The following is a 72089-nucleotide window of genomic DNA, read 5'->3' on the forward strand; positions in this document are numbered from 1 at the left end:
AGTTCGCATCTACAACTAGGTGGTGCCCCTTTTCTTGTTTGGTTTCTGGCTGTGGGCTGTTGTGTCTCTGATTGTGCTTGCCCCAGCTCCAATTGAGCAACACAGGAGCCTCGAAGGGTGTTTAGAGGCCGCTCTTCTAGTTGCCTGCCCCGGACCACCTCAGTATCAAATATTTACTTTCTCAACCCTTAATAGATGATAGACATATTAAGTGGGCCGCTTTTATTCAAAGTTTTCAGCCCAACATTCAATACCAACCTGGTAAAGAAAACGTTGTAGCTGATGCCTTGAGTAGAAGACCCTCACTTAATCATCTATCAACCATTATGGGAACTTCATTTGACACCATGCCTGACACTTATGCACATGATGATGACTTCAAAACGACATGGTTGCACATGCTTGATAATTTTGTACACACATTCCTCGAATACACTATTCAAGAAAACTTCCTTTATTTCAAACAAAAATTGTGTGTGACTAAACCTTTCCGTACATTAATTATTGAAGAATTGCACAAACCACCTTATGCTGGACATAGAGGATTCGCTGCAACTTTTTAAAATTTATGTCGTGATTTCTATTGGCCTACTATGAGAATGGATGTTAAACAGTATGTTTCAACTTGTTTGATTTGTCAAAAAATCAAAGCAGCTACAGGTAAGAAATTGGGACTTTTACACCCTCTCCCCATTCCTGAAAGACCTTGGGAACATATTTCAATGGATTTTGTTACTGGTTTCCCACTCACAATGCACAAACATGACATGATATGAACTATTATTGACCGTTTCTCTAAACAAGCATATTTCATTTCTTGTAAAAAAACACTCACAACACATCAAGCTGCACTTTTGTTTCTTAAGACTGTTTTCCCACATCATGGTTTGCCTAAAGTGATTATTTCTGATCGAGATTCAAAATTTTGTAGTGCTTTTTGGATTACTGTGTTTGAAAATCTTGGCACTACACTTGACTTCACTTCTGCATTTCATCCTGAATTCAATGGTCAAACCGAAGTCACCAACCGCACTATTATTGACTTGTTAAAGGCTTGTTTCTTCTCAACCTAAAAAATGGGATGATTACCTACATATTTTGCAATTTGCATACAACAACACCACTCACACTGCCACCGGTAAGTCTCCATTTGAAATTGTATATGGTCACTCTCTTCCTACTCCTGCTTCACGTCTTTCTAATGCTGTGCCTGCCGCTGATGATTTCACTACTGACTTTCATGATATTTATGCAAGTGTGCATTCTGCCATTAAACACTCCCAAGAACTTTACACCAAGCATGCTAACAAGCACCGCAAGGCACACCAATTCAAAGAAGGTGATCATGTTTTACTTCGCATCGAAAAACGAAGGATCAAAAGTGTTGATACCAATGTCTTTGTTAAGCTTGCTCCTCGTTTTTATGGACCTTTCAAAATTTCAGTTATCATTAATGATGTTTCTTTCCGTTTAGAACTACCTGCACATTGGCACATTCACAATGCCTTTCACATTAGTCTTTTACGCCCATTCTGAGGACCCCTATCTACACCACCACATTTATGAAGACCCACCTTCACTTGTAGACCAAGAAGAGCAACTCATCCCTGATAAAATAGTTGATCATGAGACCACCACTACACGCATTGAAATGGTTTATAACCATTACCTTTTGACTTTCAAGGGCCACCCTAGAGAGGATGCCAAATGGATGCCTGAAAAGTTTTTTTGCACAACTTTTCCGACCTTCTCCACACTTTCCATCACTCACGGTCCAGTTGATTTCTCTATTGAGCAAATGAGGATAGTTGCTATCCCTGGTGGGAGGGATGTTACGAGACTGGGCACCCTCCTGTTGTAGTGGTAAACTGCAACTGGGATAGCTGGCGTAATGGTTAATTATGTGCTGTCTATTTATTTTACTAATTGAGTTGATGATGATTTTGTAGAGTGGAATGCGGGGAGTTGATGAAGAGGTGACGGCAATTACTCTTGGCCATTTTATATTTGCACATTATTTTTAGAATAGCATTTAAATAAGCCACTATGGCTCTGTAAATAGTTGTAGTGGGAACTCCCCTTATGGGTCATGCAAAAACTAATGAGCTTCACTCATTTACAAAATTGAAGTGGTTGTAAAAGAGGGGCCTCAATTTTTGGCACCTTAAACTCAAAAATAATATATTAAATACCAACTCCACAAGCGAGGTGCGGTGGAGTTTGGGGCTAGATTTAGGCCTTTCTCTTGCAGATTCTCTTCTCTACTCTCTTATGCTATGGTTATTTTGTTGTGTACTCTCTAATCTAGTCTCCATCCCTTACACGTCTCTTACACTCTCTTACAAGCATGTCTATGTCAATTCTATGTTTACTGTGTGTGTGTGTGTGTATCATAGTTTAGGTGTGTGTGTGTGCTTGGAAATTGGAAGAAGAGGTGGACAGGTTGATGGTGATGCTTGGGAGCTTTTGTTGAATAGTTTAAGCGGTCGATCTCCCCCTCTTCTCTCAACAACAATGATGAAAAGAAACAATTACATTATAAAAGGAAAATATAACCTTTATAAAACTTATAAACTAAACAAAGATTTAAACAAGTGATAAATCACAAGGCCTGCTGCCAAGAGGACAAGACTATAGTAAAACTTAGGGATTTTTTGAAATTTGAGGGGTATTTTGGGAATTTCCACAAATTAGAGTGGTATTTTGATTATTTTTCCTAAAATCTAAGTTTGAAACTCTCTCTCTCTCTCTCTCTCTCTCTCTCTAGCTTGCACACAGACACTCATTGTTGAATCTCTCATACATATAACGATGCCAATTTGAAACATTATGATGCCCTTTCAAAACCCATTGAAACTAGGAAATTTAGTCTTCGTGATTAAGTGCACATGACAACCAATGTTGGGATAGTGATTAAACCTGAAAACACCTAGAGATCATTCTACAAAGACAACCAATGGGAAAAGTGATAAAACTAGTAGTTATACTCATCGATGCTTTCTATATTTCATCTATTTATGATACGCGATCCAATCTTCAAGCACTAGAAGCCCTTTGCTTTGAATACACTTTTATCCCTAGGGCCTATCATATATATATATATATATATATATATATATATATATATATATAGAGAGAGAGAGAGAGAGAGAGAGAGAGAGAGAGAGAGAGAGCTAAATATTCAAAGACAAGGAAGAAAAATGAAGAAAATAAAATAAATCTTTGCAAGCTCCGATGCCACCCTTGCACTCAACAAAGTTGACAATGGAGAGATGGTTACTGTGGAGATCAAGATTCTCACAACATACATGAACTTCAAGTCAAAACATACATGGAATCCAATGTTGCATGTTTTGCTTGTAATCATGCTCCAGACTAACCAGACACTTTCATTCTTTGACCGCGAACTTGGCACTGCGTCCATATGAAGGTGGCCACCAATGCCATGTATTTCAATTAAAGAAAGCTGAAATTGACTCCATGTATTTCTTCTGAACTCTACACAGTAGAACCATTAGAAAACAATCAGTGCTTGTGAGACAAGCTATAAAAAGAAATCAAATTGTGCCCAATCACGTGGGAAGAGAGAGAGAGAGAGAGAGATCTCTCAAACTCTCTCTCTAAAATTTTTGATGGTGCTGGTGGATATACAACCCTACCTCGACTCTCCCTTTTCCATACACAATGGTCACCCTTTTCCATACCCTATGATCACTTTGCAAAGCAGACATTATTCATTGCCATGTGAAATGCTCCGCATGCAATTGCCTAAGTGCTGAGAGAGAGAGATAGATAGATAGATTTTATTATCGTCCTCGGAGGTCAAATATGACCTATGGGACCAAAGTTACATGTGATGTAGTATGTGTATGGCTGATGAGTGACTCTCGATGCTCCAAAATTGTAGTGATGAGAGTCGCAATGGAAAGCCCACACTTTGGCTGGGAGAGGAAAGTGTGTAGGTCTAAGTTATGGCTGAAAATGTGAGAGAAGCAAGTTCGGATGTGATCAAAATCTGAGCACTCTAGTAGTGTGTGGTACTCAGACTCTCGAACTTGCAGTGAGCATAATGTGCACAATCGATTTGACTCTTCTCCATTGCCCCAACGCCCTATCTCGCATCGAAGGAAATGGGAGCTAAGCCGAATTGTTGCGATAGTGCGTATCGCGGACAAGGGAATAGGCTCAAGCATGTAAGTGTGAGTACGGTTTCCTCTCTCAGCGAAGAACATGGTTTTGTAGTTGGGGGAAATATAGGTGGTGTAATGTATGAAGCATGACCCACCGGATTTCTCCCAAGCCGTAATACATTGGCGTTGTAGAAAAGCTTCATTCACTTGAGAGAGAGAGAGAGAGAGAGAGAGAGAGAGAGAGAGAGAGAGAGAGAGAGAGAGAGAGAGAATGGTTCAGAGTAGATGCAAACCCTACAAGCTGTTCACTTCATATCTGACCATGGCATCTAAAGCTGCTCTTCCATTGCCCTAGTCCATTCAACATCACAAAACAACTCTACCACCAAACAACCTTCAACATAATGCAAATGGAGCTTGAATCGGATTCTTGTTACTAGCCTGTTTTCATTACGAAAGAGGTCCAGTATGAAGCCTCTTGGAATGCTCCATTCACCTCAATCATCCTGTAGAAACATTTTCCTACTCATATGAACAAATTACAAATTGCCCAACAAGGTTTGCAGAAGACTTGCAATGCATCACAAAGAGACCACAAAGGCTACTCCTACAAAGCATCATCTATCATCTAATCACTCACATCAATTTGAATTGCTTTGTAAATACACTTGCTATACGTTATTGAGATGGCATTGCGAGCAATAAGAACAAGCTACGGCCTCAACCTTGGAGCCTTGTACTTCCCTTTATCCGACAACACCACCTGCTTGGTCTGTCACTCAAGCTTTCAGTCCACCATGACTTGCCTGCTACTAGTGAAGAAATAAGGTGCGTCCCAAGTAACCATCGTGTAGACCGGTTTTCTGCAACCCTTTACAACCTTGGCCCACACTTCTTTGATGTGAAGGCCTCAGCTAACGACAGATATAGATATACAGCTTATATTGCTAAATGCCGAAAAGCACGCGCACGTGCGTACACACACTCATAGGTGTTTAATTGTTGAAGACTCGTGTAATTACATAGGGTGAGGGTTGATATTGATCTGGAGGGAGAGAGTGAAGAGAGCAGCAGTGTCTTGTTACAGACGTCCATACTAGCATTCTGTTTAGCTTTTAGGGGAGGGAGACGCCTAGGCGAAGAGTGCATTAAAATGCACAGATCCTGGGGTGTCTTTTATAAATTGACATGTTCTTGTGAGAGACACAAAGAGCACAACCGCGCGCGCGCGAGAGAGAGAGAGAGAGAGAGAGAGAGAGAGAGAGAGAGAGAGAGAGAGAGAGAGAGAGAGAGAGAACAACGACGACGACCATCCTCGAGACTAACTTAAGAAACCAATCATCAGACAACTTGGTCATGGAGGTTGCACGAGAAAAGAGGAGCCAGCTACCAGACTCTAATTTCGAGCACATTTAATAATATAATCTTGGAAAAAATCTTACATCAAGATCTTTTGAGAGAAACATGAGATTGTCACCCACTGCTGCCACTGGTAACTTTCTCATGAGTGCTCACTACAACACTCACCAATCAAACATTTTTATTTTTTATTTAATTTTTTTAAAATACATCTAAGATTTTTCACTAACAAAAAGGGAACACATCACTATGGCGTTAGTCCTTTGGGCAGGCCAAAAACAAATCGATGTTTTTTTAAAAATTTTAGCCAGAAAACTCAAGACGTGTCTATCATTTGATTTACACACTCTTCATTTAAATGAGTGCCCACTATCTTATTTCAACCAATCAACACTTTTGACCTATCAAACAAGGTGAAGAGTTCACGATGGCCGCAAGAAGGCATCATTTTTTCCTCTCACAAATGATTATTAGAACACATTTGACATGTTAATGGACCTTGTGTTCATGAAAAATGTGTCTCAGCTTAATATTGTGCCGTTTTCAATTTCAAAAATGTCAATTGAGTGTAAGGGGAAAAGGAGAATTTTTGCCCCAAAATAAAGAAAAATAATATAAAAAGTCAAAAAATAAATCCAAAATTTTTAAAATTCCTCTTAGTAAATTCAAGAAAATGAGTTCTATATATCTGAAAAAATGATATTTCTCGAACACTTTAATAGAGAGAGAGAGAGAGAGATGTTAGGAAATATGACGTAGCTAAATAGATATTTAAGTAGATTACTTAATGGAGAGAGATCCCGCCTTGCTTCACTCCCACCACCTCACACTCACCTTGTTGCATCAACTTCACACTATGAAATGTGTGTAGAAATGGCCTCCTTTTATAAGCCAAAAGGGCTGCCCTCTCTCATGAGAGGCAGCCATGTGTAGCCGCCCTTGTGTAGATAAGTCCAAATCGGACCCTTCAATCCGCCCATGTGTGACCGCCCTTGAGAAGACAAGTTCGCTTTTGAATTCGGCCATCGGCCCATTGAATTCGGCCACCGGCCACACTAGCCATTTGACTACGACCAACCGATCAGTTGTTACCACTTTTCGCCACCGTCCGGTCATAATATTCCGGCGAAAAGGAATATTCCGACGACGAAAAAAAAAGTCTCGGGGGCAGGCCCCTAAAGTTGCCCCTGATTTTTGGCCGTGAAAATTTTGGTTTTGGGTGAGTGATTTTCCTTCACGCACGATGGCTCTCCTCATAATGGGGGCCTTACAAATGTGCGCTTTTACCACAAAAAATTACAAAGATAAATCAGGCTCCATACTTAACGCGCGCGCGCGCGAGAGAGAGAGAGAGAGAGAGAGAGAGAGAGAGAGAGAGAGAGAGAGAGAGATGCATGTGTACACATATACATGCTCATTTTCATAATGAAATATTCAAATGAATATAGTAAGGCATGAAATGACTTGAAATGTCACCCAGAAAAGTTAATGTGAGGGTGACCATTTGATGGTGAAAGAATTGTAAGGGGAAAAGTGTTGGATCTATATATACCAACCCCTAGCTATACATAGCATAGGGGCTGGTATATATAGCTCAAACATATTGAAGCTGTTCAAAGATTTTGAAGATTTTTTTTAAAAAAAAAATTAATAGCATAGGGGCTGGTATATATAGCTCCAACAAAAAGGAGAATTTTCACCCCAAAATAGAGAAAAATAATATAAAAACCCAAAAAATAAATCTAATTTTTTAAAAATTCCTCTTAGTAAATTCAAGAGAAGGAGTTTTATATGTCTAAAAAAATGATATTTCTCGAACACTGTAATGGAGAGAGATTAGAGAGAGAGAGAGATGCACGTGTACACACACACATACTCATTTTCATAATGAAAATATTCAAATGAATATAGTAAGGCATGAAATGACTTGAAATGTCACCTAGAAAAGTTAATGTGAGGGTGACCATTTGATGGTGAAAGAATTGCACGTTTTTCTCTACCACTTCCCTATGGTCTTCTTCGCCAAAAATGCTTGAAAATACAACTCACTTTTTTGGCCAAGAAGGCTATAGGAAAGTGGTAGAGAAAACGTGCAATTCTCTCACCATCAAGTGGTCACCCTCACATTAACTTTTATAGGTGACATTTCAAGTCATTTCAAGCCTTACTATATTCATTTGAACATTTTCATTATAAACATGAGTGTGTGTGTGTGTGCACGTGCATCTCTCTCTCTCTCTCTCTCTAATCTCTCTCCATTAAAGTGTTCAGGAAAAAACATTTTTACAGACATACAAAATTTCTTTTCTTGAATATGTCTAAAGGAAATGTTAAAAATTAGATATATTTTTCAAGTTTTTATATTATTTTTCTCTATTTCGGGGTAGAACTTCTCCTTTTCCCCTTGCTCTCAGCTGACAATTTTGAAATTGAAAACGGCACCGATGTTAGAAAAAAACCGGAATCTAGTGTATTTTAACCGGTTAGAATTGAAAAATCCCGGCTAGATTTTAAGCTTGCCTTTAAGAAAACCGACAAATTTACACAAGTTCTAGAGTAATTGTCGGAAAAAGATTCAAATTTTGACCTATAAACCGAGAAAATTTCAAGTTTCCTCTTAATTTGATTGTTTAGGAAAAATGTATTTTTCTAGCCATGAACTACATGATATTAAGTTGAGACACATTTTTCTCGAACACAGATCATTAATATGTCAAATGTGTTCTAATAATCATTCATTACAACAAAAAATGATGCCTTCTTGAGGCCATTGTGAAGTGTTTACTTTGTTTTCTATATAAGTCGGCAAAAAGAGAAGGCATCTCTATAGCCTTTGCCCTTTGGGATGCCAAAAAGAAAAAAGTCAAGTGAGCATTAAGTAAAGGAACCAAATTACAATGATGGAAAGACCTATTTACATTATTGAAAAACATTAACCTTTATAATACAAGGAAGTCATCGCCAATCTGTGATTCTTAATCAACAGTCCAAAAAGTGCACCAATTCTTCACCCACTCTCCTATGGCCTTCTAAAGGCCAAAAACTAGCAAAGTTTTGAAAAAAAGCCTACAATTTTCAATAGAACAATCATTTTTCTATTTGTTTAAAAAAGATCTTCTTTGGTATTTGGGAACACTGTTGAGGTTCTACCGCAGAGGCAGAGATAGAACCTCAACTCGCTATCCTTGGCACTAAGTAACACCTATATTTAATGCGGGGGAGAGTAATGAGATCGACGGTCGAGATTGGGGGACAGGATCTCGAGGCGCACTAAACCTGGCCAGCGAGAAAAACGAGGCGCGCCGCCGAAAAAATGAGGACACTAAACCTAGCCAGTGGGAAAAACGAGGCACACCGTCGAGATTTGAACTCGTGACCTCATAGTCCAAATTTAGGGTCATATAGGCTAACCACCTCACTCGCGCGCACAGTGTGTATCCCAAATTGTTTTTACAATGTAATATTATGAGTTAATATGCATTGCACACGTTGTCCAGGTTTAGTGTGTGTTCAGGTTTAGTTTTTGAGTAATCCACATTTAGTGCGTGTCCATGTTTAGTTTTTGAGTAAACATCTACGACTGCGATCTTTTCGATCTTTGTGCGTGAACTTCCCCGCCCTTGATCCCATTTACACACCCCCCTTCTTAAATATAGGTGTCACTTACTGTTGACTCGCTATCGTCAGCTAACTCTGCCCTGAACTTTATTGAAATCAAGAGTTGGATAACCCTCTAACTGTGTGAAATTCCTCTTGTAGTGAGCACATCATTGAAAAGGCTCCGAATGGCTTCATTTTTTATGACATGGCAAGCCCTTTTATGTTGGCCGCTCGACGAGAGGAGTTTGGCCTCTCCCACTCCAGCTAGCCAAGCCAAATATGGCTGGCCAATCAAAAGCGTATAAGCGCAACGGCTCCTCATCCCTGTGCCGGCTAAAGCGCTCATATGCAGCAGCTGCATTTCGGTTCTCCACACCTTTGCGATAGCTTCACGAGCTCGCTTCAACCTTCAGCCAATTAACAAGGTGTCAAGGTATTTGATTTGACCCACCCACACCCCCCCACCACCACCACAACACACGCAACCACGGTTTGCTTGGGGATGACACACACACACACTTATGCTTTTCCAGAAAATAAGTGTCTTTTGTGCATGTCTTAAACACAGAGTCACTAACATCTGCTAACGAATAAATTATCCAAAAAAAACTATTGCTAAGGAGTAATACTTGCACCTTAAACTTAATGTATAATACTACATATCCCGAAAATTGATATTGCTAAGGAGTATTGCACCTCAAGCTTAATTGTTTAGTTTAAGAGTACTCTGTTATGCATTTCCAGAAGAAAAAAAAGAACTAAATAGACAACATGTATTTCAATAGATTGTCTTTTGATTTTAGAGGAGGGTCTCCCAATAAGTGAAATGCATGTATTCCTTCTTGAGTCTATGAATGGATATTTGTAGGCCAAAATCCAACGAGTCACTACAATGCACGCATCTTGAAGCGACCTAGGGGTGGTCAACGAATGGCTAGAGTTAACGAGGGAGGGTTAGACAGCCAAGAGAGTGTTCCTTCGAGAGAGACTAGTGGGTTGGGTGGTAATGAAACAATGTTTGAAACCCAATTGAACGAAGACCTAGGGTTTATGCAGTTGCTTCAAGAGGATGGTTGGGGGGGCTCATTGAATGAGGGTCAGTCAATTGAGAACATAGGATTGAGCCAGCCGATCATCCCTTTCCAGCCGAGTGTTGTTCTGGGTGTTTCCTTCATACGCCCAAGACCCCAACCTACATCAGTTTCTGTAGACATGTAGTAGTGTTAGTGTGTATACGCGCTTCACCAGGGGCACTTTTCTCCCACTGGGTTTTTCCTCTTGGACATCCGGTGTGAAAGGACACCTTATCTCTTAGGGTTTCATATAAGCTTTGTAGCTCTGAGTTTGTATACACAATTATTATTCCAATACAGAGTGAAAGACTATAGAGATCTCGTACACAAGCTCTGTGTCTTCTCCTTCTCCATCTTCTTCCTACTCTGAGTTGCTGTCTTCCTTCTGTTTCTTGTTCATCATCTTCAACAATTAGTATCAGAGCGAGGTGATTTCCAGAGCCTCTACTTCCGTTTTCGCGTCCGCGCGCGCAATCGCAGTTTTCAGGCAGTTTTCGGAAAATTTGCTCGTGGGAGCATCCTCGACGTTCCGGGAGTATTCTGAACAGGCGACCTGCGAATCTACCCCCCTTTCGAAGCCGTTCGAGCCCTCAGAATTTTGTTCTGAGCAGCGTAGCAGAAGTTACTTTTCGGAGGCGTTTAGATCAAGAGGGTGTGCTTTTTGACAGATTTTCTTCAGGTAAACAGTTCTTTTGGGAAGCAGCTTGTCTTAGCTTTGTGCTGAGATTTTGTGTAGAGTTTTGCTTGCATTGGAGAGGAGATTTGTGAATCTCTTGGAGGTTCTTTTGCTCTCTTGTGTGCATCTACAGTATGGCTCAATCTACGGAGAAAGAGATTTTTGGTGCGTTTACATCCGAAGACAAATTGGATGGTACCAACTATTCTCTTTGGTCTTTTATGGCCAAAAATGTTTTGGTTGGTAAAGGATTGTGGGATTATGTATCTGGAGATGAAGTTCGTCCAGGTAGCATTGCACCTGCCACGCCTGGTCGTGGTGCAGCTGTTGGTGCAGAACCCTCACAAGTCACTCCAGAGCAAAAGAGATGGGATACTAAAGATGCACAGGCTATGGCTGTGATTGCCTTAACCATAAAGAGGACAATCACACCACATATCAGATCTTGCAGAACTTCTGAGGATGCTTGGAACACTCTGCAAGCTATGTTTGGAAGAAGAAACGCTGCCAGAATAGAGTTTTTGAAGAAACAACTTGACAAAATACAGATGGACGAAGGTGACGATATTGTCGAACATCTTACAAAAATCAGGGATCTTAAAGAGCAATTGCTTAGCATTGATGAAGTGATTCCAGAGAAGGACTTGGTTTCCAAAACACTCAATTCACTACCACCATCTTATTTGACTTTTCAGACTTCTTTGACTCTGTCTTTGCGAGCTAATCCTGACCCTCTTCATTTTGAAGAGTTAGTGGCTTTGCTATTGCAGGAGGATCAATCACGTAAGAACAAGTCTTTACAGGTGGATGGTATGGATCATGCTCATGTTGTACAGAACAAAAACAGGGGTAAAGAGAGTGCTCATCACTCCAAGTCTGGTGCAAGACAGTCTTCAGAGAAGTCTAAAGGTGATTCCGACAAGTCCAAGAAGAAAGGTAAATGTCACTACTGCAAGAAACCTGGTCACTACATTAGTGAGTGTAAAAAGCGAATTGCTAAAGAAAAGAAGAAAGAGTCAAGTTTGGTTGTTTTAGCTTCTGGTGATTCTTCTACAGCTAAAGAAGAGTCTGCAAACTTTGTGCAGGATTCTTATGCTTTTGTAGTATGTTCAAATTTTTCTGCTTACAGTGTTGACAAGACACAAATGATTTGGTACTTTGATAGTGGTGCATCCAGGCATATTACTTCAAGGAAGGATTTGTTTTGTTCATTGGATGCAGCTCCAGCAAGAAAGAAGGTGACATGTGCAAATAATGCTTCTTATCCAATCAAAGGCGTTGGTAAGATTTTGATTACCATTTCAGATGGTTCAGATTTATGCTTGCCAGATGTCTTTTATGTTCCAGGGATCAAGAAGAATTTGCTGTCTGTATCCTCTCTTGCAAAAAATGGTCTTCGGGTCATTTTTGAGGATGACAGATGTGTTGTACGAGATCGAGAGAATGGTTATTCTCTTATCACTACAGGTGCGCTGGACAATGGACTATTTGTGCTAGATCGTTATGAAAAGCAGATTCAGGTATGTATTGCAGAAACAAAGACTCAGGCCATGCAGGATGCTGAGTTGTGGCATGCTAGATTTGGGCATGTTGGTTATGGCAGTTTGATGACTTTACAACGTCATAATATGGTGCATGATTTGTCTTTATTGGAGATGCCACCAAGACATGTATGTGAAGGTTGCGTTCTTGGAAAGATGCACAGATTTGCATTTTCGCAGGATGGTTCAGTTAGAGCGACACGAAAGTTGCAGCTTGTACACAGTGATGTATGTGGTCCTATGAGGATGCCATCTATAGGAAACAGCCTTTATTTTGTGACCTTCATTGATGACTTTTCCAGGTTTTGTTGGGTGTATCCACTCAAAGCAAAGTCAGACGTGTCTGCAGTTTTTCAACATTATGTCGCCATGGTTGAAAATGAAACAGGTTGCAAAGTACAGACTCTTCGTACTGATCGAGGAGGTGAATACATGTCAGGTGCATTTTAGGATTTTTTGGGAAAGAAAGGCATTAAACACCAATGCACTATGCCATACACACCACAACAGAATGGTGTTGCAGAAAGGAAGAACAGGTCTTTAATGGAGACGGCTAGATGTATGCTCAAGGCTAAGAGTTTGCCTCATAAGCTATGGATGGAGGTAGTTGCTTGTGCAGCACATGTTTTGAACAGGTGTCCTACTCGTGCCTTGAAGACCATTACTACATATGAAGCTTGGTATGACAGAAAACCTTCAGTCAGTTATCTTCGTGTTTTTGGTTGTCTTGCTTATGCTCACATCCCTCAGCAGTTACGTGGGAAGCTTGATGATAAGGCAGTCAAATGTATATTTGTGGGGTACAGTAGTGGAAGTAAAGGTTATAGACTTTACAATCCTGCTACAAACAAGATTTTTGAAAGTCGTGATGTAATTTTTGCAGAAACTACTGCTCAACCTATGGTTGCTTTTGATGTACCTCATATGCAGACACATGATGTATTTGAAGGTTTGCTTCCTTCTTTTGTGGAGAATCAAGAATCACAACAGGTTGATAATCTTGATCAATCTTTTGATCAGCATGTGACACCTCATGATGTAGAGGAAATTGTGCGTGAAGAGCAAGAAGTTCTCAGGGAAGAAAGAACCTTGCCTAAATGGGTTCAGAAAACTTTGCAGGATAGCAAGTTGGATGCACCGTTGCCACAAAAAACACGTGCTGGTACTACTTTTGGTAGAGAGCAAGTAGATTTGGCTTGCTTTAGCACTCTTTGTGATGCAGATGAGCCTGATTCATTTGAACAAGCTTTAGAGTGTGTTCAGTGGAAAGATGCTATGCAGCAAGAAATTGATTCTATTCATAAGAATCATACATGGGATCTAGTGGACTTGCCTACAGGTAAAAAGCCTATTGGTACAAAGTGGGTTTTTAAGGTAAAAAGGAAACAAGATGGTACTGTTGACAGGTACAAAGCAAGGCTTGTGGCAAAAGGCTATGCGCAACAGAAAGACATAGATTATGATGAAACCTTTGCTCCTACTTCTCGTGCGTCCACAGTTAGATCACTAGTTGCAATTGCTGCTCATCATGGTTGGAAAGTGCATCAATTGGATATCAAAACTGCTTTTTTGAATGGTGATTTGCAGGAAGAAGTTTATGTAAGTCAACCAAGTGGTTTTGTTGTAAAAGGTCAAGAGCGAAAGGTATGTAGATTGCGTAAAGCTTTGTATGGTCTCAAACAGGCTCCAAGAGCATGGTATGAGAAGATACATACTTATTTGATTGGCCAGGGATTTCAGAATAGTCCAACAGAAAGTACTTTGTATGTCAAAAAGAGAGATGGAGTTCTCATTATGCTAACACTTTATGTGGATGATATGCTTCTTACAGGCAATACTGCAGATGAAATTGAAGCGTTTAAAGATGCTTTGAGAAAAACCTTTGAGATGTCTGATCTTGGTTTGCTACATTATTACTTGGGTATTCAGTTTGTGCAATCAGAGGATGGCATATACATGTTGCAGGAAAAATATTTGCATAAAATTTTGGACAAGTTTGGTATGCAAAATTGTAAGCCAATCTCTACATCCGTAGAAACTGGATCAAAGTTGAGCATGCATGATGCTGGAGAAACTTTTGATGTACATACTTATGCAGCAGCGGTTGGTTGCTTGATATATTTGGCAGGCAACACTCATCCAGACATTCAATTTGGGGTTTCACAAGCAAGCAGATTTATGCACAGCCCAGGTATGCATCATTGGCAGGCTGTGAAGCGCATACTTCGTTACCTTTCAGGTACCCCTAATCTTGCCATGTTCTTTCCAAGGGGGGATATGTATGGAAAGCACAGTTCTATGCAGCTTCTTGGTTACAGCGATTCAGATTGGGCTGGTGATTTTGACACACGACATTCCACAAGTGGCAATTGTTTTTTCTTGGGAAATGCATGTATATCTTGGCTAAGCAAGAAGCAACCCACAGTGGCTACATCAACTTGTGAAGCTGAGTACAGGGCAGCTTTCACGACAACAGTTGATTGTGTATGGATACGCAGGTTATTGGCAGATCTTTGTGAGTGTCAACAGGCACCCACTACCATTTTCACTGACAGTCAGAGTGCTATGGCAGTTGCAAGGAATCCAGTATTTCATGCAAGAACAAAGCACATAGAGGTTCACTACCACTATGTCAGGGAAAGGCTACATGCAGGGGAGATCACACTAACTTACTGTCCTACACAGGATAACATTGCAGATCTATTTACGAAGGCGTTATCACGAGAAAAGTTTGAAGCTTTCCGAAAAGCTTTGGGCTTACTCTCATACACATGATGATCTGCTACCTTGTACGGATTCACACTATCACTACAGGGGGGATTTGTAGACATGTAGTAGTGTTAGTGTGTATACGCGCTTCACCAGGGGCACTTTTCTCCCACTGGGTTTTTCCCCTTGGACATCCGGTGTGAAAGGACACCTTATCTCTTAGGGTTTCATATAAGCTTTGTAGCTCTGAGTTTGTATACACAATTATTATTCCAATACAGAGTGAGAGACTACAGAGATCTCGTACACAAGCTCTGTGTCTTCTCCTTCTCCATCTTCTTCCTACTCTGAGTTGCTGTCTTCCTTCTGTTTCCTGTTTCATCATCTTCAACAGTTTCCCCGTTGATTCCCCAAGGCTTCAGGCCTCCTCGCATGGGGGCTTCTATGACCATGCCCGTATTGAATGTTAGGCCTTCTCTTCTATCCACTGTCCCATCTATTGTTCCATTGCGTCCTCCTGTGACCTCATCTAGTGAGTCGACCAAGGGGGCTAAACGCCCTCGTGTGGCGATACCAGTGTGGGACGAAACCGCAACATCGACCTTGCTTAAACACTACGAAGATCGATGGTCTCATGTGAACAAAGGCAATTTGAGACCGAAAGACTGGGACAAAGTTACATTGCAATTAAACAATGAGGTAACTGGCACCTTTCCACCAAAGCAGGTAAGGAACAACATATACACTCTTAGAAAAAAATATAAAAAAGAAAAATCTAAAACAACAACCATTAGGGGGGTAAGGTCCACATGGGAATACTTCGAGGTGGTCGACACTTTGTGGTCATCCACTCCACGATGTGTGGGGATTCCCGGAGCCTTTGATAGTGCTAGCTCGCAAAGCACTCATGCAGGGAGTCAGGGCACTCAACAGGGAGATGGGTGCAATGATGGAGAGGATGAGGGGGAGGGAGAGATTGGTGGGGAGACAGGGGGCAAGGGTCGAGGGGAGGGTGAGACTATTGTAGAGGAGACTGCGAGTGTGGCAGGCGCAGTGGATGCGGGGGATGCAACACGAATCCCTCAGGTCAATAACCTTCTTGGAGTTAAAGCGCAAAAAGTGAAAGAGCCCAAACACACATCTCTAGGATCTATTGCCAAAGTGCGGGGAGGGGATGAAAGGGATGGCCCAAACAATGAAAGACTGCGAGAAGGAGCGGGCTGCCCGAGAGGAAAGATTGTTGAAGCTCAGGATGGATGAGGAGGCTCGACGAATGGAGATGTACATAAAATTTCGACTAGACCTCGCAAAGATTGTCACCAAACCCAAGGTACTTTACTAATCGCCGTAAAATTGTTTTTGAGGGAGGGAGTGAGGGAGGGAGGAATTAAATGGAATAAGAGTTTTGCTTGGTATTATTTTTTAATGCGTTATTTTTTTTTTTGGAAATGTAGGATGGATGATATTGATGCAGCTGAACTACTTCTTTTGTTGTTGCTAAATTTGCATCTTGTGTCCCCTAGTGAGGAAGACCCAGGGCAGGATCGTAGGAGGCATACAATGCAGTCTATGTATTTTTGTTTGATTGGTTGTGTAGTCTGTTGCATTGCATCCATGTTTGGTTTGATAGAGGAGGGTTTGGTTGGGATGGAGCCACGGGTGTGGTGGTGCTTCCCTAGGCAGGTGACATTTTGGAATGTCATCCACTCAGCTATTTGGACATCAGGGCGACTAAATTGTCAAGCTATTTTTAGGATGTATTATAGGATGTCTTACGAGGCATTTCATGAGCTGAAAGAATTGATCTTGCCCCATCTCCCGTGTCCTGATGTGCATGGATGGTCTAGGGTTCCCATCCAAGCTGATCAAGCACTTGGTTGCCTGCTATGGAGACTTGCATATGGCCATTCCGCAAGAACATTATGTCAATTATTTGGGATGGGAGATTCTACCATTAGAAAGTACGCCAACCTTATCATTAGAGCACTCACCACTCAGGAGATGCTTGTCTAGACCCACTTAGAGACGCCTTCAGGAAGGCGATTAGCAAAGATTATAGAAGATTTTCAGGACATTACGGACCTACCGAACATGTGTGATGCAGTTGATGGCACTCACATAAAGCTTGCACGTAAGCCTCAAGGCGACTTTTTTCCTGCACAGTATCTTAGTAGCCATGGATTCCACAACATTCTTCTTCAGGGCATTGTCGACTCCAGAAAAATATTTGGAATGTGGTTTGTAGTGCACCAGGAGGAACACACGACTCCATAGTCTTCAAGGGGTCTACAATATATGCTCAAATGAAGCGGAACGAGGTTATGAGTACGCCTCTTCTAGAAGTGAGCGGCTTGAGAGTGAGGCCGTATATTGTGGGGGATTCAATGTATAAACCAACGAGTTTTCTTCTCAAAGCTTATAAATCCAAAGGTGGGTAAGACTTGCCACAAAATAATGTTTTTGATAGACATATGGCGAAGGGTAGGGTTAAGGTTGAGAATGCATTTGGTATATTAAAAAATTGACAGCGCATTCTTTTCCCTGGTGGGTACATACTGGTGGGTTTGCTATTATATTGTACATGAATCTTCTGAGATCCTACATTGTAACTCATTTCCTAGCTTGGCGTACACAGAGCAACAAAATTCGAATCCGATTTCCGGATTTGAGCTCTGACGGACCGGTGAGCGAATTCCAAGCTAACCAACTCAGCCAGCCGTTTGACGTGATTGCGAATCACACCTTTTATCCTATACAAAAAAGATTTCGACCTCTTCCCAGGTCCTCGTCCACCTGCAACGCCCTGCTGCTCAACTTCATGCCGCCAACTTCTACAGGAGGAATGCTCGCGTAGCTTGGTGTTGAGGACAACACCGACAGAAGCAGCATCGACTGCTTTTGATAGCTGTGCATCCTCTCAGATTCGATATAATAACGACTTTTTTGCAGTCGTAGGGACATACTCTTCCTTTTGCTCCCTTGGTTATTAGCGCTTGCTGCTTATTGCACAATTTTGTGCAATTGAAGGGTGAACCGGAGCCTGTGGAGCAAATCGACCCGCTCTCTTCTGACTGGCGACTGGGCAGCAGGGCAAGAGCAGCTGGATTGAAAGCGTGCCCTTGATAGAACACGATCCCCTCTGTGTTTCCCTGCAGGAGCTCTCCACTTCCATTCAAGATGTCGCCAGTAGCCCCTCCAATTTCGTCCTGCATCGCACCCAATGCTGCAGCTGCCTTGCTCGCTCCTATACCCTCGCCATTGACTATGTCACCCAACGACTCCTCCACAGTCATCAGAGCATCGTTCCAACCTTGCCTCTCCGAGCTTCACCATGCAATGCTCCAAGGTCACAAATTCTTGTAGGATTGCTCCTCTCAAGATGGGTGGGTCAGAAAGGCACTAACACTAGCCTTCACTAGTGAAGCGCAAGATGTCTGCCTTCATGACCTGATATGGTGCTTTTGTGTCATACACCAAGCTATGTTCCAGCTATCCATTGTAATTGCTGAATCGGAGGCTGAAGTCTTTAGCTCATTGAATGCTATATGGGCTGACGCATCTCAAGAGGATGATAGTTTGCAAATGATCAATGCCTTGAAGCATGATATTGCTGAATGGGAAAATCAGCTCTCACAAAAAGATCTGCCTACAAATTTGCAGGAAGAAGTGATGGCACAGTGTTGCATGGCGAGATACTTGCTTCGAAAATTGGAGAATGAAAGAATTGTGGGCGCATCAAATGATAGGTTATTAGAGTCCTTGTGGGTAGATCCTCTTCAGTTCACAATCAAGCAATCAATTGGGCATGGTGCTTTTGCCACAGTACACGAGGTTGAATGGTTTGGCCAAAGGTTTGCACAGAAAGAGTTTTTTGATGTGGATGAGTGTTTTTTTGGGAAGGAAGCAGCAATTCAAGCCAGGTTGAGGCACCCGAATGTGCTTCAACTTATCTGCTGCACTTCAAATCGTTCCATGAAAAAATGTAGCCTAGTAACATGAAAAAATCGTTCCATGGACATGGATCTGAAATGTGCAATAGATAAGCGTTGCACAGTTGGTTCTCCTCCATTGCCCCTTCTTATAGCTGTAGATCTTATGCTTCAAATTGCCAAGGGGATGGAGTATCTTCATGGCTTGCACATCATGCACCGTGACTTGAAGTCTAAAAAATTGCTAGTTTGCAACCAGATTTCAGGTGATAGCACTCAAGGAGGCCGCCACATGCGAGTAAAGGTTGCAGACTTTGGGATGTCTAAAGCAAAGTACACAAGTTCGAAGTACACAACCTTGCATACTGGCACAACCTATTGGAGAGCTCCTGAAGTCTTTAAAGTTGACGCCAAGAGAGACTTCGAGAGAAAATACACAAAGAAAGCAGATGTTTACAGTTTTGCCATGGTGTGCTATGAAATACTCACTGCCAAGGTTCCATTTGATGATGGTGGCAAGCTTAAAGATCTTCACAAAAGATTATTGAGAGGGGAAAGACCAATCTTATCAAGCAGTTGCCCCCCATATCTAGCAAGCTACGTTGAAAGATGTTGGCATACCAATCCAGAAAAGAGGCCTCCTTTTGCACAGATTTCCCGAACATTATGACATCTAAAGGGCATTCTTCTCAAAAGTGCAAGTCCATCATGTTCTCTACTTATGAAAGGAAAATTGGAACAGACACTAGGGGCTGATTGGGTTTTTGCAGCGACAAGGGGGTTCACTACGAAGTCCATGACTATCACAATTGAAATGTCCTGGTACAATGAATTGGAAAGCAAATTGAGAGAGCAAATTGAAGCAGCTGCCAAAATCAAACAATGTGTGCACCTGTCAGATTAGACGCTCTTTTTTAAAATGATTTGACTTTTTTGTTTTTATGGATCAAATTTGACAAGTTATACAGTGATCAAATTTTGCAGCTAGGTTGACAGATCTTGTTTCGAAAGTACTTGGTCGCTTTAGGGGCAGCCCTGATAAAGGTCGGAAGCAAGAAGAGTACGTGATGATTCCTGATTCAGGTGGGTGCAGGTGTGAGTATTCTGTTAGAGACGAGGCTCCTCTGTAGGCAAAACCGGTAATTCTTTTTCTAAACATTTTCCTTAAATTTGTTCTCAAGGATGGGATTTGGTTGATGGATCAGTGAAACAATGCGGGTTCCCCCTCCGGAAATTTTCTTATCAAGAGCTTCACCGTGCCACAGACGGCTTCGGTACCAATAACCAAATAAGATGGGGTGGTAGATTTGGACGTGTTTTCATAGGTAGACTGCCGGATGGTCAAGTTGTGGCGGTCAAAGACTTCACAGACGGAAGTGTGTTGGCATTCTTGACAGAGCTAGAGGTATCAGGCAGGATAAGTCATCCAAACATTGTGCCCAATCTTGGATTTTGCTATGAAGAAGGCAACCTTCTGCTGGTCTGCAAGTTCATGCCAGGGGGGCCCCTCTCAAAATACTTGAGGCCGGACGGAGTCACCCAGCTTACTTAGGCACAGAAGTACAAGATTGTCTGTGGGCTTGCCTCAGCTTTATGTTTCCTTCAAAATGAGTTCTCACCACTGGTCTTGGATGGGGATGTGAACCCGAACATCATTTTTCTAGACGATGGTCAGGAAGCATGTCTGGGGAATTTTGAGTTAGCCAGATTTCTCTTAGATGGAGAAACTGATGAGGTGACATGACAGATATTTCGAAAACTGCTGGGTATAAAGCACCGGAGTACCTTGCAAGTGGCAATGTAGGATTGAAAGCAGACTTGTACAGCTTTGGAGTTGTGGTGCTGGAGCTGCTATTGGGAAGAAGGGCCATTCATGAGTATGCTTGGACACTCCTCGAGCAGGAGAGACTCTTTGATGCAGCTCGTGGGAATATTCGCAGGGAGGCCCACCACTATGACGAAGAAGAGTTTAGTGGCTGCTTCATCTAGGACTTGCCTGTACCCAGAGCAACCCAAGAGATCGTCCTTCCATCGGCAGAGTTGTTCAGGAGTTGGCTTTTAACATTTGAGTAGACGTCCATGCAAGGTACATAATACCTAAAGCTGAGCATTTTGATAGTGGTTACATATATGTTAATCAAAGTAGCATTACTTTGGCAATGCATCATAATATCTGCCAAATTTTTATCATAGAGGTCAATAGCAAGCCATATGTTTGTAATATGCCATGGGTTCTTGTTTGCATTAAATATGTGCACCCGAATCTATTTTAGAAAGTGTGTGTGTGTGTGTGTGTGTGTGAGAGAGAGAGAGAGAGAGAGAGAGAGAGAGAGAGAGAGAGAGAGATTATTATCGTTCTTGGAGGTCAAATATGACCTATGGGTCCAACTAGTATGCCTTGATTGCTTCACTATGTATATGGCAAGAAGTAAAAAAAGTGATAGTGGTGTGGATTTTACCGCATGACATAGCTTGTGATGATGGCTCCATAGCATCTCTCTTTGAAGCTTTTGCCAAAAACTCTATGACCTCGTATCACAAATGAGATTTTGCATTAAAAGATATATGGAGGTGAAAATTTGCACATTATAATAAAGATGGAGAGAGATGCATTTGGTGCATCGTGATGTTTGTGCGTTAAAAAAAAAAAAAAGGTGTGGAGTTGTCACCGCTCTCCACATTTATATTGATACCACAAGAAACGTGTCTTCGGTCCGCCACTTTTCACTACTAGCCATAGGGGGGGTTTGGGAGGGACTAATAATTGATGGGCGTCGTTTAACCGATGACGAACGCGTCGCATAGACGAGGTTTCAGTCGTATAAGCAAGGATATTTTTTTAAAAAAAAATCGGCCGTCGCATAAACAACGACTGCCGTTGCATAATCGACGGCTTGAATTTGTAGCCGTGGCATAATCGACGCTTCAAATTGAACCTTGCTTAAACGACGCAGAGAAACGAGGCTCCTAGCGACGCCTGCACACTGCCCTTCTCTCATGCGACGAGGCATTTCTATATTATTGTTGCAAAGCCTTTCAAACGTGACTCGCGGGAAATTATACATAGTACCCAGCTCCACGGCAGCGCTACAGCAAAATACGCAAAAGAAGAGCAGGTACCCCCCCCCCCCCCCCCCCCCCCCCCCCCCTTTTCTTCTTCATCACTTGCCTCTTTAGTGAAAAATGCAATACCGCAGGTTTATGTAATTCAAAGGTGTGGCCAAACGGGTAGGAGAGAGAGGAAGTTCTGTTAACGATGGTGAGAGGGAGAGGATCTATGAATCTGGGTCTTGAAGACTGATTATGGTCTCCTAAAAATAGGTGGAATTAGGGGGTGCTATGCTAGCAGAGGGGGAGTTCACCCACTGTCTCGATGCCTGGGTTCACCAAAATGAGAACAAGATATGTTCAAACAAGCTTGTCAGCACTCCATGTTGAGAAAGGAGGCCTGAGTAACTTACTTGGATAATAGAAGCCGAGGGGTGACGAAGTATGCTACTCAAGTTTTCCTCAATCAAGCTTGTCGATAACCCAAAAACAAGAAAGGCAAAAGCAACTAATACTGAGCCGAGAAGCCCAGATGGTGACAAAATGTGCTACTCAAAATATGCTTAAACAAGCTTGTCAACACAAGAAAACAGGGCCTGCATGCATGGAAAATTGATCCTTCTCAGCTCAGGAAGTTTGATTAGCCATCGGACCTGCAACTACTACTGCTACCGTCACCAACCTTTATGCCCCTACCTTGGAGGCAACTGCTCAACAAGGCAATGGCTACACACACAAATGTGGGAAATCTAAAATCAGGGAACTCCTTCAACTAAGACAGGCTCAACAACAACCATACCAATGCTTAACACTAATGCTGTAGGTTTAATTTCACTCAAGTAAAAATCATACAACACTAACAGTGGTTGGGTGTGCAATGGCAGCTGACCCATTCAATTTCTCATCAGACCCACTGAGAATTCTCTCAGATCGCCCTTGAAAGAGGCTTCCAAGTATCCTTTCCAAGCTCTGTGCAGAATACTTCACATACTTGCTCTTAGTGCCATCTTGTTCTAACAAAAGTCCATAGTTCTGAAGGTAAGTTCTGTAAGCTGGGACTACTAATTTCACCACCTTTATACCGATCCTTTCTCGCAGCTCTGCATCCACAAGAATCCACTTCACATGCATCTGATAAAGCTCCTCAAATGCTGCATTGAATGCCTTGAGCTTGGTCTTGAGGAGGTCTCGAGCCGCGGCACGGCTACCTGTCAAGGTCGTAACCCCTGGTATATTCAGATGATGAATTATCTCTGCCCAGCCCTCCTTCATATACATAGAGATATTAATCTCAGCTTGCTGCTGTTGCTCTTTAAGCCAAGACTCACCCAGAAGAAGCTTGAACTCTGATGCTTGGCAATTCACAGCAAGGTACCAGAAGTTATTGCAAAGGAAGAGATGATACAAGACTGGGTCCTCCTTGAAAGACTTTGCCCATTCATTGACATTTAGCACAAGTGCATTCATCACACTTAGGACCGCTTTAGAAAGCAGAGTTTCTGTGCTTGTCTTGTCCTGAACATTATCTTTCCAACTTCGATATATTATAAGCACCTTGGTCATGATCGGTCCATAGAAATCTCCAACCAAGTGCTTGACATATCCTATCACAAAGCTCAAAACCTTTGGCAGACTGCCATCAATGGGTGCCTTCGAGCCTCTCTGATTCTCTATTTGCTGCTTTAGCTCCAAAAAAATGTCATGAGCACCTTGCACTATCAACTTCAGTAAACCTTTCATCCTCTGTTGAACATCCTTGCATCCTGGGCCCCCAAAGAGCCTTCCAAACAATTGTCTCAAGTTAGTCATGGCTTCAAACATGTCAAGAAGCTTGAAGAGTTTCTGTGGTTCATCTGGACTGTTTACTGCTACTTCCCCAAAATGTAAAAGCTCTAGTAAACCTCTAGACACGACAATTTTGCCAAAGCTGCCTCCCCAATCTTCAAAGGCAAGCTTTTCGAAAACCTGACTACAAAGCTGATACTCTGGCTCACAGATTGACTTAACAACTACCTCCATATGTTGTGTCCATGGGCCAATGTACATTCCTAAGATTTTCCAATCAACCTTTGAGCCAGACTTAATTTGCAGAAAATTAAGTGGTAGAGCCTTCATACTCTCTCTAAAAACTCGCACGCGAGTTTCAATGAAAATTTCCATACTTCTATGGGTCCTTCCATTGGAGACCAGCTTTTGCATGATTAGGTGCAAGCTCTTCAAATTCTGTGATTGACGCTTTCTGTCGCTCCTAGAATCAGATTTCCTTAACACTTCAGTACAAAGAGGAGGGACTAGCAAGCTATCAACAGAAAGGATTCTCTCAAATTCACCCTCCAGCCTGTCTAGGGACACGGAGTGAAGTCCTCCATCAAGCTTAGCCCAATCTCCGCTGGATTGACATGCTTGCAGAAGCTTGAGATGAGATGAAATTCTTTTCATGGGTGCATCTTGAAGGACCTCATTATAATCTAAAAAATCAACAAATTTCTTAAGCCATTCAATGGCCATAGGGCAATTTTGAGACAGAAAGCAGATAGCCTCCTCAAGGCGGGAGATGAGACTAATGTAGCCGATGAGATCATGCTAGGGATCACATAAGAGAGAGTGCTCGAGGTCATGCATGGCATTAAAGACTTTCAGCACGGCAGATGCGGGGGCAACAGCTTTGTCAATGACACCAGAGACGTAAAACCCTCCTCCGAAGGCCCCACTCTCGTCGGCGAGAGTGGTCTACTTTTTAATTGCACAAAGTTGTACAATGCGTATGCAATGGACTGATGCAACTTGGGACCTGCCGATGACGACGACGGTGATGACGATGACGACTTTAGGGCTGAAATTTGTGGTCATCTAACTGCTGAAATTCTGCAAATAACTGCTGAAATTCTGCAAATCTTTGGGCTGTTTCGGGTGGCTGAAAATGACTGTTTTGCTGCGTTTTTATGGCTGAAAATGGGGGTTCTCTGCAATGCTTCAAGGGGTTGATCTGGTACTGTGTCTAATGCTGAAAACGCTGCTGCAAGTGCTTTATCAACGGCTGATCTGGGGTAATCCCTTCAGGGGTGAGAGAGAAGGGAGTAGCGATGGCTGGGGTAATCCCTTCAGGGTTGAGAGAGAAGGGAGTAGCGATGGCTGATCTGGCTCCATAGCACAGAAAACGCAGCCTGAGAGGTGAAAACGCTGCTGTTTGTAGAAAACACAGCCACCAAGGGGGAGCGATCTCAGTTTTGAGGGAGTTTTTCGTTACGGAAGCAATCAGCAGGGGATTGTCGGCTTGGGAGAAGAACCTCAACGTCTGATACCATGTGAGAGTAGGCAGCGAAAGCGTTGCCAACAACAGCATATAGCTCAGGTTGAGTCCTTTCCAAGAATACATCCAGGTCTGCTTCATTTTGTCCACATCTGCCATATGGTTATAAGCTCGTGCTGCATTCGACCACAAACCATCAAATCTCTCATGTAGCTTACTCTTGCATTGAATTTGTTACTGAGCGTGTTTCTCTTTTAGTTTTGCTACCTGATCTTGCATTTGATTCATAACCTTTTGAAGCATCTGTAGCATTTTTGTTTGATCTATTTTGTTGTAGTCCACTCCATTCATGGCTGCTTCGACCTCATCTGTAGATTCTTGACCTATTAATATTTTTACTTGCATTGATATTACATGCAGATATGATGTTTGTGTTAGTTTGACATATGGTTTGTTTTAAATATACAGATACGATGAGTGACCAGGGTCATAGAGTGAAGTTGACGTTCATAAAGACTTTGCTACGTACCACTGGACTATCAGGAGAGGCTTTGACAGAGGCTATGTCAGATTATATGGAGATGGATGACGCCAGTTTAGACAGCTCCATCGAGTTTCTTGGGCGATTCAGTTTGCCCGTACGTCCTGGAGAGGGTACATCCTCCCAGCCACACGCAGGAGTGGAGACTTCCTCTCATACAGATCAGACCATAGCACATCGGTAATCTTCTCGATTGATAAAGTAGTAATGTCATTCTTTTTTTTAATATAGAAATCTTAATATATGTATTCCCTTGATGTCTTTGTTTGCTTAGGACTCCTATTCCAGGTACATCACATCATGAGAGTCAGCGGCTTACTCCTAATGTACCTCCTAGTACTCAGTTGACACCTGATTCACAAGCTAGTGGCTGTCAGTCTCGGAGGTATATCTATTATGGTGATTATGAATTAAATATCAAGTAGTTTTTAAGAACTCTCATCTAATCTGCCGTATGTTTATACTGCATGTAGGCATCACCGGCAGAGTAGCACGCCACTAGGCCGATTGACTCGTGAGACACCGCCTCAACCGCCAGCTCCCCCATCAGTGCCTCCACCTCCACCAATGCGCACGTGCATTGGCAGCTTGGGTGTCACATGCGACATCTTGCCTGACGGGGCTATCCTCCAGCTCGGAGCCGGCATCGCCCTGAAATGTCGGATGGGAGACCTCTGCTCGTCTTATCTAAAGCAAGTTCATATACCATGGGAGTAAGTATTAATTAACATAAAAAATATAAATTTTAGTTTGTTAGTTGAATTACGAATCGGCTTTGTTTTACACTGTAGAGATCAGCATGAGGATGACAAGAAATATGTTCTCAACACACTAGAGACGGAGTATGGGACAGGATGGGAGTCTCATATTGATGGTCAAGCAAATGTGCAAACTCATGGGTCATCGACGCGACGCAGCACGGTAAGTAGAAAGAAAGAAATATTTTTAACATCTCTCTCTCTCTCTCTCTCTCTCTCTCTCTCGTCTCTTGACTCTCGATCTGTCAAGGTGGAAATCGGTCGGAGCTGCTCTCTGAGTAGGTGTAGCGTATAGTAGAGGCAGGCTGTAGGCAACTCTCGCAAGGGTGCACCATGCATTGTTGGGGTGCATGATTTTTCCTCTCTTCTATCATGCTCGCCGCTTGGGACCATATGAGACAAATCAAATGTACATGGTGTCCAGCCAAATGAGCATCCTCAACGCTTTCAGTTGTCCTAGAATTTTCGTGTGTTGATGGCACAAGTTCTAGAAAAGGTGCATTCGTTGCAGCAGCCACTCCTCTTAGATCAAAATCTTTATCTTCCCAATGCTCAGGTCCTTGAACTATGGCACCTCCTCCAAAGATGCTGCAAGTGCTTCTTCAGTTCATTTTTCCTCACTTGTTTCACAAGAAAGTCCACAGCTCCCTTTGACAAGCATTTGAAAATGGAATTCATGGAGTCATGAGAGGACATCATGATAACCGGAATGTGCTTGAGGACCCCATGGTTCATAATTCACCCCAATAGACCTATGCCTGATAAACAGGGCATCACGACCTCCGTTAGAACAAGATCGACTTGGTTTTTCTGGTCCATCAAAAGCTCCCATGCTAGTAACCCAATGGAGGTAGGTGTAACTTCATAGCTGCAATCGCGTAGGAGAGCACCAACTGGATCAAGCTGAATGCATGGAACTGATGCAAGTCTAGGCTATGTCGGCAATGACGAAGGGGATGACGACACCGTCCTAAGGGCTGAAATTTGCAATCTCGTATCTGCTGTCCAAAAACGCTATGGGCTGAAATCTACGACTATGTCCAAAAACGCTGATTTTGGGATTGTTCTGTAGGTCTTTGACGCTGAAAATCTGCAGGTTTAGGGCTAAAAACTGAGGTTTCTTGGGGCTGAATGTGCTACTCTTTAGGGGCTCAATTTGCTGGTCTTTCATTGCTGAAAAATGCCATGCTGAAAACTGTCAAAAAGGCTAGGTGATGGGTCTCCAAAAACGCTAGGTTGCTGAGCTTCTTCTGTCGATGGTTGCTGAGCTTCTGCTCCAAGTGAACCCTGCGGTCTCCTATCCCCCACACGAGAGGGGAGAGCTGGAGCATGCGACACGGAGCGACCTACAGGTTGCTACCTTCGAATTGCCCGAGAAGGGGATTGTGGAAATCCATGGCAATAAGCCATTCGTATGCGAAGAATTGAGAGGAGATGTGGCGAACCTGGAATGTGGCACTGTGGTCGTGATGCTTGATTGTGAAGTGAAGATAAAGGATGTGAGCCCTGCAGGGTCTGCTGATATGCGTATAACCTACGGTATACCGCTAAGTTGGGGTGTGTGCATGAGGCCGAACCCCTCAGCAAATGGTGTTCATAGTATGGCTGCGAATAGCTTGGACCAAATGGCGGTTGGGAAAACAGGAAGGTTAGCAACAAGCCTACTGGCTTGGAGCACACATCGGAAGGATGATTGTGGGATTACCCGGAAAAGGTGGTCAGCAAGGTGTGACTAGGGTTATGAATTGACAGTGGTGCAAGGTCATTGGGTCACGAAGGAGGTCATGGAGACCCGATTGGGAATGTCCCTGAAGGGGCCTTATAGACTAGTGTACGCGAGCCATAAGCTAGCTGAGGCAAACCCAGTGGGATTAATCGCTGCGTGGTTACAGTTCGCCGCGTGGTTCGGTGATGGGTGTTAAAAAATGCGACTACCCAAGTCATGTGTGGCAAGCAGGGCTGCTTGGGCTTGTGGATAGTGACCTACTGGAGGTGAAGATATGCATATGGGACCCGGGAGAAGGTTACCCATGCGGGGATGCATTTGTTTACGGAATGACCCGAATGCGCGGAGGTATTGAGCTAACAGCACGCTGGAACATACTTGGCCGATGCGGGATTAAGCTCGAAGGGTTAGAGCCGTTTGCTGGTTCTGACAGACAGAATGTAGCAAGATGAGTGCTGGCACAAATGCAGGCCACAGATGGCCGTTGGATCCCACCGTGACAAGGTAGGTTGCAAGAGGATGCGGAGCGAGTCAGGTGGACTCGACATCATACCAGGCAGCCAAGGACTAGATCGCATAATCGGGGATGTACCACAACTAGGAGGTATTGGGCTGAGTCGGAGGGCCAGCAAACAACTAAGGTGTAGGGTGAGATATGCAGGTACGAGAAGAACAGCAATGCTGGGGCAGGTTATGTATGGCCGATGTGTTTCCCCTCGAAGAGACGGGCGAGCCTCGAAGAGACGGGCGAGCCACTGAGTGCGAATGCAACACGACTACGCATTGTAAGAGGGCGGGCTCCGATCAGCACCAGCCCACCTTTCATTCGGGGAGCTGTGCTGTGCGAGTGATTAGGCACATGCTATTATACCTTAACCGGTACTGGCCCGAATGGGGGTTATTCGACACCGGGCAGCGGGCTGTATGCCAGGCCATTTTGGATGAAATTACTAGCAGGCCTACGGGCGTGGGGTCCCCAAGTAAGTAGTGGGGGCACATTGATGACGGTTATGCTACTGGTACGGTTGGCACTTCATGGAGGTTACAATCAAGGGCGATGCAAAGGGAGGAATTCCAATGGGGAGAATCTTGAGGCGGATTGTCTTTGGAGCTTAGGAGCTTGGTGTGGTCAAGCTTGGTCGAGGAGGCGGTTGCGGCTTCCTTGGTGAGAGGAGCTTTGAGCTCAGTGGAGCTCGATAGAGAAGTGCTCGGCGGAGGAGAGCTTGAAATTCGAGTGCTTGGATGCTATTGTGGCAGAGCCCTTGCATTGGAGCTTGCATTGAGAGGACATTGCATCACACAGAGTGGAGCAGGAGCAGGTTCAAGACTATGTGCAACTCGTTTTTTGCCATTTTCGGGCTCTAAAACGCAGTTTTTTGCGTAGCTCGATCATAGAGAATCAGATCTACATGATCCAGGAGTCTAGGTCAGGGTTTTGGCACGCTCTGGAAGCGATGGCGATGTCTACTTGCTGAAATTCTGCTTTGAATTACAGCAGGTACAGCAACAGGTTTGTTTGTGCCCTTTCGGGTCCCAAAAACATTGTTTTTGGTATATCTCACACACACGGAGTATTTTCTGCAGCAACCAGCAGATTCATAGGTGTACACAGGTTTTTGGATATGCATTTGTCCAGAGAGCCACTTATGCGAGAGTGAGCTATGTTGCCATGGTCTTGGCGTTTTGCCATATATGGATTTGTGCATTTGTTTATGGCTGAGATTATTTGAGATTTGGCTCAATTTATAGAAGAAACTCTGTTGGATTTTATTCAGGTTCTCGCCATAGCTTCTACGTATTCGCAGGTTGCTCTTTGACAGTTTAGTGGTTGAGTTTACTCTCACCTTGATAGGTGATTTTCAGCCATCATTTGGTTGGAGTTTGGAGTCACTTGTGTATGCCCTTGTGTGCCGTATTTCGCATTGTGCATAGCGACAGATCTTGCAAGGTTTTGCAAAATGTTGCTAAAGTTATCTAGCAGACATTTGGTCATCGATTGGAAGGTATTTTGGCAGCAATCATCACTCACATGTATGTCATTTGAGGTGCCGTTGAGTGGTACTCCGGCAAGAGCGGGTATGCTTATATGTATGACTTTGTAAGGTGATTCCGGTCGAGTTTATTCCTGGATTGGCCATTGTGGCATATATTATTGTCTCTTTGAGGTTTACTGTTGAGACTTTGCTCCAGTTACAAAGGAGACTCTGCCAAAATTTTGTCAGATATTTATGCGCGATTGAGTCATATTGACTTGTGATTTTGTGAGTGGTTTTGCACGGTTATTGGTGTAATTTTGCATCAGGTTTTGAGCCATATTTACAGACTTTTGTTGATGCGATTCGAGCCAGTTTAGGGCTGATTTGGTTGACATTTGCTAGTCATTGTTGGTTGCTCTTTTGCGAGCATTATGGCTGATTTTTCATTTGACTTCCAGCGTTATGGTCTGACAGAGTTTGATGGTGCAGATTTTGTTGCTTGGAAGGAGCATATGCTTGTTGCATTGGCGGATTTGGGACAGGATAAACCCTTGCGTGGTTTATCGGTGAAGCCCAAGTCTATGCGTGATGATGATTGGCAGGATCTTGATGAGTTAGCAATGTCTACGCTTCGTTTGCATCTGGTTGAGTCTGTTTAGTGGCAGGTCTCGAGGGAGAATACAGCTCATGCTTTATGGCATAGTTTACATGCTATGTACGTGACATCCATGTCTACAGGGGAGTGGGCAGCCTGCTCGGTTAAAGCAGACAGTAGGGACAAGGCTACAATTTTGCTCAAATCGAATATACTCGATGAGGACATCGTGCTCTCTCGTAGGTGGGGAGAGTGTTACGGGTCTCTATGCATAGGCGGGTTCCGAGACCCTCCACAGTCACTCGTCCTCTTGAGTCGACTTCGTGAGACGTGACCTCGAGGGTCCTTGGCCGACGAGAGGTCTCTACCTTGGGTGATCACCCTTGCGGAGGGAAGCTATACAAGCCACACTCAAGAATGGGAAGCTATACAAGCAGTAGAAAAACGCAAATTCAGCAGTATAAAAACGCAGCAGATCAGCATTTTTAACAGCCCCAAATCAACCCTAGTTGGTTGGAGAAGATCTCCATTTTTAGCCCTCGAAAACGCAGCCAAAACAGTCATTTTCAGCCACCGAAACAGTCCTGAAATTCAGCAGATAGAAGACCACAGATTTCAGCCCTAAAGTCGTTGTCGTCATCACCGTCGTCGTCACCGGCATAGTCCCAAGTTGCATCAGTCCATTGCATCCGCATTGTACCACTTTGTGCAATCAATAGTAGACCGCTCTCGCCGACGAAAGTGGGGCCTTCGGAGGAGGGTTTTACGTCTTTGGTGTCGTATTTCTCTTCTCTCTCTATCTCTTAGTCTCTACACTTGCACGCACAGTGTCCATTCACTTTGTTTGTGATCATAGCACTTTCGATTAAGAACGGAAGGCTCTCCCTTCCATAAGAACTAAAAGGAACCTTGAGCATAGTTCGGAGCAGTCATCTTGAGCAAAGCGTAAACAATCATATGCTATGGACTTGCCGACAATGTCGACGAAGATCAGGACGACAACGAGACGGACCGGAATTTGAAAAACGCTATGGCTGAAATCTGCGAATCTTTATCCACTTAATTTTGACTCTATGTCGATGACGACGATGCAACGACGATGGGCTGAAAACGCAGATGCTGAAATCTACGTTTTTTGGGTTGAAACTGCAAACGTTCGTGGATCTGACCATGCGGTGAGGAACTGCTGCGGGAAGGTGAGGTCTGCGAGGTTCGATGATTCTACGGCGGAGTCTGATTGCTGAAAACTGAAAACGTTGGTCTAGATCTGGGTTTCGTCGCGGTAGATCTACAAAATGCTGGATGGTTATGCTGATGCAAAAACGCTAGGACTGATCTGCTATCTTGCTGTGGAATCTGCTAATGCTAGGGTTGATCTGTCTTCTGCTGCTGTCGGGACTGATCTGCAGTGCAAAAACGCCAGGGCTGATCTGTCATGTAAAATGCTAGGCTTTTCAGATGGGCTTCACTGTAGGTGGCAGCGTCCTCGTATCTTGAGCAGCGGCGTGTTTTGATTACCTTGTACATAGCTACAAAAAGAAAAACAAGTCTGAAGGGAATCGAACCCTGACACTAGCCATATGAGGCTATCACCACGAGACTCCCCACCACCCACCCTTATTAGTAAGATTTCAAAAGAATAAAAATCATTACTTAACAAAATGAATTACTGCGAGATTAAATCTTACCCAATATAGGTTGATTTGTGAGTTGATATGCACGGCTAATAGTCCTCATCGTCATCTCTGAGATTAACCGTCAATAAAATTTCATCTTCATTATCTTTGTTTACTTCTTCAAACTCCTCTGCCGTTAAATCTGTGTTGACGTTCATTTCCTCCGTGTGCTCGACATCCACTATTTCTTCCTCTTCAGTGTCTGTAGTGTCAGAGTACGGATGGTTGTCGTTCTCATCATCATCTACAATGTCATCATGATCGGCAAGGGAAATTTTACACGTCTCTAACATGGATGTGTCTAGATTCGAAGATGTTACCAATTCATCGTGATTTGCTTCCTCAGGGTCAACGCTATCAAACAACTGACGACCTCTAGGTTGGACATGCACAACTTGCCACCATGGATGAGAATCTGGGTTCTTGTAAAAGAATGCTTGCTCAACATGAGTTGGCAGAATGTAAGGCTCTCTTGTTGCACGCATTAACTTTGAGGAGTCGACGGGCCAAAATTTAGATGGTTCTCTTCTCGTTGTGGCACTATTGCCTTTATACTCGGCACGAAACCAATCCGCCTTCAGAATCACCTGTCAAAATGCACGAATCAAAACTTTAGAATTATGTATAACTTCAAGAAATCTACATGTCATTGTTGTATGAAGAGGGATTTCATTCACCTGTTTGAAGATCCGATACGATATTTCATAAATGACGACTATGGTTCCCACATAACCTAGTTCACTATCAACAAGATTTGTGTCTCTTGAACTTGCACGTGATAATTGCTTGAAAGAGGCAACAACGGAAGAATCTTGAGTTAGACGTAAGTCGTCAATAGCTTTTATTCGAAGATGTTGACCATAAGCTCACATGTTTGTATACATTCGAGCCTAGATCAATATATAAATGATATAAGAAAAAAAGGAATATTGCTTGTTTAGTTTAAAGTTTTCAAAACCCAAAAGTTACCTTTCTTTCACATCCGATCATAAACTCTCTCTGTTCCCTTGAGATTGTCTCATGATCTCTATCCGCCCGTTGCATACGGGTGTATAACCAATCCATGAAAGTAGGTACGTCTTCGATGTTATTTACGTTGGTTTGACGTCTGGATCTCCTGTTTTTACGTCTGCCAACTCGTTGGTTCACAAGTTTCTCCTCATACTCCTCAACAAATTGTTGCATGCATTCGCTATTATAGACAATGAAAGTAGAAATATCCAAACTATCTTGGATCTTAAGTCGAAAAGGGACTCCGTTACCAGACAATACCTCGTCTGATATGGTAGAAGAAGACGCATTTGTCCATACGCGTGGAGCTTCAAAATCGGCTTGCTCAAGATATTCACAAACGTAATACATGCATTCTTCAAGCATCCATCCTTTCGCCATAGAACCCTCTGGTCTTGCTTTTTGACATACATAACCTTTCAGTACTCCCATAAATCTCTCGGCCCAAAACATCCATCGAGTAGAAACAACACCAACAAGCTCTATCTCGTCCACTAGATGGATTGGCAGATGAACTTGGATATCAAAAAAGGAGGTTGGAAGTTCCTTCTTCATTAAACAAAGAAGCTCTATACATTCACGCTTCTTTTGTGGAATTAACCCTTTGTCAATTTCTTTAGATGTAATCCATCTATCAATAAAAGAAAGAAGAAATTAAAGTTATATTTGAATTAAGAACTTATCAACTAAAATTTTACACTAAAATTTAATGAGCGATAAATACCTTGCAAGCAATCCAAAGCGATATATTACGTCTCGGACTCCTTGGGTAGTACATCCATCAATAACAAGGGGTAGAACATGTTGTATACATGATTAATCCAATAAACAAAACATGCAAGAAAATAAATACTTACGAAGATTGATAAAACATTACCTTCACAAAATTGTGCCAATCATGTGTTTTTAAACCAGACAAGCTCTTGTTATCTAAAGTGAACATGTTTCGACAAGATGCTCCATATCCTGTAGGCGTACGAATCAAATGAATCCTCTTGTTGATAGTCTGCACCTCTTCTGCGTTGAGTACCCATGGGGCAGGCTCATAGGTTGTGTCACGTCCAGTTTCATCAGAAAGTGGCCATAGATTAGGCTTTGAGTTTCGATCCTTTAAGTCATTTCTTGCTGCCATTGTGTCTTTCAAGCCAACAAGGCGTTGCCATAACGAATGACCAACGTTCTTAAATATATGCATAGGATCAAGAAGATGACATATCTTCAAATCCTTCCAATATTCCAAAGTGTACCATATCGAAGGACTTTGAGTCAGAGAACGTTTTCCTCTGGCTCGCACCTTCATAGCGTCATCATCATCACCGCTTATGATCTCCGACTCCGCATCGATAGCGGGCCCAACAGTCCACTTTAGATACCAATCCTTTGGTGTGTTTGGTATTGGACATTTCCCTTCTTCTACCTTCCCGTTGAAATGTATGGCTTGCCTTCTATTTCGTAGATGATGCTCTTCAGGCAAAAATCGTCTGTGTCGAAGATATATATTTTTGTTGAGGTTTTTGCTATAAGTTGATCTCAACCAATCACCACACATAGGACAAGCTTTATAGCCCTTGGTACATATTCCTGCATGAAAAACATAACAAAGATTATTAGCACAATAAATATACAAAAAACATATGAGAAAATGTATATATCTAAACCATTTACCTGAGCAAAAACCATATCCTGTAAAGTCGTGGATAGTCCATGCTAAAATCCCACGAACAATGAACTGCCTTTCACCAATGCTTCTTGACATATCCACGACATCAATCCCTCTCCACAAATCTTGAAGATCGTCAATGAGAGGAGCCAAATATACATTCAGGTCTTTAACTTGTCGCTTTCCTGGGATTAAGAGTGAGAGCATTAAATGCTCTTTCTTAATACTAAGATATGGGGGTAGATTATAGTTAATAACTACCACCGGCCATGTAGACCATTTACTTGATTTTATAGAAAATGGATTCACACCATCTAATGCTACACCCATCTTTAAATTGCGTGATTCTTTTGCAAATCTGGCCATAGCGAATCAATATGCTCAAATGCAGACTATCCTGCGGAATTCGCATTACTCCATCTTTGCTCTTGTGCTCCGCTCCCCATGTCATAAGCTTAGCTAATTCAGGACTTTGAAACATATGTTTTATACGCGGAGCCAAGGGAAAATGTCTCAATACCTTTCTAGGGACCTTACCTTTCTCGTCTTTATAACGAGGCATTCGACATTTTGGGCATGTCACATTGTCCTGGTACTGATGTCTATATAAAATACAATCGTTGGGACATGCATGTATAGAAGAATAGTCAAGTCCAAGACTACTTATCATCTTCTTCACCTCATTGTGTGATGCAGGAAGGGAATTGCTTGTCGGCAAGAACTTTTGAGAGACTAGCCTGCAAGTTGATTAAAATATGATCAATAACAAGCACCAATGTTTAGAGTGTAGCAAACAAATATGTTAGATGTATACATACTTCAATAGTGCTGAAACGGATACATTACTCCATCCAAAACGGGTTTGAAGATTAAGAATAAGTAAGCTTGCACTTAGTCGTGTCAGTTGGCTTCCTTCGTAGATATGCTTTAGAGCTTCTTCTCGAAGATACTTCTCGTTTTTAGGAATATCGCTCGCACTATCATTTTGATGCCAATCCTCAATAAAATCAGTCATGCCATCGTCATTATCAAAGATATCATCACGTCCATTAAAGTCCTTAGAATATTGTTCTTTTAGTCTTGCATACGTATTAGGATCACTCCTGCGTTGGATCCTCATGCACTCTATTGACATTTGAGATACGTCATGTGAATGTTGATTTGTGACGTTATCGATGTCATAATCTGGAATCTGCATATTTGAAGGTAAAGAAGATTGTATCAATAGCATGCTTATATATAAAAGGAGAGAGAGATGTGCATGGAATTCAATAACATTTGGAAACAACAAAAAATAATATCAAAATAAATTAGCGACAGCATGAAACGTAATGAAAATTAAAGTGTAGAATTAGGGTACAAGAGTTCAAAATAACATTAGGAATTGTATACAATGAGCTCTTAACCCTCATCTGTTAAGGGTGCTCGTGGAGGTCTACGCCATCCATAATTGACTAGCAATTCATCACCAGCACGTAATGATTTAATAGCATGGACAACTATATATCTTGGTACATCCCTAGTCATGTGTCTTGGTTCATGACTATTCTCACACTCCACAAATGTGCAATTGGTTCTTGTACTTCTCCCTCGACTACTATTGATTAAACCTGCTATGTTTCCTTGAGAGTAAGGTCTTCCATCAACATAGAGTCTTTGGCCTTTTGCATGTGTAATCCCTCTAGCAGAAAGAGAGGCTGCATTGAGACATAATCCATAAGTAGTCATGCTCTGGATGTAGCGAGTGAGCTGATGCCATGGACCCCATCTATATATAGGTCCACAAAAAGACATAAGGGTGACCTCTGAATGAGGGGGCACATGCAAATCCTGTGCAATAAAGACGCCTCGTTCCGCTCCACTGATGGTGGACGGAGCAATCATGTAGCGATTGCCCCAAAAGCCAAAAACCACTCCATCTGAAGGAAGTGGTCCTCCTTGCCAGCCTCCGTATCGTCTACGATCGTAGCTCTGTACTAGATCCTGTAAATGAGTAGGCAGTGGATGATCTCCACCCATCTCAGCCTCCAATGGAGGAGGTAGAGGATGTCGAGAAACCTCGAGCTGCAACTGACAAATGACCTGTCTGTGCCGTGTGTGAGAGACATGTGCACCACTGGTAGTAAAGTCATCCTCGCCATCAAGTGAAGATACCTACATATATAATCTAGTTACATTATATATTTTACTCTTTGATTTTTAAAACTCCAATATCAAACAAAGGGAGATCAGAAATATACCATAAGTCGATGTCGCTCCTCAGGTGGTGGTGCTCGCTCAAAAGTACCATAAGTCATCTGATGTGAAAAGCACTCCCGTCGTGGCCTGCGATACGTGCCGCAACAACGAGCACACCAGCATATAATAGGCTCCTCATAGTAGAAATCATCGTAAACGGGTTCATGTGCAGTATCGGAACTCTGTGTACCCCGGCTACCACTAGTAGGAGGTGGTGGTGTACCCTCTGATTGATTCGAATCTGGATTTCAATTACCATAAAAACATGAGACATTTATCAAATGACCAAAATAAAAAATTCAATAAAAGTAACAAAACAATGAAGTCTAGTAGTTATATGGTATATTCTGACGCTTATTGTAATTTAAAAAATAATCAGGCGCTATTGTATGGTTCCGTCAAACAAGAGAAAGGCAACCATTTGCATGGAGACATGGCAATTCTTCCGCAAGGAGATGCGCCTACGCATTAATTTTTCCCAACAAAAGGTGTGTGCCTTTGGTAATATATATTAGAATTAATATGAACTTTCCTAGATTGATTCTAACTTTCTCTAATCTATGTTATTTTGTTTATTCAAATTTGCTTAAGAGGCAGCAAGAAAAAGAGTAGCTTTACGTCACACATCTAGACTAGGGCGGATGGGACGGGATGGATTTGTGGCCACATTTGTGAGTATAGACCATTCACATTTTAACTTTTAAAGGTAGTATTATTGAATGCAAAAATTAATAAGTCTTTGGTTGTGTCTTAATGTAGACGAAAAACTATGGTCGTGCATCGACGACACATGAGATAGAGTACGCCACATATTGCGGCTATCGTGCTTTGTGTCAGACACTTACTAACACTCCAGATCCACTTGTACGTATCTTTGTTTTGCTTTGTAGTTTTTTTTTCATGGTAACTCTAATATATTCTTTTTTTATTTCACTAACTAATACAGGAGCAGCATGGGGAGGCTGATATGACAGAGGTGGCTCGACAGGAGGCCGAGGGGCGACGTCGAGAGGCTGAGAGGAGCAGCGGCCCAATCACTGGCCATGATGGTGACGATCGCAGAGATGGGGACAGTCGTAGTCCCATGGTTCGGACCAGTGGTGGTGGCACTAGCGATCATGAGACCGATGATAGTCAGTCTTCCAGTAGTGATGGATCACATAGTGATCCTGCGTAGAGATTTCTTTTGTATATTTGGGATCGTTATATATGTATTTTTCAGTGTGCATTGCTACATCGTATGTGATGATGAGATTTGTTTTGTATATGTGAGGATTGATCACCACACATTTTGGACACATGTACATAAACTTACTGATGATATATACTAACATGTGTTTGTTGCAGCATTGAATTTGTCTATTGTCAAACAATTAATTATTTGTCGATAAGATAATTAACCTAAGTAACCATCTCAATGTTATTTATTTGTCTTTATATATATATTTTAAAAAAAGATGGATTGAATTCATGGTCATTGTGCTACCAAATGATGATGTGGCATGTGAAACTTAGTCCTAGGTTTTCTGTTAGTTGCTCTACTTCTCAAAATTAAGGCATTTTGATCTTATAGCACTCTTGTGCAAGTCTTTAAGAATATAAAAGAAATATCGCTAGGGACGTTAGTCTTTTTGTTCAGTTGTTGTTGTCCTGGTTTGGGTCACCGCCTGTGGCTTTTCGCCCAGTCGGTTTACACATTGTTAAAAAGGCTTACAATGTTTTTTTTAAGATGAAGATTTGGACTATGACGTTTCAAAGTACCAAGCATCATACGCTCCAAGTTTCAAGTTACGTACCATGTACCATGCACCAACTACAAGCATCATACGCTCCAAGTTTCAAGTTACGTACCATGTACCATGTACCTTGCACCAATGACAACTATCAAGTTTCATTATGGAACCTGATACCAAACTCTAAATCAACTGCCAAATCTAACACTAACAAGTTTTCTTGGTTTCTATGTCAAGCTCTAGTATTAACAAGCTTTTGATTTTCATATTTTTTATAAAGGTAGCAGATTTTACGCTAAGTGTCAGATTCTACATATCTTGTACCAAATCAAGTACCAAGTACCTTATACCAAATATAATACTAAAGAGGTTTTCATGTTAATTTATTTCAGTATCACAAAGTTACATTGACCAATCAATACCATGGACCATGTACCAATTGCAAGTACGAAGTTTCATTATGGAACCTACAACCAAATTAAAGCAAGGACGAAGTACCAAGTACCAAATATCAACATGTACCAAGTACCAAGTACCGACATGTACCAAGTTTTCTTTATTTTTATGTTAAACCCACATGTCCCGAATTGTATGAAATAGGGACAAGTTTTTTTTTTTTTTTGGTGGACTCTAGAAACGGTCCATCGGCGAGTCGTTGGAGCTCTTATGAGCCCACATGGAATGTCCATGTACCAATGAGGCATATGGGAAAGCTATATGGCTCGCTAAGAGATCAAACAACTCGTTGATATATGAATCGTTCTCAAAGTCCTCGAGCAAAAAACGCTCTGAAACAATACATCGGTCAGCTGTTTGAGCTCTCGGTGAGTCCTATAGCTTGCCCACATGCCTCTTTGGCACGCGAAAAATCTATGTGGGTTCGCAGAATCTTAAATGGTTCGCCAATGAGCCGTTTCCAAAGTAGTCCGTCCAAAGTAGTCCACGAGCGTTTTTTTGATCATGGACTTCAAAAATGGTCGATCAACAAGCTTTAACGCATGGAGCCACGTGCCAATGAGGCATGTGAACAAGTTATACAGCTTGTTTGAACTTTGAAAATGGTCCATTTGCGAGCCGTTTGAGATCTCGTGAGTCCACATAGCTTGTCCACGTGCCAACGAGGCATCTTGGTAAGCTATATGGCTCATGAGATTCTGAAGCGGCTGGCCAATGGATCATTTTAGAAGTTCGCAAGAATTATTTCTCTTATACATCAAGAACGTTTTTCTTAACTGAACAAAGGGAGCTGATTTAGAACTTATAGAAACGTTTGCTACATGACAGAAATCATGGGATTGAGATTTAATATTGGCTTGAGGGCCTGCTATTTTATTTTAATATATAATTTTAATAAACAAACATGATCGTCTATTTTTTATTTAATTTAAAGTTCTAACTTAAAAAATTAGCAAAAAGAAAGAGAGAGAGCTGTTTACCATAATTCATCTTGAAGCCGAAATTGTAAATTTATATCGCTTACGTATGCACCGGTCCGATCAACGTCCGCACTACTATGCGAAATGCTAACAAATGTATGAGCAACGAGAGCAATCACAATTGCAAGAACACCGGCGTGCGAGAGAGAGTTAGAGTTTGTGGGTGTGTGTGTTCCACTCGAGAGCTAGAGTTTGTATGTGTGTGTAGAAGAGCTAGAGAGAGAGAGAGAGAGAGAGAGAGAGAGAGAGAGAGAGAGAGAGAGAGAGAGAGCATTAGAGTTAGATTGTTGTATGTACTGTGTGTGGTAGAGAAAGAGAGAGGGAGCGGAGAGAGATCACTTATGAAACCCTGCACGTCATATAGTCGTTGCGTGTTCGAAGCGTCGTTGATGCGGTCTTTAAAAAAAAAAAAAAACAACTCGTCGCTTAAGCATCTCGCCGCTTGTGCCACGCGCCGCTTATACCACGCATTTTGCCACTCGTCGCTTATGCCACGCGCCGCTTATGCGACAGAAAGTAAACGTCTTATTTCTGTTGCTTATGCGACGGTAACTCGTCGCTATAGCCCTCGTTAAATGCCTCGTTTATGCGACGGCTACAACGACGCCTTTTTCCCTCGCTAATGCGACGCAAATTCGTCGCTGTAGCCGTCGCTATAGGGGGGCAAATGTAGTAGTGCTTATCTCTTTGTCAATGTTTTATCAAGACATGTATCATTCCATGTTTCCATGTTGTGGTGTGTTGTCCATGTGTCCCTTGGTTGGACATAACAATTTTTTTTCAGTCTTTGTCACCTTCAACTATAATTTTTTCAATAAAAATGATGTAAATTTATTGCTTTAATGTGTACAGGATGAGATAACATAGAGGAAATCAAAATATGGAATATAAGTATACCATTAGTATTGGTCGTCTGCATCAAAGCACAATTTTTGATGGATCGTCTCCTAGATCTTCTTTTCATAGTTCCACCACCTCCTTACTAGTATGTGTTTTGCATTGTCATCCCTCCTGCGACTTCTATCAACCTGTCGAGTGTCACATTAACTTTTGCTATCATGTCTACCATTACTTACACTACTTTTGATGTCCATGGTCTTCAGGTAGGTTGAATCTGTCGTATTGTCCCTCCGTAGGCTCACACACCCATACACACAAACTCGCAGTCTTTTGAGCACCCCATCTAGCATACATATCAATCCAGCCAAGCACGACATCTTTCTCCCCAAGATTCTCTAAGGCCACATACTTTTGAGGTGCAAGCATAGGTTGGAGAAAGCCACGTTGGACATATATTGTAATCGGCACATCCAAGTGATGACATTTCAAAGAAGAAGCCCATGAAGGACTTCTTGTTCTTTCATGATTACACCACATTTGACATACATATCGGTCAAAGCACTAGCAAGCACACCTTTCTCCAACAGCCCATGCTATCGTAAATTTTATTAACCATGTCAACATATTGTGGAAGTTCACAAGCCTTCAAGATGCAACCCGACCTTCGTCTTGGCGTGTTGCAGCAATGTTCATGCCTCACCCTCACCCTCACCCTCACCCTCACTGCTCAGTCAATTTCTTAATGGTCGCTGACATTCCTCCTTCCCTTTGTAGCCGCACATGTGATGCTTTACCTTCTACTCCTTTGATTGATTGAAGGGCGCCCTCTTTTCTTTTTATTGATGAGCAAAGGAGGCACTCGCAACCCACCTAGCTATTCAAAACCATAATTCTAGATGGCAAGTCGTGCCCTCTTAGCTAGCCCTGATTTTCTTCTCGCTCTTGAATAGATTAGCTTTGCCTAGCGCAAACCAACAACCACGTGATTGTTCAGTCTGCAAACCATAATCAACGCACTCCAAGTGACCACTTTCTGTGCCGGAAGCTAATCCAAAACGTTTTGAGGTTTTGTGAGAGTGCTAGATTCGGTATGCATACCAACCAAAGCACCTATGAGCACACCATGTTTCACAAAGAGCCCATGTTTAGCGACCTCAACATGAATAAACTTTCCCAAGGTGATGTCTTGCACTGCATAGGTGGTTGTATATGGAGAGATATCATGTTCGGTTTGCATAGGATACAAATAGATACATGCTTGCATGCATAGGTGATTCCGTTTGTAGAGGGTCCTTTTCGCTTCACATCTAGTGAAAACAATTGAGATCTTCCTGGGCACAACCATGCTCGGTACATATTACAATCAACACACTCAAGAGACAACAGCCGGGCAAGAAGATCATCTAGAACCTTTTGAGCTTTTGTGAGGGCACCACATTTAGCATACATATTGATCAAAGCATATCCAAGCACAACATGCTTCTCCATCGACTGGCAAGCTTATCATGACAATGTCTTGTATAATGCCACGTACATTCAAGGTTCATGCAAAAGTATTGCATTGAGAGGGACCCTCTTTGTTTTGCGTCTTGTGAAAATAATCCACACCTTCCTTGTCACGGCCATGTTCATGCAATCAATGCACTCCAAGAGACCACATTCCAAGGAGGAAGCTGAACCAAAACTTTTCATGGGGACGCCACACATGTTATACATATCAACCAAAGAAACTTAGAGCACACCTTGTTTCTCTAACAGTCCCTATTTAGCAACCTCATTGTGAATACCCTTGCACGCACAAGGTAATGCCTTGCATTACTTAGGTGATTGCACCTGTAGTAGAGATGACCTTTTCAATTTGCATATGGTGAAAACATATACAAAATTTCACAGGCCTACAAGTTTCGTAGCAAGGCTCTTTTTGCTTTGCATCTAGTGAAAATAGTCCAGATCTTACTTGCCACAGTCATGTTGGCATATCTTGCAATCAACCCGCTCCAAGAGACAACATCCTAGGCACAAAGTCATCCAACAACCCTTCCTTTTATTAGGCCTGCGCTAGTTGCGCTTCAGTTACCAATCCAGCCCTTGCAATACTTGTTGCCTTTGGCCTCAACTTAGTCCCTATTCTACAGCCCCAAAGCTGACCCTCAAACTTGTCATAAAATATAATATCTAACTTTACCAAATGATTTTCTCATATTAAACTGATCATTTAATATGGGAAGATAAAATGGGAACAAGAGTTAGGATATAGATATGTGCTTCTAGACCTATTTCAATAGGGGACCAAAAGGAGAAATGGTTGCATCTCAATAGGGGTCCAAAAAGAAACGGTCTACCAAAAGCGCAATGTGCAATAAGTTCTTCTAGGTTTACCTTAGCAAGGGACCAAGAGGAGAGATGGTTACATCTCAATAGGGGTCTAAAAGGAGGTAGTCTATCAAAGAGCAATGTGCATCTAATGGAGCTTAAAAGACCTTAGGGTTAGCTAATTAAAGACCTCCAAATGTTAGTGTTAAGAAGTCCTTTGACCTTAGGCAAGCTAGGGCTGACCTTAAGGTGGGAATCCTACCCAAGCATGAGGTTTTTGTCGTGCTTGCTAACTAAAGTGCTTAAAGTGTTTGTGGGAGCCTTTCCCAAGCTTGAGGTGCTTCTCATGCTTAAATGACTAAACTTCTTGAAGTGTTTAACTCAAACATAAACTCTCAAGAGATAAACGGTTTCCATGCTTAAATGACTAGGTGCTTGAAGTGTTCAATTCAAACATGATATCTTAAGAAGCATAATAGACACATGTCAAGATCCTCCCCATATGTGGCCCTCATGATGTGCTTGAATCCTATTTGATACACTTTAAAGGGGTCCAATGAGAATTTAGATGCATAAAATTAAATAATTAAGCTCTTTCTCTCAAAGAGGAAAAAGAGGACACGTGTCCAATTGATATAATTAAATACCGAGAGAGAGAGAGAGAGAGAGAGAGAGAGAGAGAGAGAGAGAGAGAGAGAGAGGTGGACCAAGCATGAGAGGAGGTATACTCTCCCACACACACACACACACATACTCTCATTGTGTGAAGTGCAAAGTGCAAGAGCTCCATCTCCTTATCCAAGCTTGTTGAGAAGTTGAGAGCCTACACCAACAATCTTGGCTATGGAATGCAAATCCAACCAAGAGCCATGCTTCAATGCTTAAGCTTGCCATCTTCTTTGTTTTCATTACTATGCTAGTATGCTATGCTAAGCAAGAAGAGTGATGATAAGCGAGGAACCATTTCTTTCTCCTATGAATGATTCTTTTTCCTCTTCCCTACCCTCATTCCCCATTAGCTCTCTCCACCTTCGAAGGTGTTTGAGACCTTGGGATTGAGGCTTGGGATAACTAATGCTTTTTGCAAAGTTTATGTTATGCTCGTGATGCATGAAGCTTTCCATCTTCATTGCATCACCTATGTCACAAGGAACACAAAGATTGTAATGCACCAAGTCTCTGTTGATGGGAGAATCTATAATACAAACGCCTTTTGGAGGGGGGACGGCCGGATCTAAGTAAATCCGGTCCTCAAATATTGTCATGCTCTCTAATAATCTCTCTCTTGCAAAAGTATTGTTCATGCCAAGTTAATTAAGTACTATGTTTATGTTGCTACCATCAATTAATTTCACCCCCTATGTTCTCAAAGTAACCTCACAAAAATTCTCACTCTAATTCTCTTAATTCTGCTATTCTCAAAGTTCATAGGCCATTTCCATTACATTGGTATCAGAGCATTTGGTTTCTCTTTTCTTACTTAAGAAGAAAGGTCCTTAAGTAGCTTATTAATGGTTGATTTTGTTAATTATATTAGGGTAAGTGGCACTGGGATCTATTATCGGTTTTGTTTAGCCCACTATGTGGGATATGGTGCACATCTTGGGAACTTTGGTTTTAATAATGGAGTCTTTTTAGACTTGCATACGGCTTTACCATTATTGAGCCATAAGAAGTCCGAAAGGAGCTATCCCACGGCAATTTTGCTATATTAGACCCACCCCACTACTCTCTATAATTAACCAATTCTAGCCGTGGGTGTAGATACTTAAGTGCTTATTTTCAAAGGGTAAGAAGAGTAGCAACTAAGGTTTTGAATTGCCAAGCAATACATTAAGTAACACATAAGTATAATTAGCATGGCTGACAATAACCAAGAGATTAGAATAAATATTGATAACTTTGATTTTGCACATGAAGGTGCTAATGATAATGCCCCCATGTTTGTTAATTATCTTGTTACTAGGTGCATCAAGCTATGGGCAACCCTGCTTAGCAAGCCAAAGTTACTCAACAACTTTGTGCTTATGGGATTTTCCTTCCTCTCCAAGGAGGAGAAAGATCTTAGGAGGTCTTTGACGAGACTTCCAAAAGAAGAATCTCTCCAGACTCCCATAGAGAGGAGGAATCCAAATAACGAGAAAGAAGTGAATCCCTAAGTTCCTCTGAAGATGTGGCTCCACGAAGACGGCGGTCTAGACGGTCGCCAACTCCTCCCAAGAGAAAATGGTCAACCCATAGGCCTTCTCCTTGTCACTTCAAAAGGGAAGAGAGGAAAAAAAGGAAGTAAAAGGCAAGAAAGAGGTCACCGTCTTCTCCTTCTTCTTCACCTTCCTCCTATTTTGACGAAAGCAAAAACTATTCTCCTAGAGAATACAAGAGGAGTGGACATCGCAAAACTTACCCTGTATGGCGAAGGTCCCAAAAGCTCAAGAAATTCAAAGAGGGATGAAAGAGTATCGCTTTGCTCACCTATGATGGCACGTTTGGTGCCACCGACAAAGTATTGGCCTTCATCCAACAATTTGATGTGGCCTTCGGAGACGAGGGCTTCACGGAGTCCTCCAAGCTATACCATGTAGCTATGCGCCTCTATAAATCTAATCATCAATGGTGGGCTAGCCTTCATAGAAACAACGAAGTTCCAAAGACATGGAAAACTCTAAGAGTTTCCATAATGAAGTAATTCCTTGCAAGCGATGCCAAGGACAAAGTGCTCACCGAATGGTGAAGTTTGAAGCTACTTCTCAACAAGTCTATCCACAAATATGTGGACAAATTTTGGGATTTACATTTCAAAGCTACAGCCTTTCAAAGGATAGACTTCACCGAACAAAAGCAACAATTTTGTACAAAATTACCCGATGAAATGGAGGAGTATGTCAACTCACAACGGCCTAGCACTATCACCTAAGTCATCCACCAGACTATGGTTGCTTCAAGGATCAATTTCCAACAAGGGGCGAGAAGAAATTTCAAGCCCATGGAAAACAAGACTTGAAATGAAGCTAAAGGGAAGAGCAATGCTCAAAACTCTTCCCAAGGCAACACCAACACCAACAACAACAAGGCCAAGGAGAAAGGAACTTACAAAGGAAAAAATAAGCTCTCTCCCAAAGAGTTAGAGGCCTTTCGTAAAGGCCATAAATGCTTTAAGTGTGGGGAGCAAGGACATGGTTATTGTTCTTGCCCAAAAGAAATGTACGCAATGACACTCCTAGAGATTCCATGGTTGAAGCTCCAAAAGAGGATACTCATTGCAAAGGCTCATTCCTCTCCTATGCTTGGGAAAAGGTAAGGAAACATGATGCCTTCATCTTGTTTGACCTTGGATCTACTCGCAAATTCATATCAACGGAGTTGGCCACCAAGTTGGGCATTCAAGCTTTTGAGATGGGAGATACTATAACTACCGATGCATCTTTCAAAGGGACAGCAAGCCTCCGTTACTCCCTTGATTGGGAAGTTGAGGCTTCATGTCCAAAGCTACGTCGACAAAGAAGATTTTATCTCTCCTCTCCAACATGAGGATGTTATCCTAGGGGCACCATGGTTCAACCGTATGGCTGCCAACATGAAGTTTCCTGAAAGGAGAATCTACTTCACCCACATGAAAAAGAGCATGTACATAGATGCTAACAATTTGGGAAACACCATACCTCTGGTAATACTCTTTCTTTTGATAAGTGAATGAAAAGCTCTATTTCTGCGTATATGATTTTTGTTAGAGAATCTGTAAATGATTCTAATGTTTTCACAAGTAGAAATAAAGGGAATCAAGAGGAATTAGAGTTGTCTAATTTTCTAAATGGATTCCAAGATGTTTTCATTAATGAAATCCCTAGTGATCTACCTCCAAAATGAGGGGATGATGACCATGCAATAGAGCTTCTACTAGGAAGCTCACCACCTAATAAACCTCCTTATTGAGTTTCACAAGCTCAACAAGAGGAGATCATAAGGCAAGTGCATGAATTGGTGGAAAAAGGGATGGTGAGACCTAGCTCCTCTCCATTCTGTTCACCAGTACCTTAAGTGCAAAAGAAAGATGGCATATATCACATGTGTGTCGACTATAGAGCACTAAATAGGATCACTATAAAAAAAAAAATATTTCTCGTGCGGCGGGTAGAAGATCTCTTTGATAAGTTACAAGTTTTGGCTTGACAAATTCTCCAGCCGCATTCAAACTCACGATGGACAAAAATCTTCAGGCCACTCAAATTCTCTTGAGGAGTACAAGTGACACCTCTAGGTAATCTTTCAAGTTGTGAGAGAGAATAAGTTTCTTTTAATAAAAAGAAAAGCGAATTTTTTCTACAAGAGATTCAATATTTAGGTCACATTATCTCTCAAGATGGTAGCTGTATGGATCCATCAAAGTTGGAGGTAATAAAAGCATGGCCTAATCCAAGGAATCTACATGAGCTAAGAAGCTTTGTTGGTATGTATGCATACTATAGACGATTCATAGCAAAATTCTCTCAAATAATAGGACCATTGCATGACTTAACAAAGAAGAACGTTAAGTACTCATGGACTGCTAAAGAACAAAATTTCATTGACAAGCTCAAAGAGAATCAGGGATTTCATTAATGTAATCACGATCGTGTGATTACGTCAATAACTCTAGTATTTACACAAAAAAATCACGTGATCACGTTAATTGTTAACGTGACTTTGATTATGATCTGCAAAAACCCATAGAGCTGGTTAGCCCTCCGAGATTCTCATTTTTCCCTGCGGGGCCGGTTGGGCTTTTTCGTTTTCTCGACGGGCCCGCTAGGTATATGCAATTGCCCGACGGGAGTAATTATATATAGTAAACAGTGTGCTAACCGCGGTCCTTTAGCTAGGCAAATCCTTGGGGAGTGTATCCGAGTGCCGGGTATAGTCATCTCCTTGTGAATTGACCTAAGGTTACAGAGTCACAGGTTCTTTTTTTGGGCCGAACGTGATTCTTAATTCGGTAACCACTTCTAAAAAGTTTTAATTTGTTTACCGATATAAAGGTACGGAACCAAAACAACTGAAAACTTGGGGAGTCATGCTCATTGTGAAGAAGCCATTGGTCCAAATGAGGACTGTAATTGGTTTTAGAAGAGTCGATAGTCAAGGATCCGATGTCCTGTACTAGTGTGCTGGGCATATAAAGATCCTTGAAGTCTTTCATTTTTCACCATCATAGATTTGAGTTGATTTACACTTGTCACTCCACAATATAAGAGCTATAATCCTTAATTGGGTTAAAATAGCTTTTATATATTGAATTTGTTGCATGGGGAGGCTACAATCCTTCACTGGGTACAAGTAGTCCTCAATCGAGTGATTATATTGAAGATTTATTTGCGTTAGTTCATGCATTGGTTTATACAGAGAGTGCATTATGTATTACGATAGATTATTAGTGCATGAAATGACCAATCATATATTTTATTGCTTTCGTTTGTTTTTTGTACCAATTGAAATTAGAAGTGTCTTATTGTTTGCAAATCAAAGTGGACATATAAATAATCATTATAATAATAATTGCATTGAGAGATTCATAGCATTGTTGTAGTTATTATGCCGTGCATAGACTGTATTGCAATGTGTATGGTTGTTCACAATATAGGTGATCGATATTTGGATTGACTGGCGTGCATTGAAAATCTCATATTGTGCATCATGGTTACTTTCATATCGAATGGTTTTTAGATTTTAATATATATTGAAAATAAGAAAAATGTTTCAAAAACTGAACATCTGGTTCTTTTGTCTTCAGTTTTAATTTAAAAGCAATGGAGCAAAATGTGGGCACAAGTGGTACGAAGAAGCCAAAGAATAAAAAAACTCCTGGCAAAGAGTGGGATTATGCTCACAACATATGAGGCTGATATATGGAGTGGCAATGTAAATTTTTTCACAGAACAAAATCAGGCAGTACACCACGTATTAGGGATCATTTTCTGGGTAGCGTTAAAAAGAGTTGTAAGAAATGTGAACATCCTCAGGCACCTACAGTTGCAAAGCGTTTGAGAGAAGAGCTCGCCAAAAAGGATTGCAAAAGACAACAGATATATAGCTCTGTGGCTTCGAGTCCAGAGTTCTCAGAGCCAAATATTAACTTCACAGATCCTATAGTGATGCCAACTAACCTTGGAGAACAACCTGCGCAGGGAGAGGAAATTCCAGGCAGTGTTCCTTTTAAGTATCACAATGAAGGTGGACTTAATCAAATGCGTCAAAAATCATTACATCAAAGCTTTCTAGTGCAGTCTCTAGAAGAAGCACAAACTGCACTCGTCAAAGCAATATTCTTTACTAGAAGTGCTTTGGTCATGGTAGATAGCAATCATTGGAAGGCTGCTTGGAAGAAAATCGGTGAGTTTGGACCGGGATTTTCAGCTCCTTCTTATCACACGATACAAAATGTTTTCTTGGACAAATGTTACATCGAAGTCAAAGAGTGTGTTGGAAAAATAATATTTCGCTTTCAGGATGTACGATTGTAAGTGAGGCTGGTAAAATGTTCAAAGAAGATTGCTGATCAATGTAATGCTGGTTTGTCCAAGGGGAGAAACGTTTATAAAGGCGATTGATAGTTCTGGTGCAATTAAAAGTGGCAAATACATTTCTGAGTCTTGATTAATGTAATTAAAGAAATTGGTGCTAAACATGTTGTTCAAGTAGTCATGGACAACGCAAATAATTGTAAAACACCAGTAAATTAATAAAGAAGTGATTTCCACACATTTTTGCCAATGGTTGTAATACGCACAACTTAAACTTGGTGCTGAGATTGATACACTAGCAAAGAAATCACATGGTTCGCCAAAATCATTGATACAGCGCATCAGGTTGTAAAATTTATCTTGAAACGACAAAGAGTGTTCGATTTGTATAGGATGTGCATGTCAGTGACGTTGAAACTTCCTGCTGAAACTCGGTTTTGCACACACTTTTATACTTTGGAATCACTTCTCCAAATAAATGCAATGTGATTGATACATTCAATTGCATGGCCTTTGATGAATGACAGCTTGACCAGAAAGAAAAACTGAAAGTTAAAATTACATGTCTACGTGGCAATGTAAACAAGGCTGCTTGGTGGAGGAGTGTAATGGATGCATACCATGTAATGATGTCCGTTATGTTTGCGATCCGCAATCTTGATCAAAGGGCGCCAAACTTGGGAAAAGTGTGGATGACATGGTGGTCAGTCCAACAAAGTCTTGAAAATCCCGAAGAGCTGAAAGAGTCTGTAGTAGAGAAGGAGTGGCAACTACCATTCTCTGGCAAATAGTGAAAAGTTTTGGCCAAGTATTTTCATGCAAGGTGGAAGAGCGTTCATAGTCCACTCCATAGTGTTGCTTACATGCTCGATCTGGAGTATTGGAATTTAGATCTGATGTCCAATACAGAGGTGGTAAGTAATTTCTATCACGTGGTCAACATGTTCTACTCCAACGTTTAGGACCGAATTGATTGCATTAAAGAAATGAGTGAATTTAGATTAGAAGAAGATTCTTTTGCGAATGATTTTGTACATGTAATGGCAAAAGAACAACCTGCATGGAAGTGGTGGATGAAGAATGGTGGACATCATTACTCTACCTTACGTCCCCTTGCAATGAAAGTATTAGCAAAATATGCAGTGAACTTAAGTTCAGAGAGAAACTGGAGTATGTACAAGTATGTTCACATCACTATTCACAATAGACTATTAGCAGACAGAGCAGAAAAATTAGCGTATATGTTTTGTAATGAAAATATATTGAATCACATCGAAAGTGCTAGCTAGGATGAGGAAATGCCAACCTGGTTGTATGATTGTTAAAACGAAGACGAAGAAGAGTTCAATGTTGGTGTATCTCCTCAATGCACTGTAGATGAAATAAAAGAGAATTTGATAATAGATGTGGAGGTTGAATTACAAGGAGAACCACAACACTGAGACTTAGAACCAGATAAAAATTCAACAGATTTAATATAGCTCGAGAGTAGAACGAGTAAATGTCAAAAACCATTGTAAATTACCTTGTATTCAAAAGTGTTTTGATCATATACAATGCTTCATATTCACGATTATACATAGTTTGTCGATCTCAATTGTGTTGCTCTGAAGTAGCATCTTGCTCATCATAATTGTGCTAGGGGTATCTTGGCGGGCTTGCTTGAATTTATACTCATTTTTCATGCCAAACATAATATATATTCCTTGAATTTATACTCATTTTTCATGCCAAACATAATATATATTCCTTGTGGAATAACTTGTGAACAGATTGCGCATCGGATACTATTTTTCATTGAATGAATAAGACAAACAAAGTGATAATAATAACCACATGTCAATGTATGATATCCACTCCATCCATCAAAATTCTTGTAGCAAACTGGACATTGGGAAGATGAGGATGCATCTGAAGTAGACGAGGGGACCAAATCTGGATGCAGGACAAGATGGCTGATGTGTGTCCCTTGTACAGGTGATGGATTCACTCGCTGTGTCAGATTTTGAACGTCCTGGCTTAAGCGATGAGTGCTTTTCTCCATCTGGACTTGTGAGGGTTGCGTTGTCTGGGTGGCTATACAAAGCCGTGTTATTTTTGCATCTTTCTTTGCCAATTGTGTTTGTAAATATACTTCTCTCTCTTTAACTATAGGTCAGCGTCTTCCACTATCAATGCCAGCTCATCTTGGGTGAAAGTGACACAACTCTCCCTTAAATCATGAGTGGCAACAGTTGTCTCCTTTGACGAAAAGTCTAATGGTCGTCGCTGCACAAAGTGAACATATAACATTTTTGCAAAATATAGCACACAATCTGCATTGTGCTTGGGATGGCCATAAACTTCCAAGTAAATCCTCTCAGCATTTTCTATGACCGCATCATGGTTGCACTTCGAAACCTTCCACCTTCCTTTCTTGATCTTTGTGTCCTCACATGGCCATATTGTCTTGATCATGTCCTTCATCACTTCTTTATTGATCTATTTCCATTGCATGTGGTTAGGCTTTGCCCATTTTGAGAGTCATCGAGAAGTGTGCATCGCTTGTTGTGCCGACATACCGCGTGCTAAAGACCTCATGCACTGAAATGCATTAACAACCGCTTGTTGTTGATCATCGGACAGTGATTGCGTGCCAATATCTCGTTCTTCATCGGTCATTTTCTCTTGGAGTTGCAATCAATAGATAGACAAATATTCAATATCATTGGCAAATATATATTCTCACGATTCAACAATCTCATAGATGCACAAGATAGCAACTTCTCGTCCACTACAAAAGATGTCAGAATCCACTAAATCAAACCACAACTAATGCAAACTAATTGAACCACAAGGAAAATTTTAAATACCGACACTCAACACGACAAATTTGAAATGGCTAAAGATAATTGACTCAATTAGGTGAACCACTTTAAACCAAATAATACACTTCAATAAAAAATAGAATACCATGGACAAGACATATGTATATCATAAAAATGTTTAGATCAGATAAAATGATGGTGCAAGTTCAACAAGGGGATGTTGGACAGGGTTAGGGTCTGTCTTTAAATGTTCTTTGAAAAATATCAACACGTCAAAAGCATTTCTTCTTTGTTTCCTCTCTTTTAACTTCATCCAACAATCTTCTTTAATCCGAATAGCCCTCATAACATCTTTGTCCGAGTGGTGAAAAACTTCTTTTGGAAAATAAACTTTTTTGGTTGCACTCCAAAAATCAGCCAGCATGTTGAATAGATAGCCCAATGCATAAATGTCACTCGCTTTTGTGTATGCATCTGTGCACTGTGGATCATATAGTTCCCTACTCTCTCTGCCTCCAAAACTGTAGAGTCTGATTGTGCGCTTGGATGGAGATAATTAATTGTTGCGTGCTCATCCCCTAATCAATGATGTAGACGTGGAGTTTAATGGTGCGAGTAAAGTCCAACATTATGTTGAACGGGTGCAGCATTATGTTGAATGGGTGCAGGTCACTGTGCACTATCCCGGTTGAGTGGATAGCCGCAATGTCATCGATTAAGGAGTGACAAATGGCTGGCATCTGCTCGATCATTGCTCTGATCTGCGCCGTGTCTATCTCTTGTACAGGAAGATTTGCTGCAAGCAATGACCTGTAGTTGTGTTGTAGCATATGCATGTGTCGTTTGAACAATCCGTGATCGAATGGTAAGCGGCACATCATGTCGCCCACGGTACCCCCATTGTAGTATGGAAATATTGCGATCCAAGGAGCTTCGGTAGTAAAGCCAATGCACCTTACAATGGAGGGGTGAAGCATTTGCATTCCTTGCTCTGTCTGAAAGCTGTCAAATTTTGCCTCACTCCCTCCCATGTAACCTTTTTCCACATATGTAATGTGGTTGGGAAAAAAAGAGATGCATTTGATGGTGTACAATGTTCACATACCAAAGGAGCCTGCTCCAACCCTCATACCTTCTACCAAAGCTTCGTGAGGGATGCCAACAAGATGAGCGCACTTGGCATTCAAAACCATGCGCATGATTGTGCCGGTGCCGTTGGCATCGGATCGACCTCCCAAAGATACTTGCACATCTTGGGCCATCTCCAATCTCTTGGGTAAGGCTACTTGGTCCTGCGCTTTCACATGCTCCATCTTTACCTTCTGTTCTTCCCACAATTTATCCTAGAGCTCTAATTTTGATATGTCGCAGGCAGGTGGGATATCTTCCTTTAAGTCTGTTCAACATACTTTCATATTGCCCAACACTGTCCTAACCTTGTGGTGGGGGTCAAATTATCGAATCCCTGCTGTAATCAACAACTCGTATTGGCCTTCACCTCGCAGCCTGTGCTCTGTGTTCTTCCATATAGCGCTAGTGAGGTCTTTGATGAAGACATCACTTTCACTAATCTGCTGTATGCGACCATCTACACATGATGAGATTTTCAAAATACATTCTTTACGAATGGCACGCATAATACTTTTCTTTTGATCTGGCGTCATATTTGCACTGAACAATAAAAAAAAGCATATCAAATACAAATTCATGGTTGCAAATGACACTAACATTCTCACACTATTTCAGGCAAACCCTTAACCACCACTTGAAGACTTTAAGAAATGTACAAGGAAATATTGATAAAAGTTGAAAACAACCCTCACTTAAGATTGCAATCTGCTACATGTGTAAAATGCAGATCAAACAAGTGGTTTATAAGAACTTAATTAAGATCAAACAATACATGTTAACAATCTGGCACATTTCAACATATATTGAATTTTTAACTTATATTTTTCTTCGTACGCACATACTAATTCAAACAAAGCACGCACCGACTTAAAGACTTCAAAAACATTCAAAACATTGGAAGTATACAAATTGAACTAGAAAATTGCAAAGAATGTCTTGATCTTTAAAAAGATAGAAATAAATATTTAACATGCAAATTGTATTCACATACTTTTTTACATAGAATTTATGTAAATATAGCAATAAAAAAAACGATGATAATTGATGCTCTTTAAAAAGGTACAAAAGAATATTCAACACGCAAATTTAACATGAAAAGAATATTTAACATGCAAATTGTGTGCATATTCGTTTTTACAGAGAATTTATGTAAGTGAATCATTAAAAATAGCGAGAATGCTTGAGGTACTTTAAAAAGATAAAAAAGAATATCTGACATGCAATTTGTGTGCAAATACTTTTTTGCATATAATCTATATACATGGAGCATTTAAAATAGCGATGATTGATGAATTAAGTATTCTTTTGAATATGATTAGCTAGTATATAATTTCATATGTATAGTTAAAACCAACAAAATCAAACAATTCAAACAGTATATGAAATACACTTTACAGCCGCGTTACCGACCAAGTATTTCATATACTTAATACTTAAAAAATTAAATGCACATGCACATACAAATTATATGACGTTTGTATAGTCAGATTAACAACCTGAACACCACATTTATGTAAAAACAGATGCTTCTAACAAACGACACTCTATTAGCCGCGTTATCGACTGAGTGCCACCTGAATCTAAGGAGAAATAATGGCTTGCATACACACATCATATAGCCGCGTTATCAATCGATGCCCATATGTTTTTTGGGAAAGGGGAAGGGAAGTTGACTTACCATAAGGATACTAGATTCGCCGCGTTACCGATGTAGTACCCAGACAATAAGCCAATACTTACCACAAGGATACCATCTTCTCCGCGTCGCCGAGGTGATGCCCCCATGATAAGCAATGTTCCGTAGGACAGCTTACGCACACACTCCCATTGTTTGGTAGGGTACCTTATCACTGCCGTGAAATACGACAAAAGGCACTCTACCACACAACGCATACACACACACAACACATACCCGGATCGTGTGGTCAGTTACTTTGCTAATGTCGCGCACTGCGACGCAGAGCATGCTCCCACACGACCCCCTCTCTCCCTCTGTCCTCTCTCCTCTCGACGTACCTGCAAAGGTGGTCGACGAGCTCTGTGTGTGTGTGTGTGAAGATGAAACAAAGAAATAACACCCAGCAGGCTCGATCGGACCCGCATATATATAATTATGCACGCCCACCGGGCTTTTTAGTATTCTCGGCGGGCCCGCAAGGAAAATGGAAAAGCCCAACGGGATTTTAGTGGGTTTCCAGGTCGCCCTTAATTGGATTCTTTGTGATCATATTTAGTGTAATCATGTGAATGTGTCAATAAGACCTTGTGATTCGCACAAAATTTGTCATAATTACATAAATATTAAATCCCTGAAGAGAAGCTTACCTCCCAACCAATGCTCATGCTTCCGGATCTCTCAAAGCCATTTGACATCCAATGTGATGCTTGTGGTGGCAATTGCCTTGGAGCAGTCTTGCTTCAAGAAGGGGATGCCATAGCATATGAGAGCTTAAGGCTCAATATAGATGAACGGGTCTTGGACATATACAAAACGGAGCTTTTAGCTATTCTACATGCCCTAGACACATGGAAACACTTTCTCTTGGGGGCTCCATTCATCCTACAAATGGATTACAAAGCCTAAGGAACCTCATGATGCAAACCAAGCTTTCCGACAAACAAATGAGGTGGGCAAATTTTCTTTTGCAATTTAAATTTCATATTGCTCACATTGCTGGCAAGCACAATCAAGTGGTTGATGCACTTTAACAATGGCCAAGGGTAAAGATTATGTCTATAGCCACTCACAATAATCTATCTTTTATGATAGATGAGTATGCTATAGACCGAGACTTTGAGTAGGTAATTACAGTTTTTCCATTAAGGAAGAAAAAAGAACCATTCACCTTGAAGGATGGTTATCTTCCAAACGAAAATAGATGGACAGAAGCACATGTAAAAGCCATGAGAAAGCTAAAGGAGTTTCTCCAGTCAGTACCAACTTTGAGAAAGCTAGACTATGAGTGTCAAAGGACAATAATTATGAAAGTAGACACTAGTCCTACTGGGATTGGGTGGGCAATAGGGCAAGATGACGAAGAAGGACACAGATATGTGGTGAGATTTGGAGCAAAGGTACTAAGTGCTCTCCAAAAAAACTATCCACAGTGTTAACCCTCATGGCACACGGACACCCATCACCTACGACGGACATGTATTATGTATTTGGTAGAGTCAGGTGCCGGGCTTGTCGGACCAATAGGGAAAGGTAGAGTGATCGTCGATGAGAGGCGCACTTTAACTTGGACATTCAAGGGATTAGTTGGTTAAGCATGGGCGCCCAAGTGTGAATGGGGTGAGCTCCTATAAAAGCCAACTAAACCTAATTTTTACTCATTCTCTCATTTGTGCAATTGAAGAGTGCTCTTGCTCCATCTCCATCTTCTTCTTCTTCTTCACCTCCTTGTGTGTGTGTGTGTGAGAGAGAGAGAGAGAGAGGGAGAGTGTGTGTGCGATCGAGCATTACGAAGGCACGACGACGGCGAAGCGGTTGAGCGCGGCACGACTGCAGCTTCTTCTTCATCGCGGCGAGGAATCCACCACGAAGGCGAGCGTAGAGCGGTGAGTGACACACCCTTTGTTTTCTTGAGCTTGCTAGTTTAGGCTTGTTGTGTGCTTGGAGCCGTTTGTGGCTCGCATACGGTGTATTGGCAAGTCCCTTGCTTCGACAGTGCGGCAAGGAGCGCACATTTTTGGCGCCGCTGCCGGGGATATGCCCTACACTAAGCTCGGTTAGCACTTCACGCTTCCTTGTGGTGCAATTTCTATCATAGGAAAGGCAGGGAAGGGGTGTGTGGAGATATCTGTTTTTTGCGTTTTCTGCAATTACTGTCAAATTTCAATTTCTGCTATTGTCTGCGTTTTTCAATTTCTGCAATTTCAAGTTCGGCGTTTTCAATTTCTGTCAAGTTCTGCAATTTCTGCGTTTTTTCTGCATTTTCTGCATTTTCAGCAATTTCTGTGCATTTTCTGCATTTTTTTGCGGTTTTCCTGCATTTTCTGCATTTTTTTGCGTTGTTCTGTCAGTTTTCTGCAATTTCTGCAATTTCTGCTTTTTTGCGTTTTTCTGCATTTTTTTAATTGCTGCGTTTTTCTGCGTCAAAAAAAAAAAATAAAAAAAAAAATTAAAAAAAAAAAAAGTTTAAAAGAAAAAAATATTATTTTGGGAAAAAAAAATTATTAAAATTTTAAAAGGAAAAATTTCGGAAATTAAAAACGCGAGCGAGTGGGCGGCGATATTTTTCGAAAATAAAAAACACGACTCTTAAAACGTACGGGTTGGTTTGTATAAAAGGTAGATCGGGATCATTTTCCCAAGCCCAAGCCCAAGCCCAAGCCCAAGCCCAAGCCCAGGCCTCAGTCCTCAATCTTATGATATATACTAGACTCACTCTTATATATATACCCTACTCCCTCAAGAGAGAATGAGAGCATGTGGGACAAGTCCTCCACTCTCCTCCTTTCTCTTCCCACTTGCACCCTTAGACTTTCTAGTTTGGGCCTAGTTCCCTACTGGAAATTGACAGTTTTAGGGATTCCGAGGGCATAGAGTGACCAAACGGAGGGCTGTAAAGCATGGCACGACCCTCTGACCGATACGCTCGTTTTGAGCTATCACACGGCCCATTCCACGACACGCTCAAAAAAATCTAGCAAAAAAACAAACAAAAGACACGCTAAAAACTAGTCACAAGGCCTCCTAGAGCAGCTTTTTGACACCTTAGGGTATCAAAAGCACATGCACTTACGCTCTGGGCGGGTGCTAGAACACGAGCATATTGAGGGTGCCTCTGTTCATACGGACACCCATTACCCATCCACGATAAGCTCTAGACCCTCAGCGGGGACACAAGGTAGCACCACCCAAGACCCTAAAATAGCCGCTAGTGATTCCTCCTCCGACTCAGAAATCATGGAAGCATACCCTAACCAAAACACTGAGAGAGAAGGCCATGCACCTCCCGAAGCTCCACAGCCTAGTACTAGTATGTTTAGCCGTTTCATGGAAACATTAGGTAGAGCTACTCGCTCGGAACCTGATGCAAATGAAGCACACGAAGGGGGTGGGGAAGTGGACTCTCCTTTCACATCGCACGTGGACCCCACACCCCCAAAGAGTGTCCATGTGGATATCCTACCAACTTCTTACCAAGAAGGCCCTGTTGAGCTGCCTCCTTCAGAAGTTCCCTCTAGAGTACCGTTGGTGGCAAGTAAAACCACGGGGAGCAACATTGCTTCTACCTCACAAGAAACCGTTAACACGTCGACTCTAGAAGGATTGTTCATTAATGATCATTGGACATACAACCTCCACACTGAGGTGTTGACGGATCTACACTCTGGCCACGCCTACCATGTAGGATGGATAGAGATTGTACAATCCACCTCTAGTGCCACGAGCATCGAAGATCAACAGAAAATGATCTGTAATGTTATCCATGGCATTATTCAATTAGAAAGGCAAAACCGAGGGGTAAATATACTCTCAACTGGCCCCATGAGATTTCTGGATACGAGCAAGGCTCAACAGCCTACTCTATCTCAAATGGAGACTCCTCTAATGAGCCCCATGGACCCATCTTACGTCATTTCACCTGGGGTCTCTATGCAATCTGAGCCTCCGAGCGAAAACTTTAGCTTCCCTAACTTGGCTCAACCCTCTATTAAGGAAAACACAGTGCTCACTCCAGGGATAAGCCTGACAGAGAATGTACCGATGACATCTACGGTTAGCGCAGTGCCACTACCTAGTGTCGTAGTACCTAATATGGGGCCTCGACCATATGTGCCTCTAGCCCCTTATGCACACATGGCCCCCACACCTCCAATTGTACCACTTGCTTATGCTCCTCGAGTGCCGCTCCCTAGCCCTTATCCAAGTGGACCTATGCCCGGTTATGTTCCATATCCTGCATCATCCACACATATGCCAAGACCGGTACCCGTTCCTCTCCCACATATGATTCCAAGAGTACCTCCACCGGCCCTGCCTCCTCACATAGGTGACTTGGCAGCGTTTGCTCAAACCATAGGTCGATCTATCGCGGAAAATATGCGTCACGCATCTGATAGAGAGCCTAGAAGTAAGGCAGTACAAATTGCCAAACTCACGCAAAAATTCAATGGGGACGAAGATGCTAGAAAACACATTGAAGTGTTTGAACAAGTATGTGATTCCTTAGGGGAACGCAACGAACTACATAAGTGCAACGCCTTAAGCTTGACATTAAGTGGGAAGGCTGGAGATTGGTATAGGACCCTAAGGGTGGACGAGAAAACAATCTACCCTACCCTTCGTAGGTTGTTTCTAAAGGAGAGAGCCTCTGAAAACACCACAAGTGTTTCCAAATCCAATCCAAGACCCCCAAGATAAACCGCAGGGGCAAAAAGGGAAAAATCGTAAAAAGAAGATTGGGACGTATCCAAACCCAGTAGACGAGATTGAGCAGGTGAAACATCTAAGAGGTTTAGTGGAGGAGACTCAAAGGAAACTAAAACCAGAACCCATGCATATCAAAATTCATGACACAGTGTTTCCCACGCAAGTTCATCCACCCCACATGAACCATAGACCGTTAGCCATATCTAGTATCATCCAAGAAGGGAGTGAGGACGGGACATCAGAAAGTGAGCATACACCCTTCTTATTGGAAAGGATGTTTAACGAAGGAATACCTGATCCCATTGAGGAATATGAGATTCCATCCTCACCAGTTCCTAGTCAAGGGCCTACACCCTGCAAAACGCCAATGAATGTTGCCAAACTAGTGGACTTCATGTCTTCTGAGGTCCGAACCACGATCATAGCAAAGCTGTATGGAGATCCTGAGTTATTCCTTGCACTTTGAGCATTCCTTAACGGAGAGCTACGAACGGGATTACCGCAGTTTGCGCAACCAAATAGGCCTGACTCGATTATGATTGATGAGGAAAATCATGTGCAATCACTTGACTTAGATGGACACGAGTCTGTGATCGAGGTACCCATTAACGAATTAGGGCAGTATTTTGAAGGCGACGAGTCTAATGCGACCCTACCCATCACTACCAAGGGATTAACTATAAAGGGAATTCTTGATGGTGGTGCGGGAGTTAGCATCGTTACAAAAGATTGTTGGGAATCCATGGGAAAACCCCGCCTCAGTGTTACTAACATTGTGGTAAAGATGGCAAATGGTACCATAGCCAAACCTATGGGGATGCTCAAGGATCTTAAGATCAAAGTTCTAGGATACAAGGTGCGACATACGTTCATTGTAATGGATTTCTCTAAACACCTTATGTCATATGAAATGATTTTAGGACGACCATTCATGAGGGAAGCACAAATGGTTCACGATTGGTCTAAAAATCATGTCTATTTGCAATTCCAAGACTCTGTCCTTAGAGTGGATTTGGTGACTGGTAAGGTACACCCCTTAGGGAGTAAAACCATTATTGATCATCGCTCTGACACCACAGTTCACTCGGCCCCACTACAATATTGTTACACTTGTAAGAAGGATACAGACATTGGCCAAGATTCTCCTTATATGGATATCCTACCTGGGATGACTGAGTCGGACAATGTGGATTGGGTACACCTAGCTGCAACCATAGATACCTGGGGAAATAGAGGAACCACTTGGGTCACACCAGAGGGGGAAGAGGTACCACAAATTGCACCTCTGAACATGATAAGTGCCATACATGCATCTTCTAAGGGCAAGGCAATTGTGGACCAATCTGACAGTGACACTGATAGCTCAATAGAAGACTTTGACCAACACGACTTGGACACTGACTCCCAGAGTGAAACGGATTCTGAATCTCATGAATTAGAGAGTGGAGCAAGTTCACAGTCAAAACATTCGGAAGGATCGAGCACATCAACCGATGATAGCTCCTCCGAGAGTGAAGAGGACACCAACGAGGACTTCTTTAGTGAGCCAGATCTAAATGCAAATCAAAAGCAGGTCTCAAATAAGAAAAAGAAAAACCTTAAGAGGCGTCGATATCGAGCCAATGTACGTGCTAGGATAAACAAGAAGAGATCCTCAGCAGAATGGCTCAGTTATATAGGAGCATGCGATGCTCATCGAAAATTGGTAGACAATTGGGGTGAATATCTCCAAAATGTTATGTGGTGTAGACCACGACCCCATGACATAGCCCAATTAGAGATCATAGACAAGCCAAAGTTGAGCCGCACTGCAAGGAGGCGTCAAAACCAAGAGTTAGCTCGACAACACAAGAAAGCAGAAATGGAAGCACAAACCAACGCACAACCAGAATCCACAGACTTGCACCCTGCACCAGAACATTTCAAATCTTACACCACAGGGGAAGCAAAGGTTGTGTACACAAAAGCCCAAAGAATACCTATCGATGGGAATAATGGAATCTATGATGGTCCGGCAATAGTTAAAGAAATAGAATTAGCTGACCCCGGTGAAGAATCAAAACCTGTTTTTATTGCCCAAGACCTCACAGAAGTTGAAGAGGCGGTCCTCAAAGAGCTTCTCAAGGAATTCAAGGACGTATTCGCTTGGACATACCATGATATGAAAGGTGTTCCGCCTTCTGTGGTCCAACATACAATCCCTATGATTAGCACTGCGAAGCCCGTACAACAAAGACCCTACCCGATGAATCCTAAGTACGCAAAGATCATTCAAGAAGAACTAGAAAAGCTTATCAAATGTGGGTTCATATATCCTATTGAACACTCTGAATGGGTGTCGCCAATAGTTATCGTGCCAAAAAAGAATGGGAAACTCAGGGTGTGCGTGGACCTCAAAAAAGTTAATGCAGCTACTAGAAGAGACCATTACCCCCTACCATATTCCGAACATGTACTCGAAAGAGTTGCAGGCAAGGAAGCTTATAGCTTTCTAGATGGGTACTCAGGCTACAACCAAATCACGATAGCGCTAGAGGACCAAGCTAAAACTGCCTTCATCACAGAATTTGGCGTGTTTGCATTTCGTGTGATGGCTTTTGGCTTAACAAATGCCCCTGCTACATTCCAACGATTAATAAACACTGCTTTTAAAGAATATTTGAGAGAGTTTTGTGAAGCTTTCTTAGACGACCTTTGTGTTTACTCTTCTTGGAAAGAACATCTATCATGTTTGCGGAAGGTGTTTGAAAAATGTAGGTTATATCGTATCTCATTGAACCCGTTCAAATGCCAATTTTGGGTCAAGCATGGAGTTATTTTAGGGCATATAGTATCCAAGAATGGTATCTCAACCGATGAGAGCAAAATTAAAGTGATTCTAGAGTTACCACCACCAACCAATTACAAGGGAGTTCAAAGGTTCATGGGACACGTGGGTTATTATCGACGGTTTATTTTTTTTTTCGCTGAGATAGCACGTCCTTTGTACAAGCTTCTCATTGAATTTAAATGGACTGAAGAGTGTGACCAGGCCTATGAACAATTGAAGAAAACACTAGCAAGTGCTCCGATTTTAAGGACACCTAACTGGGATGTCATTTTCCATGTGCATATTGATGCATCAAACTTTGCTATTGGGTGTGTTCTCACTCAACCAGGAGAACATAAATTGGACTATCCCATTAGCTTTGCAAGCCGTCAATTGAACGATGCTGAAAGGAACTACACCACTACAGAGCGAGAAGGTTTGGCAATGGTTTATGCAGTAAAGAAATTTCGCTACTACCTTCTGGCAAACAAGTTTGTATTTTATGTGGATCATCAAGCGTTGCTGTATCTGGTAAACAAGCCATGCTCCACAGGAAGAATCACACGATGGTTGTTAATTCTTCTTGAGTTTGATTTCACGATTGTAGTGAGACCCGGTAAAAGGCACGTCATGGCTGATCATTTGTCTCGCATACCCAATGGTGAAGCCCCTACAGGAGTTGATGATGAATTACCCGATACTTCCCTATTCATAGTTGAGACTATGCCTGAATGGAGTGAGAACATTGTTAACTTTTTAGTTAATGGTTTTCCACCCAAGGAACTTCGTAAGGATATCGCTCGAAGGCTAGTAAAAGAATGTGAATCCTATTGTTTGATTGCCGGAACCCTGTATAGATTAGGCAAGGACGATATTCTTAGGCGTTGTGCCCGCGAGGATGAATATTTGTATATCTTGCAAGAAGCACATATGGGCATAGCAGGAGGACATTTTTCAGGGGACCTGACTGCTAGAAAGGTGCTGCAATCAGGCTATTGGTGGCCAACTTTATTTAAGGATGCATCACTTTTTACAAAAGGGTGTGATGAGTGCCAACGTTACAAGACCACACAGCGCAAGGACAGAATGCCCTTACATCCTATTAAAGTAACCCAACCATTTGAAAAATGGGGCTTAGACTTTGTAGGTCCAATTAGTCCCGCAGCTCGCAACACTCAATCTCGATATATTCTAGTTGCTACGGACTATGTAACAAAGTGGGCTGAAGCTAAGGCTTCACAAAAAGCTGACGCGAGGACAACAGCTAAGTTTCTTTTTGAGAACATTATCACAAGATTTGGTTGCCCTTTTGAAATTGTTAGTGATAATGGTACCCATTTTATAAATGAGGTAATAAGAGAGCTTACCACGACCTTTATGATATCCCACCATAAGTCTACACCTTATTACCCGCAAGCTAATGGACAAGCCGAGAGCACCAACAAGACTCTAATCTCTATTTTAACCAAGACGGTAGAAGCTCATCGCACTGATTGGGATTTGAAGTTGACATCTGCTCTATGGGCTTATCGTACTGCTTATAAAGTGGCTATTAATTGTACGCCATTCAAAATGGTATACGGCCAAGAAGCGGTTATGCCTTGGGAGTTTGTCATTCCTAGTCTTAGGGTAGCTTCGCAAGAAGGATGGAATGGTAACCCCTTAACCGAGCGTTTGTTTATCTTAGAAAAACTAGACGAAGAGAGACAGTTGGCTGTGCAAAATGCTCTTGTGGAAAAGGATAGGAGAAAGAAGTGGTTTGATCGCCATGTGAAGGACAAGGATATCAAAGTTGGTGATAAAGTCCTTATGTATGGAGTACGTAAAGAGAAGAAAAAGTTGAAATATGCTGGTAAAGGACCATATAGAGTATGTGAAATTACCCCACAAGGTACCCTTCGTGTGGAAACTCTTGATGGAGTTGAAACCATTGGATTCCTCAATGGGAGTAAATTCAAAAGATATTATGATCCTTTAAGCCAAGAAGAACTACGGGCCATTCATCAAAAGAAGGCCGCCAAAGCACAAACCGAGTTAAACAAGATACAAGCTCAAGCTGAGGCTAAGGAGCGACAACAACGTATAAGACAAAAACGAGAGGCTAACCTTGGGGTCACAAATGCATTCCACGTGGAAATCGAAGAGGATGGGTTGGACTCTGACACACCTCTACGATACCCCATTGAGTTAAATAGTGCCTATGGAAAAGTGCTATATAACGCCTTATTGGACACGGGTGCTAAATACAATCTGATATCCTATGGGGTGTGGTGTCAGTTAGGGAAGCCACCTCTATCTGAGAGTATTATCCAAGTCAAGGGTGTCAACAAGAAAAAAACTGCGGTTTTTGGAATCTGGCACACTTCTGTCAGTTATGACAATGGGGTGGTAGCTCAAGACTTTTTGGTCATGCCTACTGGAACTATGGAGGGTAATATAAACCTAGGCCGCACGTGGATGATAGCCACCAAATGCACTATTGATTGGGGGACTGGGGGTGTTACAACGCAAAAACCAACTCTTAGCCCTACCACTCAAGCCATAGTCCCTGAGATATTGCCCAAGGAAATAAAACCCAAGACATTGCATGTCCAGGAGGTTGAACCATACGTCCCCATAGCCCAACTCTCTAGAGCTTCAACTAATGTAGTTGAAAGAAAGCTTGAGACACACAAGAACCATCCTAATATAACAGAGAAAACATATAAGTGGGTCCCTAAAACCTCTGTAGTGAGCATGGTTGATGCAAAAAAACGGAAACCTAGCAAGAACCGTACCACTCACTCCAAGAAATGTAAAGAAACGCTGCGTTGGATTCCTAAACGACTATTGGAAGCCCAAGGATACTATGAAGGAAATGATCAAATCTGGGTGCCCAAACGTAAAGTGTACTCTTACCTGTCACTTGGCCCATGTAAACCCAATCCTGTGGCTCCAAAACAAATTGAAAATCGCGGAAAGGAAAAAATCATGGAATGTTACACACCCGTTCTAGAGCTAGTTTGGGTACCAAAGAAAGAACGATTTGTCCCACCTAGCTCAGGAACAGGGAAATCAAATGAAGCTTCTTGCTCTTCATGTAGTTCCTATATGCAAATAGAAGCTTCGACACAACCTCCACCTACCACTGTACATATCCATCCAAGCACGAAAGAGTTTGCACCTTCCGGGGTAAGTTCACCACCTACAACAACGTTGCAAATAAAATCCTGGGAGAGTACCTTGCCACCCTTGCAGCTTGACGAGGCACCTAGGGTAATAGAAAACTACTGGCAAAAATCCTCACCTATTACCAACTGGAACAATTGGTTTCAAAGGGTGACAAGCTCATTTCAAACGGTATGATCTACCCAAGGAAGGGGGGAGTGTGTGTGGACATCCATCATTCATTTGTTTCCCTCTCAACCTTTTTCCCTGACCTCTTAATCTCCGATCTTAGGGAATGTACATATAAAGCTTTATACTCACAAAAAAAAAAAAAAAAAAAAAAAAAAGAGCAAGAGCAATTAGCAAACGAGTATGCACAATAAAAGTCAAAACATTGACTCAGACCTACACATGTCACATTTGGTACAGTGAAACAGAAACCTATGCCATAAAACACCTTTGATCCTCATCACTTGAGTGATGGAGGGTAGGTAAGATTAGTACGATAGGAGTGTTTCTGTTTTAGAGTTGAGTGATTAACAAAGTTCTCTTTTCCCACTGATGTGCCTCCTAGAGGTATTGTTTTTGTTTCATAGTGTGTACAGGAGCGTGTTGCTATTGATAGGATTTGGACCTTCATGGAACCTTCAAATCAAGCACGACCATCAACACAAACAGGTGTTTCTTATCCATTAGCATTGCCGTTATCTTTTTTGCATCCATGTTTGTCTGCTTTGATTGTGATCGGTAGCATAATATTCAGCGCATTGGCTTAGTATCAAACATTTAATTCAATGTAATGTTTTGTCATAATCACTTGTTTAGGTGTAAAAATCAAGCAGTCCGACTAAGCTAGTTTGACCAAGTTAGGTGTTAGAAATCTTCTCTTAATACCATGGGGAATGCCTTCCTAATAAGCAATGGTTACTTAGGTTCTTAATCCGATTTAGGCAGCATTGTATGAAATGTACTAGGGCTTTCTAGTGGGCTTAACCCTATTGACCTTTAGCTTAAGTATTATAAAGGGAGTTTACTAATGTGATGAGCCTGGGGAGGGTAACAGTGTTATATGACCCCCCAAAGTTACAAAATTAAAATGATGAAAATGAACAAACAAAAAATCAAAGTGCCACAATGTAAAATTTTAAGCTGGAAGAGAAATCCTAGCTTGATTTGGTACTTCACTCACATGTATCGCCTATGGTACTAGAGCCCTAGAGGTTCCCAGCGTGGGCGCTTTTCCTTGAAAAGCAAAAAACCCAAGGCATACAAAATAAGCACACACATCATAATTGAATCACTGTGAAAAGACCTTGGGGGGTCAAAGAAAAAGTAATCAGTCAGGCGATGATTTCATGAGAAATTCCTTTTATGGTAGCTTAACTACAAGGTTTTCTAGATATAGCCTCTAGTCAGCCCTTGAACATGAATACTTGGCTCTCGCGATTAAACAACTTAATTGACCACAAAAAATTAAGAAGCTTACCCATGGTATTAATATTCGATCTCTAGTGCTTTTCGACCGTCAAATTAGCGACCCCAGACTTGTTTAATTTTTTGCCTTTACATCAGTTTATGCATTTGATTACATTGCAATTTAATGTTCATTGCTAACAAATTGTTTGAAATTCTTTTACCAATCAATGTGTCTACCTAAAACTGCATATGCTTTTTAAGAGAATGCAATTACTGTGCCATTGTTGTTTGATTTTGCAGTGACTGAAGAAGGCTAAGGACATTCATCTCAAATGCTCTTCCACCTCGACGAACCAGCTTCAACTCAATAGCTTCCGAGGACGGAATCTACATCAGGAAGGGGGGCATGTTAACCCTCATGGCACACGGACACCCATCACCTACGACGGACATGTATTATGTATTTGGTAGAGTCAGGTACCGGGCTTGTCGGACCAATAGGGAAAGGTAGAGTGATCGTCGATGAGAGGCGCACTTTAACTTGGACATTCAAGGGATTAGTTGGTTAAGCATGGGCGCCCAAGTGTGAATGGGGTGAGCTCCTATAAAAGCCAACTAAACCTAATTTTTACTCATTCTCTCATTTGTGCAATTGAAGAGTGCTCTTGCTCCATCTCCATCTTCTTCTTCTTCTTCACCTCCTTGTGTGTATGTGTGTGAGAGAGAGAGAGAGAGGGAGAGTGTGTGTGCGATCGAGCATTACGAAGGCACGACGACGGCGAAGCGGTTGAGCGCGGCACGACTGCAGCTTCTTCTTCATCGCGGCGAGGAATCCACCACGAAGGCGAGCGTAGAGCGGTGAGTGACACACCCTTTGTTTTCTTGAGCTTGCTAGTTTAGGCTTGTTGTGTGCTTGGAGCTGTTTGTGGCTCGCATACGGTGTATTGGCAAGTCCCTTGCTTCGACAGTGCGGCAAGGAGCGCACACACAGATAAAGAGAGAGTTATGGGGTATGGTTACAGCTTTGAAAAATGGAAAAGAGTCCCTAATTGGTGCATGTGTGGTTGTAGAAACAGATTGTCTACCACTTCTTGGGATGATTACAAGCTGCTCAACCCCAGACATTTATATGTTGTGGTGGATTTCCTACATTAAGTCCTTACATCCCGAGTTTAAGCACATTGCAAGTAAAGACAATACAGTGGCAGATATGCTATCAAGGGCAAGGTATGTAGATGATTCAAAGATGAGGGAGATTGTTAAGTATGGAGCCTGATTTACCCTTGTAATTTTCTGTGGTAAAAGCGCACATTTGTAAGGCCCCCATTATGAGGAGAAGCCATCGTGCATGAAGGAAAATCACTCACCGGAAACCAAAATTTTCACGGACAAGAATCAGGGGCAACTTTAGAGGCCTCGGGGACAGAGGCTCCCGAGACTTTTTTTTTTCGCCAGAATATTCCTTTTCGCCGGAATATTATGGCCGGACGGCGGTTGGAAAGTGGTCGGAAAACAACCAGTCGGTTGACTGGTGGCCGGTAGTCAATGGCCGATGGCCGGTGGTCGGAAGTCAATGGCCGATGGCCGGTGGTCGGAAGTCAATGGCCGGTGGCCAGTGGCCGAAATCAAAAGCGGACTTGTCTTCTCAAGGGCGGCCACACATGGGCGGATTTCTGATTTGGACTTATTCGCACAAGGGCGGCTACACATGGCTGTCTCTTATAAGAGAGGGCAACCCTTTTGGCCTATAAAAGGAGGCCATTTCTACACACATTTCATAGTGTGAAGTTGATGCAACAAGGTGAGTGTGAGGTGGTGAGAGTGAAGCAAGGCGGGAGCTCTATCAAGGGTTTAATCCCTTTGTAAACTACTTCTTCTTTTGAAGTGCTAAAGCTTTCCCGTGGACGTAGCCCACATTGGGTGAACCACGTATATCGTGTGTACTCTCTCTCTCTCTCTACTCTATAATCTCTTATGTGTGAAATCTATCTCTCTCCATTAAGTAATCTACTCAAAAATCTATTTAGCTACGTCTTATTTTCTAACAAGATGATGTAGAAACAAAGTGCTATTCTATCTCTCATGTTAAAGGTAACAATGTCTGCATGACTAATCCACTTGAATTGTTCTTGAAAGAGCTTTATGAAGGTGATTGGCAGGCATATTGGAAGCTACTTGAGTACTCTAGCAAAACAAGATGATTGGTCTGAACAAGAATTCAAGAGGACACGCAACAGGAAAACATATGGGTACTTTTTGAGGGATGGTTACTCGTGGAAGAATCCTAAACAAAAGGGCGCTATACCACAAAGGGTTATATATAAAAAAGAGACAATAAGCTAGCTTATGCAAGAGTTTCATGAGAGTCTATGGGCTGGACACAGGGGTGTGTGGGCAACCTTCTCCAAGTTGAAAGAAAAATACTAGTGGAAGGGTATGTACAAAGATGTATCTCAATTTGTAGAGAAAAATACTAGTGGAAGGGTATGTATAAAGATGTATCTCAATTTGTAGAGTCATGTGTACCTTGTCAAATGTATTCAAATGTTTGACATCGTGATGGATTGCACCCAACTTATCCACTAGTCAGTCATGCACTATAAATGGGTTGTGGATCTAGTCACAATGCCTTTAGGACTCTTGCAAATGAGATACTTAGTTTTTGCACAAGAGGACTTAACTAACCAGGTTGAAGGGAGAGCATTAAGAGCTAAAACCACGGAAGATGTGTGAAAATTCCTTCTTGATGAGATGATTTGCCATTATGGTTGTGTGAGAAAGATCACTGAAAACAGATTAGCCAAGGAAGAAAGGGAGTTCTTTTTCAGATTAGGATCAACCTTTCTCTTATTATAGCTTACAACCCTGAAGGCAATGGAAAGAGTGAAAGAGGGCATCCTCCGATCATCAAAGCTTTGGCCAAAGCTTGCAAAGGAAGAGTTGGTGAGTATCCAAACTATTACCATATGCTTTATGGACTGATCGTACAACACATAGGTCAATAACTGGATATATGCTTGTGGAGCTAATGTACGGACAAAATCCAGTGACTTCGATTGAAGGTACAATTCCCACATGGAATGTACTACCTTCGCAAGAGGGGCTTAGCAAGGAAGATCTCCTTGCATTGCGCCTGTTTAACTAGGGCCAAAAAGCATTGGTTCTTTCTTTGTACTATCTCATTATTATCTCACACCCTAGCTAGATACTATATCGAGGGTAACTGTCAATATATATATATATATATATTCTATTGTATTTTTTATATTTTTCTTATATTTTCTTTTAATATCTACTACGAAGGAATCAAATCCTAGTGGGACACTAGCTTGCATGATTCTCAAATATACACCTATTTTAATGCATTATTGCAAGCATGGTTACAAAACTTTGTCAAAGAGCAATGTCATGCTTTCATATTGCATGAGATGTCCATTGGAATGAAATGAAATTTTAGGCTAAGGGGACCACAAGAAGACTTTTGCTGCCAATACTAGATCCTATTTTGATGATTTTTTTACACAAGGTTTCAATCTGAATTGAAAAAAGTATATAAAATGGGAGTCGTAGCTTTTGAGCTGAAATTGTTTCCCCTATTTTTACTTTTTTATTTGGATCCACGGTTGAGGAGATATAATTAAAATACTGGACCTCAGTCTGCCCACATCATGCAAGGACAACTCATTTCAAACTTTGCCAGTTCCTGTTCACACTGGCTCTTCTCTTTCTTGTGTAAACCTTGGGGGTTCCCTTCACCTATAAAAGGGGACCTTGTCTTCTTTGTAAACCATTCATGAGATGAATTCATGAGGGAGTGAGAGTAATAATGCCTAATTGTACTTAGTCATAAACATAAGCTTAAGCCTAAGCCTACACTTTCTCCTAGAGGAAGACTAGCCAATCTTGTAAGCTATCCTTGGAAGATCAACTCTAATCAAAGAAGGTATTGAACTTGGTGCATTAATCAAGGCTTGAAGTCTTCCCTCTTCTTCTCTCTCCATAAAAAACGGTGAATAACTCACAAAGGGTTTGTCAAGTAAGATGTGTTCTACTTTGATATTTCTTATTGATTTATTTTTCATATC

At 41.8% G+C, this 72089-nt stretch overlaps 5 protein-coding genes and 3 pseudogenes across 6 annotated transcripts; 3 read left to right on the forward strand and 5 right to left on the reverse strand.

Moving 5' to 3' along the window:
• Window positions 1–15520: 15520 nt before the first annotated feature.
• On the forward strand, window positions 15521–16430 carry LOC147449356 (uncharacterized; annotated as a pseudogene).
• A 1275-nt stretch (window positions 16431–17705) lies between these two features.
• Window positions 17706–18421, reverse strand: LOC147449357 (uncharacterized; annotated as a pseudogene).
• A 147-nt stretch (window positions 18422–18568) lies between these two features.
• Window positions 18569–21086, forward strand: LOC147449358 (uncharacterized; annotated as a pseudogene). Its single transcript, XR_015189428.1, has 3 exons — window positions 18569–19901; window positions 20002–20100; window positions 20199–21086. The product of XR_015189428.1 is annotated as an uncharacterized LOC147449358 (transcript).
• LOC147449359 (uncharacterized) lies at window positions 20964–38839 on the forward strand. The gene is made up of 7 exons (XM_086521810.1): window positions 20964–21103; window positions 25784–26036; window positions 26131–26241; window positions 26330–26569; window positions 26648–26777; window positions 38256–38360; window positions 38443–38839. Exons 1-7 carry the CDS (start codon window positions 21097–21099, stop codon window positions 38671–38673), a joined length of 1077 nt encoding a protein of 358 aa, XP_086377936.1. The 5' UTR covers window positions 20964–21096; the 3' UTR covers window positions 38674–38839.
• Window positions 22369–25496, reverse strand: LOC147449360 (exocyst complex component EXO70A1-like). Its single transcript, XM_086522609.1, has one exon. The coding sequence runs from the start codon at window positions 24571–24573 to the stop codon at window positions 22912–22914; it is 1662 nt and encodes a 553-aa protein (XP_086378735.1). The 5' UTR covers window positions 24574–25496; the 3' UTR covers window positions 22369–22911.
• Window positions 29099–33087, reverse strand: LOC147449361 (uncharacterized). Its single transcript, XM_086521812.1, has one exon. It carries the CDS (start codon window positions 33070–33072, stop codon window positions 32635–32637), a length of 438 nt encoding a protein of 145 aa, XP_086377938.1. The 5' UTR covers window positions 33073–33087; the 3' UTR covers window positions 29099–32634.
• LOC147449362 (uncharacterized) lies at window positions 34441–35652 on the reverse strand. The gene has a single exon (XM_086521809.1). The coding sequence runs from the start codon at window positions 35622–35624 to the stop codon at window positions 34452–34454; it is 1173 nt and encodes a 390-aa protein (XP_086377935.1). The 5' UTR covers window positions 35625–35652; the 3' UTR covers window positions 34441–34451.
• Window positions 36660–37864, reverse strand: LOC147449363 (uncharacterized). The gene has a single exon (XM_086521811.1). The coding sequence runs from the start codon at window positions 37275–37277 to the stop codon at window positions 36660–36662; it is 618 nt and encodes a 205-aa protein (XP_086377937.1). The 5' UTR covers window positions 37278–37864.
• Window positions 38840–72089: the final 33250 nt, after the last annotated feature.

This window comes from Adiantum capillus-veneris, chromosome 10 (assembly GCF_014529385.1).
Source record: "Adiantum capillus-veneris isolate H3 chromosome 10, ASM1452938v2, whole genome shotgun sequence".
Classification (NCBI taxonomy): Eukaryota; Viridiplantae; Streptophyta; class Polypodiopsida; order Polypodiales; family Pteridaceae; genus Adiantum; species Adiantum capillus-veneris.

Excerpts from the sequence above, each read along its gene's own strand:
- LOC147449359 (XM_086521810.1), top strand. Across the intron at positions 26,037-26,130 it reads GATCAGACCATAGCACATCG|GACTCCTATTCCAGGTACAT; the intron begins GTAATCTTCTCG and ends TTGTTTGCTTAG. Across the intron at positions 26,242-26,329 it reads AGTGGCTGTCAGTCTCGGAG|GCATCACCGGCAGAGTAGCA; the intron begins GTATATCTATTA and ends TACTGCATGTAG.
- LOC147449360 (XM_086522609.1), bottom strand. The coding sequence starts at position 24,573 with ATGGCCATTGAATGGCTTAAGAAATTTGTTGATTTTTTAGATTATAAT.
- LOC147449361 (XM_086521812.1), bottom strand. The coding sequence starts at position 33,072 with ATGCGTGCAACAAGAGAGCCTTACATTCTGCCAACTCATGTTGAGCAA.
- LOC147449362 (XM_086521809.1), bottom strand. The coding sequence starts at position 35,624 with ATGGCCAGATTTGCAAAAGAATCACGCAATTTAAAGATGGGTGTAGCA.
- LOC147449363 (XM_086521811.1), bottom strand. The coding sequence starts at position 37,277 with ATGGGTGGAGATCATCCACTGCCTACTCATTTACAGGATCTAGTACAG.